The 71609-nt window shown below is 37.5% G+C and overlaps 6 protein-coding genes across 10 annotated transcripts; 3 read left to right on the top strand and 3 right to left on the bottom strand.

Moving 5' to 3' along the window:
• Positions 1-21410: 21410 nt before the first annotated feature.
• Positions 21411-23699, bottom strand: LOC141596503 (nuclear transport factor 2-like). Of its 2 annotated transcripts, none has more exons than XM_074416687.1 (3): positions 23502-23699; positions 22503-22693; positions 21411-21928 (listed from the first exon to the last, which is right to left on the bottom strand). In XM_074416687.1, the coding sequence occupies exons 2-3, from the start codon at positions 22674-22676 to the stop codon at positions 21587-21589; spliced, it is 516 nt and encodes a 171-aa protein (XP_074272788.1). In that variant the 5' UTR covers positions 22677-22693; positions 23502-23699; the 3' UTR covers positions 21411-21586. The 2 variants fall into 2 exon arrangements, with proteins under 2 accessions (XP_074272788.1, XP_074272789.1); XM_074416688.1 differs by having other exon boundaries at positions 22503-22679; positions 23502-23592.
• Positions 23700-25772: 2073 nt separating this feature from the next.
• On the top strand, positions 25773-30319 carry LOC141596495 (nuclear transport factor 2-like). 3 transcript variants are annotated; one of them, XM_074416677.1, is made up of 5 exons: positions 25773-26161; positions 27214-27311; positions 27699-28068; positions 28967-29157; positions 29850-30319. In XM_074416677.1, exons 4-5 carry the CDS (start codon positions 28984-28986, stop codon positions 30237-30239), a joined length of 564 nt encoding a protein of 187 aa, XP_074272778.1. In that variant the 5' UTR covers positions 25773-26161; positions 27214-27311; positions 27699-28068; positions 28967-28983; the 3' UTR covers positions 30240-30319. The 3 variants fall into 3 exon arrangements, with proteins under 3 accessions (XP_074272778.1, XP_074272779.1, XP_074272777.1); XM_074416676.1 differs by having other exon boundaries at positions 25774-26161; positions 27699-27818; XM_074416678.1 differs by lacking the exon at positions 27699-28068.
• Positions 30320-30809: 490 nt separating this feature from the next.
• LOC141594163 (agamous-like MADS-box protein AGL61) lies at positions 30810-31824 on the bottom strand. The gene has a single exon (XM_074414341.1). The coding sequence runs from the start codon at positions 31820-31822 to the stop codon at positions 31151-31153; it is 672 nt and encodes a 223-aa protein (XP_074270442.1). The 5' UTR covers positions 31823-31824; the 3' UTR covers positions 30810-31150.
• A 2360-nt stretch (positions 31825-34184) lies between these two features.
• LOC141596494 (non-specific phospholipase C3-like) lies at positions 34185-44354 on the top strand. The gene is made up of 5 exons (XM_074416675.1): positions 34185-34499; positions 35221-35378; positions 42741-43150; positions 43468-43638; positions 43897-44354. The coding sequence occupies exons 1-5, from the start codon at positions 34263-34265 to the stop codon at positions 44256-44258; spliced, it is 1338 nt and encodes a 445-aa protein (XP_074272776.1). The 5' UTR covers positions 34185-34262; the 3' UTR covers positions 44259-44354.
• A 1335-nt stretch (positions 44355-45689) lies between these two features.
• Positions 45690-48131, top strand: LOC141596493 (non-specific phospholipase C4-like). The gene is made up of 5 exons (XM_074416674.1): positions 45690-46037; positions 46178-46557; positions 46842-47251; positions 47351-47521; positions 47600-48131. Exons 1-5 carry the CDS (start codon positions 45741-45743, stop codon positions 47932-47934), a joined length of 1593 nt encoding a protein of 530 aa, XP_074272775.1. The 5' UTR covers positions 45690-45740; the 3' UTR covers positions 47935-48131.
• A 728-nt stretch (positions 48132-48859) lies between these two features.
• Positions 48860-59801, bottom strand: LOC141596492 (GDP-mannose 4,6 dehydratase 2-like). 2 transcript variants are annotated; one of them, XM_074416672.1, is made up of 2 exons: positions 59203-59801; positions 48860-49811 (listed from the first exon to the last, which is right to left on the bottom strand). In XM_074416672.1, exons 1-2 carry the CDS (start codon positions 59771-59773, stop codon positions 49300-49302), a joined length of 1083 nt encoding a protein of 360 aa, XP_074272773.1. In that variant the 5' UTR covers positions 59774-59801; the 3' UTR covers positions 48860-49299. The 2 variants fall into 2 exon arrangements, with proteins under 2 accessions (XP_074272773.1, XP_074272772.1); XM_074416671.1 differs by lacking the exon at positions 59203-59801 and adding an exon at positions 51186-51966.
• Between the last annotated feature and the right edge of the window lie 11808 nt (positions 59802-71609).

Genomic DNA, 71609 nt, shown 5'->3' with positions numbered 1-71609 from the left:
GCCCCATATTGGCCAAGTCAGGATACTGGGCGTCTAGAGTTGCTTCATCCCGATCCGGATCCCACTTAGCCCGATCAGATTCCGGATCCTTCATAGCATCAACCCGGCCTTTCCCAAAGAAGTACTGAGCAGCATCAGCAAGCCGCGCTTCTACCAGCTCCTTTTCAGCACCAAGATCTTCATTTTTCCTCAGCTGATCCTGCATTGCCTGCTTCTCGGCAGCCAACTCTTTCTTGACGGCTTCCAGCTCTCCTCTTGCAGCCTCGACCTCTTGCCTGACTGCTTTCTCAGCGTTTTTTGCAGCCACCTCACAAACCAAAGCAGCCTTAGATGCCTCTCTAGACGACCCCAGCTGAGACTGAAGTATTACCTCATTACCCCTGGATGTGTGCAGCTCGCGGTTAACTTTATCTAATTTCTCTTCCAAGCCGTAAAATCCTAGCCTGGCATCCCCGAGCCGACAAGCGAGCCAACCCAAAGATCCAATCCCTACAGAAAAACGAAAGAAAATCAATCAGCCAAACATAAAGCAACACAAAAAACACATAATAATTAAAGGCCCTTTGCAACTAACCTCCTTAGCTTGAGAATCAAGAGCATCAGCCTTTGTCACAAGAGAAGACAAGATAGACACCACTTTGGTAGAAGACTCAAGGGTATTGCCAGATAAAAGCTGGCCGCTCATACTAGCAGAGAAATTATTTATCTGTGCCAGGGCAGCATCCATATCGTCCATCCGAGCAGACACTTCCCTGACACTCCTGATTGGTTGAGCCTGAATAGGCTCTTTCTCTCTCCCTTCCTCTTCAGGAATGACAGCTTCCCTCCTCCTTTTAGAAGCCTGAACGACCTCTGGGGATACTAGCCTGGGCGGTTCTTGGGGAGGCTGGACATCAGAAACCAAAATGTCAAGTGTCTTGTCGCTCCCACTAGCCTCCTGGCTCTTGGACTGTTCAGCAATTCTAGCAACCCCAGCTTTCAAGTCAGCCGCGCTAAAGCTGGCCAACCTAGCAGAAGATCTGTACACTGAACGTATAAAAAAAAATACATATAAATATCAGAAGAGAAGCGACAAGAAGACAACAATCAACACAAAGACATATAGAAGACATACAGGAAAGAGCAGTGGAGCTAGGCTTGCCTTTGGGTACTTTAACCACACTCAGCTTAGTCTTCATATACCGGGGCAACAAATCCCTGCCCAGACTAGCAGGCCAAGTCCTCTCTTCCTCAGGAATAGAAAGAAAGGCCTCTATCCTTGAAATAGATTCCTCGTCAAGAGGGTCAAAGTTTCAGTCAGGAGCTGCAAATATCACCAAAAATGCACAGGTAAAACTTAAATATTCCAATTTCGTATAATATGAAATACAAATTAAGAATACAGGAAACCTACCACTTTCCAAAGGAGGATATCTCAAATAATCAAAGCCTGACCCCAGACTTTCAGTCCGGATGAACAGGTAAGTCTTTGCCCAGCTTTTATCATCTCCAGAGTCCAGGTTAGTGATTAATGGAGACATTTTCGACTTAATCCTCAAATTGAAACGACCGGTAGAAGGATTTTTCAAATGATATACTGCCTTGATATCGTTAATAGTAATTACAAGTTTATGTTTAGCACATAAATTTTCAATAGAGTGGACAAGTTTCCAAACCATTGGCATGATTTGGAAAGGTGATACTTCCATGGCACGAATAGTATCAATCATTAAAGGAGTAAAAGGTAACTTACAACCTGCTTTGAACGCCCACTCATAAATACAGAACCAACCAGGTGACCGTGACACCCAGTTATCTCTGACTGGGCAAAACTCAGGAATCCAAACCTCAGCCGAGTCAGGAATTAATTTTTTCTCCCTTAAAACCCTATCATAGTTCGTTTTCAATAGGTTTTATTCAGGGAAATAGGAGTCCAGAGATTGAAGAGCAGAAAAAATAGAATCTTGATATTTGAACGCTATAGCACGAGCAGGAGGATCAATTTCAACCACCTCCTCCTCATGGACGTCCGTAGGTTCAGGTTCAGCCGCAGCTTTCTGGGAAGCAGGACGCTTTTTGGCTCCCATATCCTTTATTGTTTTATTTATCGTGATAAATTAATATTACTTAATGAGAAATTGTAGTTAGCAAAATGGAATTCCTGGAATATAGGGAAGAATTTTAGAGAAGATTTAGCAAGGAAAGTGGAAGAACTTTGGTGAAAAATGAACTCATCACAATTACCGTATTTATAGAAAAAGAGTAACGGTGCAAAAACCCTAGAAAACACAAAACTGTCAGCATGACATCATGTAATTAGCCGTTGCAGTGATTAACGGTCACTAGGAGTCTAAGAGTCATTGAGTAAATATACTTCTTTTTATTGTTTTACCCGGTAAATTGATATCTTACCCCTGGCCTGATCCAGCACGGGTAAAATATCAAGGGGCAATTGTTAGGCCCAATTTAGCCTGGTCTGACTTTAATTTAGCCTGACCTTGTTAGGTTGATTGGAGCAGCCAAAGACCAGACAAATCTAATTATTATTTGGCAGATGAAGAGTACCACAAGATAAGCAAGCTACTAAATCCTAGAAGAAAAGCCTGATGGTGAGTGCAGAATAACCTGGCAGGACACTTAAGTAGACTGGATTAAGTTGACAAGCAGCAAAACGGTTATATAAAGGCAAATGCCCACGTCCTATTCTCAAGGAAGACCAAGTCCAACTACAAGAACACCTTATTCCCATGAATCAAAACGTGTAAAAGGAGAAAAGCCAAAGTTAGTTGAAGAAGAACGAGTCAACCGGATTAATAGGGAATGTGCCCTATTTTTCAGTCAACAACTCCAACGGTTAAAAGGAACGTTGGGGTTAAATGCAACGGGAGCATCTGAAGAACTATATATAGCATAATCTAACAATTGTAAAGCACGGACAATCTTCTTATTTCATCAATTATTTACAATTTATCTCTTACTCTTTATTGAATATTCAATTGTATACACGAGTTTGTGATCAGCTTATCAAAGAAATACAAACAATATTATTTATACTTAATTCTTTCCTGTTATATACTCATATTATTATTCTAAATTTATTGAACTAGATACCCATATTACTTAATAATCAAGCCGGATCCTTTCAGGGAAAATCCTGCTAAAACACAAACAGATGAAAAACAAAAAAGATGATCTTAAAACCCTAATGACGAAACACAAAAGTGAAGCGAACATACCTGATGATGATGATGATAAAGAGAACGAGCAGGATGATAAGGGAAGGCAACGGAATCTGGGCGTCGGAAACTGAGCGACGGCCGGCAACGAGAATGTAGAAAGCGGGGGAGAGAGAATAAACTCAGGATACCAACGGTTGAACTGATGTTGTATGCTGTATACCTGTATGTGTTTGTAAATTAGTTTTTTTATTAAGACAAACTATTGACAACGGGTTCTAAAAACAAACCCGTTGTGATATGTTAATAACAACGGGTCAATAAAAGTCAACCGTTGTCATAACTTTATTACAACGGTTAACATATACCCGTTGTAATATATTTTCACTCAATTTGCGCCAAAATGAAATATGTCTAAAAAGAAATGACAACGGGTAGAAGTACTACACCCGTTGTTGAAAGTAATAACAACGGGTATAAGTAATACAACCGTTGTCACTTCCTATCTCATTTTTTTTATCTAATAAGACCAATAACAACGGTTCATGTGTTATAACCCGTTGTTGAAATTAATAACAACGGGTAATGTCAATATAACCGTTGTTATTGTTTAACACTTTTTTTTTTAAATTACTATAATTGCATTACAGTCCAAACCTGTAACAATACAGCAACATAACAACTGTAACAGTAGAAGCGCTATATACTGCAACATTAATCACCAATTTCAACAACAAAATCCACATCTAATAATAAGATCAAGAAAATAAGACAAAAACACCAGAATGCATATTGCATATCTACAGGATTTACCATGCCATGCAAATTTGGGAATCTTTAACAATAATCATTGCTTCTATTGGCTTTTTAAAGCTACCAAAAGCTAAAGACAACATACATACACTCCAGCAACACATCTCAAACTTGCTATAAATTCAGAAAAGAGGCATCCCATTAGCTCCCCACAACTCACAAATAAACCATCAAATTTGCTCCCCACAACTCAGAAAAGAGGCATCCCTATAAATTCTGAAAATGACTCAAAATGTTGGTCATCCATATCACTGTGTCCTGATGAATGTCCCAGGCCACATAGATATAGACAATGGAAAATTTGCTGCCAAAAGCTTTAATCCTTCGAGGAATAAGCTTATTGAGCTGCGATACTCGGTCAGCAAAATTAAGCCACAATGGGGGTCATAGGGATTCAAAGGGAGTCTACTCATTCAGGTTGGAAAATCACCTGCACATACATGCAGAATCAGCATTTAAGCTTGACATAATGTTTCAACTCAAAGGCCATGGCAGGAATGACTGGAATGCTCCGAATAGATCAACACTCGAACCATACCTCTGGGTAGCCACAGACTCGGATGCCGAGCTTCTGAAGAATACCGTGGACTATGTCCAAGTGCCGTATGCGACCATCTTTGATGGGCAGCAGTCGGCCAGCTCAGAAAGCTTCGATGCCTACAACCAGGTTGTGGCTATTTTCCAAGCAATGTACCCTTAAAACCCCTTTAAAATGTGTCTGTGTCTGTGGCTGAAAATTCCAAGCAACGTCATGTGTTATTTGTTGAGTGTCAAACTGTGTGTGTCTGTATCAGTGCTTTACGTATGTATTAAATATGTAGTTCCTAAATGCAAATCTGTTCAGTGGAGATAGTTATTTAAAAAAAAAACTAAAAGGAAGATATATATATTTAAAAAATAAAAATAAAAATAAAAGCTAATAACTTACATTATAGACCAACTCAGGATCGGGGACGTTTCTTGGATGTCATAGTTTCTTCGTTAACCCAAATACCTTCACCGTGGTCATCACGCATATAGATGCTTTCAGTGTCCTCATGATCAGTGTCAACATCGTCGAAATAAGATACAGTGGTAGAGTGATCCATTCCCTCAAAAACGACATCCTGATCATCATCACCATTATCGGATGGACTACTCCTTCTACTCTTTATAGACAGTACAACAGACCACTTCTTATCCATAGGATCGGTGACATAGAACACTTGTTTAGCTTGGGATGCCATTATGAATGGATCATCCTTATTATTGCCAACCTTACCCAGATTGACCAACGTAAATCCCATCTTATCCTTTCGGACACAATGGATGTTGTTATCAACCTAGTTACATCGAAACAAAAGCATTGTGAAATCAATGTAATCTAATACCAATATTTCTTGAATAACACCATAATAAAGGCATTTTTCCCAAATAGGCTTTTTATCTTTTGAAGTAACAAAGTGCATTGCCTCAAATTCATAACTCACACCACTATTTTGCATTGTACTCAACTCATCTTGCTCGCGGGTGTAAAAAGTATATCCATTAATGGCAAAACTGCTGTAAAAAGTATATCCTTATGAATCTTGGTATCACTAGAAAATACCACAACACCTTAGTCGGGATCACTTCCTTATCCATATAACGCCACTCCAAACATTTAGGGCAATTGGTTAAGTTTTGATATAATTTCCGATACAATATGCAATCATTTGGACATGCATGTATTTTCTCATATTTCATACCCACTCCTCTTATTAGTTTTTTAGCCTCATATGTCTTAACATGTAGAACATTACCATCTGGAAGCGACTCCTTTATCAAGGCTAAAAAACTAGTGAAACACGTGTCACTCACCCCATTTGCCCCCTTGATATTATACAACTTCACCACAACCGACATTTTTGTGAACTTACAACCAGGATACAGAGGTGCTTCAGACTCACACAACTTCTCATACATGTTGTTAAGGTGTGGACACGGCCCTCGGGAACTGCGTCCGCGGGATCCACACTCGGCATAATCGACTCGAGGTTCTTTCGAATCGGATTAAGATATATTAGAGTCGCCACCAAGTTTTTTGGGAACTTGGAACCGTTCAAGTCAACTTTACACCTTTCATCGAAAAGCATAAAGCCCATCGACTACGAGTGATTAAAGATAAAGACTTGTACCCTATATCACTCGATTTGAATGACTCTCGTAATCCAATGGTATTTAGACGGATCCACAAACCATAGATCTTGAGTAAGGGGTGAGGGTACGTGTTGGGAAGCCCATAAGGACACCCAACCCCGCCCGTCGATAACGGCCTCTACTAAGTCAAGTGTCGGATTTCAAACAAGGTCATAGCTACTACGATGTATGATATGCAAACGTTGTTTTAACCCTATCATGTGACAACAATTTCTATGTCGTTTTAGATGCAACTAAACTAACTTTGTCAAAGTTGTAATTTAGCATGTGGGTTGATTGATCTAACAACATGTAAAGCAAACAAGGCTTAAGGGGGAATGGGGGAGCCGTTGGGATCTACCTATTACAAACCAGGCATTTCATGCCGACACAACGATAAATAAATTACAACTCGATCTAATTACAATTGCTACATACAACTCAAAACACGACACAAAACACACGGCCATTGGGCCTTGAAAACCGTGCACATGAGGGTGGCCCACGGCTCACATGACCCACGGTCCTTGGGTCACTCCTCGTAATGCGTGCTCGCGCTTAATCTCATCGAATTAGACATAAGGCTACGCACCAAAGCATGCATTAGCATAAACCGGGCCATGTTGCTTTCGACGACATGCGGTTTACTACGCTCCTACAAGCATTGGGGAACAACCGTCTAACCAAACAAGACCAAGGTTTTTGAAAAGGTTTTGACTCAATAAAAGAAAGCTAACTTGAAAAAAATACAACTCGATAACAAACGATAAATTACAAACAATGAAACAACGAGGAAACAAACGGTATAAAAACAAAACGAGAAAGGTAAATAAAACGGCCACCCCACGGCCCAAACCAACAGCCACCCTCACGGCCAAGACAAGGCCAACCTAGTTCCTAAGTTAGATTCATTGATTAGATCGAGTGATTGCGAAAGGGGATAAGAAACAAGTTAGAAAACGTGTAAAAAAACGATGTTGATTGATTGTCGCGCAAGGGTGCATTCTACACGGCCTAAAGGGTCTAATTAGGTCAAATTCGCTAATTAATTTAACTCATCGAGTGTCAATAAGAAGGTGCTAATCACGCACTCTTATACTAGCGAGAAATTAGGTGAAAGAGAGAGATGCATTCAATTGTTTACAGAATCGTCGATTGATTTTATAACTTACGTCGAAGCCACCTATCGTGTCTAATTAGGTTATTAAATTAAATTTAAAGTCATCTAATTACGTCATAGGTTAACAATCAGAAGTTAAACTAACATGCAACGGGTCCTAAGGTCCATCGATTTGGCCGAAAAAAAGAAGAGGGTCGAAAGCGAAGATCGAAGTTAGATAACTTGTTTTATTTATGCCCTACCTTGAACACGAGGATATGTAAATGAGACGGGGGTGTACGACCGACAGAAGGAGCGGTTTCTTTTCCCATCTCAAGTCAACGCGGGTGTTCATGGTGGTACTTTAACTCATACTCGGACTAACTAGTTTCGTAGTTAATTTAAAACAAACGATAATTAAAACGAAAAACAAACAAAAAAAGACAATAAAAAAGGCATAAAAAAACGAAATAAAAAGAGAGAAGAGAAGGGGATTTGATGCACCCTCAACCTACATGTATCGTTGACACCGTCTTGGGTCGTAATCGATGGTAGATTTTATCTCGAGAGGCCGTCGTCGACGAAGTAACAAAGCAACACGCGTTTTGGAAAGTTTCTGGACAGCAGTTTTAAAACAGTGATATCTCCCTCGTTTCACGACAAAAATTCGATCCGAAAGATGTTTTGGAAACTAGAAAGAGAGGAGAACAAGGATCTTAAAGCGACCCCTGCTCGATTTGGGTTATTGGGCACGAAAAACGAGCACAAACAGAACTGGACAGACAAGAGTAAACCGCGAAAACAGAGTGTTATTTCACTCTGTTTTTCGAGGGATCTCGTGTGCTCTCAAGGTCAATTCAGCTCGTAAATCTTTGTCTAATGTGTAGATGGATGTTATGTGGTTAATTAGGAACAAGAAACTCGAATTTTTATGGTGATTTGATGGAGGAACGAAAGGGTTTTCGAAGGAGACACACAAACAGTTTCAGTTTGTGTGTCGGTTTTGTTTAGGGTTTTTGGAGGATGTTTAGGGTTTATTTCTGAGGTTTAAAGCTTGTGGGTGATGGTTGGATGTATGGAGAACTTAGAGGACCGATTGTATGGTGAAGGGGTGGTATTTATAAGGGTTTAAAATAGGTTAAAAGGGAGGAGAGGCAAATCGGGCTCAATGAACATAGCTGCTGTCCATCGGTTTTGGGAGGGGTTTCTAGGGTTCGTTTTGGGGGATTTCTTGGTGATCAAGCTAGGATAATATGGGTAGGATACTAGGGTATGGGTTAGGGTTAATGGGTACGGGTCTTGGTAGTGTTTGAAGCGGGTTTGGGCTCGGGAATTGGCTCGCAAAACAGGGGACTGTTTGCGGTTTGGGTGCGGGCTGCTTGTGGTTGGTTTTGAACGAGAATTTGGGCCATGGTATGGGGGTTCGAACATGGGTTGATGGGTATTGGTATAGGTGGGTTAGTGTACTCGAGATTCGTGCCAATTCGCAAAGGAAACGGGCTTAAAAACCGAGCTAAAATCGAGCTCAAAACACACGATGCAAAACGAGTTTTTCGCTTTTAAAATTGATTTTTCAAACCAATTAACAAATTGAAATAAATGACTTTTCAAATCAAATATACTTATAAAATGATTTTTCAAATCAAATATTTATTTTATTTTCAATAAAATAACTTAAGAAAATAAATTCAAAATAAAGCTTTAATTTAAATATCATTTAAACTAAATAAAAATGAATTCACTCAAAAAAAACACATTAATTTTAAATATCATTTAAAATAACAAAATGAACCCACTAAAAACATTAATTTAAATATCATTTAAATTAATAAAATACTTCATCGACGACGCCCATTCTACCTCGTAAAACGAGCTCCAAATAATGACAATGACAACTAAAGAATACATGTGTCCTATCATCATCGGGTGTTTGTCGGGTTCTCTATAAATTCCAATATCGACGGATACGGGTATCTACAGAGCCCCCACTTTGACTGAGGCTTGGACAAGGCGAAAGTCAAAGTATACCCCAGGTCCCTTTCGACCTGAGGATTCTTCGGGTCGTTTATAGTCCATTAGACTTGCGTATATAAGCTCGCCAGCCATAAGAAGAGATCATACCTGAAACTTCGTTGGGGATTAACTCTTGCTTCTGTTGCGTCGAATTATCATTGTTGGTCATCGACCCATGAACTGCATAAAAGGTGGGTTGAGCCTTATCCTTAGGCGCCTACGTATCCGTTTCTGACGGAATCAAACCCGCGTCGTAGTTCGGAATCGCCGACACATGCCCAAAGTTTATCATCTGCGGCGTACGTCCAAAATTCATCATCTACCGACATTGGCCCAAAATTTATCATCTCACACTTGTCTAAATGGGACGGGACTTTCCGAGGAGGTTGCCGTCGCTTTCATCATTTGCTTTCAGCTAAGGAATTCTTCCATTTCATACTCTTGTAATTGAATTGAATTCTGAGTGGATGTCATCCATTTCATCTTGATAATGGTCTCTGAAGCCAACGGCTTCAGAGCCCCCAGTTTGCAATGGCTCTAAAGTCGAAGACTTTAGAGCCCCCAGTTGAAGCATATCCTGCTACATTTGAAACATAGAAAATGTACTAGCAATAATCATCACATAAGCACATTGGGATCATCGATCTTGGAATTGGATCATTTTGAAGTACTGGGTCATCGACCCGAAAATTGAATTTGAAAATTTTGAATGATTGGGTCATCGACCTGAAAATTGAATTTGAAAGACTGGGTCATCGACCCGAAATTTGAACATGTTGACAATTTTGAATTTGAAATGAATCACTTGGATGTTGGGTCGTCGACCCAAAAAGTTTTTGAAATTTTGAAATTTTGAAATTTTGAAATTTTGAAATTTTGAAATTTTGAATGTTGAAACTTAGTTTTTGAAATTTTGAAATTTTGAATGTTGAAGCTTTTGATTGATGGGTGAGCATGAAATGCGACTCAGACATACTATATGATTCGTGAACAACGTGGGCGTAGCCCGCTACCGCAAAACAAAAAAAGAAAATAAAACCGCAAGTGTGCACGGGCTTTAAATATGGACTTGTCGAGGGTAGAAATGTAAATCGGCCGTTCCGGCGCCAAAAGATGGCAAATGGGAATCACAAGGTCGTCGAACTTGGGATGGAGATATCGTATGGCATGGGCGTGCTCCCGAGGGCCCCTGGGAATCAAGATCACTTGGCATTGACAAGGTGGATTAAACTCACGGAGCAACAACGTTGGCTTCGCCCAGCCACTAAACACAGACTGATTTTATGAGAACACTTAGACATCACACATGACTTGAACATTCTGTCACTCTTCTCCTCGCCTCCTTTCTTTTCAGCGAGTTTCATCATTTTTTGCCACCGCCTTCTTTCTTTTCAGCGGGCTTTTACTATTTTTTCTTCCACGCCTTCTTTCTTTTCAGCGGGTTTTTCATATTTTATATTCCCAATACGAACCCACATCTATATGACTGAGCATTTTTGCCTACACCGTTAGATAAAGCTCATTCCGAGACTTGACACTACTCATCTGAACCTATATCCTCATCCTAGCCTACATCGAGTGCCAAGACCGACTCAAACAAAGGTGGCTTCATTTGGACTTGGTTAAGACCCGTAAGAAACCGACAAGATGACAACTTGGTTGATGAGTGGATTGAATCCCTTATTCTGAAGGACTGCCTACGTATTCGCGTGGAGCGAAATCAAATCCGACGTAGTTCGATCATGGTGCATAAACATGGCATTTTGATTGTGTGTACACACTCGAAGGTTTCACCTAAGGTATCATGTCATATCCCATTCTAGCCTGTAAAGTACCGTTAAATCCCGTGTTTGGGGTTAGGTGTAAAAGGCTTGGATCTTTTGGGATGTGGAGCTTGGTAAAAACAAGTTGGAATGGTTAACCATCATTCTGAAGGTTTGTTTTGTGGTGCTAAGGCCAAGGGCTATGGCTGCTGATGTGGTTGGAATGGGTGTCTCGGGTTTGATGAACCACGAGTGCAAATGGGTTGAAAAATGATGTGGGTTCAAATTTCCATGTCTGGACCCTAAAGGTTGAGTGTAACAACACAAGCGGAATGATTCTCAAACTTCCCGACTATCCCCTTGTAACTGTCTCAGGAAGGACTTAGGGGTAAAGAGGTTACTACTTAAGCTTTTGGGCTTCGCCCATTGAACTTCAATTATGGGTACCTTGACTTCTGGCTCCCGTAACTTCGACATTCAACAAGAAGCGTTCTGGAATAACTTCAACATCTTTTTTCCTTTTTTCTTTTTCTTTCATTTTTTTCATTTTTCTTTTTTTTTCGTTTTTTTTTTTCTCATCTTTTCATTCTTTTGCATCTTTTTTTTTTTTCTCTTCTTGAAAATGATCTTCTATTCATTCTCTTAGTCACAAATGGACACACCTTGAAAACATGGCTTCGCCAACTAATTTGGGTCAGAACGAACAATTCCTTGTTAGAACGGGTTGGTTTCTTCTCTCTTCGAGAGGGGATGATTTTGTGGGGATGGGTTTGCCTTCCATCATCGATAGGGAAACCAGGAGCTAATCCGGGTTCATCATAGAATCATCTAAAAGCTTGTCACAAACACTGGTTTTGATGGAGGTTTTCTACCGCCAGACATGGAATAGGTAAAGGGATCAAACACGGGATCCTAGTGTACCTTACATTTTGAAACGGGACATATTTCTACCCCAGGGATTCCTTTGAGTGTGTTGTGCGTTTTATCATGTTTCGGAATGATTGAGGATTGGAAACAAGACATATTTGGAAACGAAACTGCAACTTTTTTTATTGGAATGACAAATGCTTAACAGACTCGAAGGAACGATTCCTAGGACACACCCTAGGACATCGCGGAACAAACGACTCAAATTCAAGAAAGGAAAGTCCTAGACTCGACTCAACTAAGATTATAAAACAGATTCCGACTCATAATTTCAAATCTGGTCTTGAGCTTTCTCTTGTTCAGCTGTCAGCTTAGATGCCCGGCTCTGGTTCTTGATCCCTATGATGGTCTGCCTCCATCCCGAGGTAGTCCTCTGAGGATCTACGCCAGTGATGTAGGTTGCTGAATCGAATTGTCTTTTATTAACTTCGTTAATGTGAGGAGTGCATTCTAGAGCAAGACTCCCGACTTGAATTTCATTCTTCGGGTTTGGCAAGAATTCAGAGAAATCCACAAATATTTTCCCGATAAACACCCCTTTCAAGTGACATGGGCGGATAAGATGGGAATAATCGACATTGTCTTCGACAGAAAGAAAGTTGGCGTGGTCGCCAAATGGATTGGTGATGTTATTGGGTTTAACAGTTGGGATCGGGAGTGTTCCATTCTCGATCATGTCTTGAATTTCGTGCTTCAGTCGATAGCATCTTTCAGTATCATGGCCTTTCCCTTGATGAAAGGCACAATAGGCATTTGGTTTATACCATTTACCTTGTTGTTCAGTGGGAGGGTCCGGAGTTGGACCAATAGGCTTCAGCTTTCCTTGGGCTATGAGCCTTTGGAGAGCGTATGTATAAGTGCATCCGATATCGGTGAATGCCCTAGATGTTTGGCGCTGCGACTTCTTCGATTGCCCTTCTAAGAGATTGATGGCTTCATCAATATGGGCCATTGCTGGGGCCTTCGCCTTAGACGATGAGGCCCCTTGGTACCCTTTCGGCTTTTCAGCCTCTGCCCTTATGACATCATCTTCTACCTTTATCCCGATTCTTATCAATTCTTTGAAAGAGCCAAAATTCTGGTATTTCAGCGCATTGCGGTAAATAGGTCGTAGATTCTTTACGAACTTATCTACCATTTCGACTTCATCAGGCTTCTTAGCTAGTTTTACGCTTTCAGCGCGCCACCTTGCGAGGAATTCAGTAAAGCCCTCTTTTTCCTTCTGTGTCATCACTTCCAAGGTTCTTATGTTGGTTTGAATCTCAACATTGTCAGCATAGTGCTTACAGAACTCCACCGTAATATCTTCGAAAGTGGGGAAGTTCTTGAGGTCAAGATTGTAGAACCAAGCCTTTGGGTGTTCACCCGAGATTGGGCGAAGATTTCGAGAGCATATCGCGGTACTCCCTTCAATGCTAAGTACCCTTTATAGGCCTTAACATGGTGGATGGATCTTCAAAGTGCCCTTGAACTTTGGGATGTCGGTGAGTACCATGTTCGTGGGCAACTTATCCCGAATCGGGGCGTAGGTCCTAGCATTCTCATAGTGAATGTTCTTCCCCTTGGAGAGCTTCAAACGGTCTTCGATGAACTTGAACCGTTTCTCCGGATCGCCCGGCGGTGGAGGGGGTGGAGGTGAATCTTCACTCAGCCTAGATTCGATTGCTTCCATTCGGGTCATCATGAGGTTCACGGCCTCAGTAAGCTTGTTAACAGCATCTTCCATTGCTTGACGTCGGGTTTTGGGCGGCCTTTCTACAAGAAAACCCCGTACTGAGTCAATATTTAAAGTAAGAGCCCCTGCACACTTAAGGACACGACCCCAACTTGACTCAAACAAAGACTCGACTTGAGATTGACCAACCAAAGGTTCGACTCACGGTTGGATTTAGACCTCGATTCATTTTAGACCCGACAAAACGACATGATTCAAACTGTCATAACTCGATTCTAAACTGGACTTGGTGTGACTAAACCCGTGATTGGGCTAACATAGCCCATGGGTTCATATGAAACGTCCATAATGGCCTAGCTTGGACGCTTCTGTGGACTATCCTAGACCAAATGGTCGACCAACATGACTCAAAGCCCAAGAGGTGAGCTTGGGTGACCCAACAAGGTCGTGTTCTAGACTCTTAGAACGAAACACACCCGGCCTAACACGGCCATGACCCGGACACGACTCGACGCATTTCATGCTTGGTTGAGGTTCGGGAAACATTTTGGTTTGATTTTGAAAAACGAATGATCGATTTGAAAAAATGAGATTTGAAATGGGCAGCATGCCGGCTATAAAAGCTTGTTTTGGGCCGAAATTCTAGTCCTATTTGGGCAGCATTCCGCGTTTTGAAAATCATGCTAGGTTTGAAAGTAAGTCGTTCAAAAGTTCGGTTTTGAAAAGGACTTGGAATTTTCGAAAAAAAGGACTCGGGAAAACACATTGCACATTGTCATTCTCATGTTATAAGGATGTATGCTCCTAGACATGTCTAAGTCTCGGTAAGTCTTCTATAAGAAGGTCTATGCCCTCCATCCTTTTGCGGTCTTATAGAGCAAGGTGTCTTAAGGTAAAGTACCTAGAAGATCGTCCCCACCCTCAAGAACCACGCGAGGCGAAGTGGAAGCGAGCAATGTGCGCTTCCGGCATAGTGGGACGTCGCCCCCACGCATCACGAAGAAACGCCGGGACGGCCCGGCAAGTCCTTAAGGGTTTATGCATGAATCGTAGCACTATGAGTAATGTTTTACTTTCCAACACTTTCTTTTCAAGTTTCACCTCGGAGGAAAAGACCCTAGAAACACAAAGTGTAACTAGTCCTCTTATCCCAGTGAGTCGCCAAATCAGGACAAGGCCCTCGGGAACTGCGTCCGCGGGATCCACACTCGGCATAATCGACTCGAGGTTCTTTCGAATCGGATTAAGACATATTAGAGTCGCCACCAAGTTTTTTGGGAACTTGGAACCGTTCAAGTCAACTTTACACCTTTCATCGAAAAGCATAAAGCCCATCGACTACGAGTGATTAAAGATAAAGACTTGTACCCTATATCACTCGATTTGAATGACTCTCGTAATCCAATGGTATTTAGACGGATCCACAAACCATAGATCTTGAGTAAGGGGTGAGGGTACGTGTTGGGAAGCCCATAAGGACACCCAACCCCGCCCGTCGATAACGGCCTCTACTAAGTCAAGTGTCGGATTTCAAACAAGGTCATAGCTACTACGATGTATGATATGCAAACGTTGTTTTAACCCTATCATGTGACAACAATTTCTATGTCGTTTTAGATGCAACTAAACTAACTTTGTCAAAGTTGTAATTTAGCATGTGGGTTGATTGATCTAACAACATGTAAAGCAAACAAGGCTTAGGGGGAATGGGGAGCCGTTGGGATCTACCTATTACAAACCAGGCATTTCATGCCGACACAACGATAAATAAATTACAACTCGATCTAATTACAATTGCTACATACAACTCAAAACACGACACAAAACACACGGCCATTGGGCCTTGAAAACCGTGCACATGAGGGTGGCCCACGGCTCACATGACCCACGGTCCTTGGGTCACTCCTCGTAATGCGTGCTCGCGCTTAATCTCATCGAATTAGACATAAGGCTACGCACCAAAGCATGCATTAGCATAAACCGGGCCATGTTGCTTTCGACGACATGCGGTTTACTACGCTCCTACAAGCATTGGGGAACAACCGTCTAACCAAACAAGACCAAGGTTTTTGAAAAGGTTTTGACTCAATAAAAGAAAGCTAACTTGAAAAAAATACAACTCGATAACAAACGATAAATTACAAACAATGAAACAACGAGGAAACAAACGGTATAAAAACAAAACGAGAAAGGTAAATAAAACGGCCACCCCACGGCCCAAACCAACAGCCACCCTCACGGCCAAGACAAGGCCAACCTAGTTCCTAAGTTAGATTCATTGATTAGATCGAGTGATTGCGAAAGGGGATAAGAAACAAGTTAGAAAACGTGTAAAAAAACGATGTTGATTGATTGTCGCGCAAGGGTGCATTCTACACGGCCTAAAGGGTCTAATTAGGTCAAATTCGCTAATTAATTTAACTCATCGAGTGTCAATAAGAAGGTGCTAATCACGCACTCTTATACTAGCGAGAAATTAGGTGAAAGAGAGAGATGCATTCAATTGTTTACAGAATCGTCGATTGATTTTATAACTTACGTCGAAGCCACCTATCGTGTCTAATTAGGTTATTAAATTAAATTTAAAGTCATCTAATTACGTCATAGGTTAACAATCAGAAGTTAAACTAACATGCAACGGGTCCTAAGGTCCATCGATTTGGCCGAAACAGTAAGAGGGTCGAAAGCGAAGATCGAAGTTAGATAACTTGTTTTATTTATGCCCTACCTTGAACACGAGGATATGTAAATGAGACGGGGGTGTACGACCGACAGAAGGAGCGGTTTCTTTTCCCATCTCAAGTCAACGCGGGTGTTCATGGTGGTACTTTAACTCATACTCGGACTAACTAGTTTCGTAGTTAATTTAAAACAAACGATAATTAAAACGAAAAACAAACAAAAAAAGACAATAAAAAAAAGGCATAAAAAAACGAAATAAAAAGAGAGAAGAGAAGGGGATTTGATGCACCCTCAACCTACATGTATCGTTGACACCGTCTTGGGTCGTAATCGATGGTAGATTTTATCTCGAGAGGCCGTCGTCGACGAAGTAACAAAGCAACACGCGTTTTGGAAAGTTTCTGGACAGCAGTTTTAAAACAGTGATATCTCCCTCGTTTCACGACGAAAATTCGATCCGAAAGATGTTTTGGAAACTAGAAAGAGAGGAGAACAAGGATCTTAAAGCGACCCCTGCTCGATTTGGGTTATTGGGCACGAAAAACGAGCACAAACAGAACTGGACAGACAAGAGTAAACCGCGAAAACAGAGTGTTATTTCACTCTGTTTTTCGAGGGATCTCGTGTGCTCTCAAGGTCAATTCAGCTCGTAAATCTTTGTCTAATGTGTATATGGATGTTATGTGGTTAATTAGGAACAAGAAACTCGAATTTTTATGGTGATTTGATGGAGGAACGAAAGGGTTTTCGAAGGAGACACACAAACAGTTTCAGTTTGTGTGTCGGTTTTGTTTAGGGTTTTTGGAGGATGTTTAGGGTTTATTTCTGAGGTTTAAAGCTTGTGGGTGATGGTTGGATGTATGGAGAACTTAGAGGACCGATTGTATGGTGAAGGGGTGGTATTTATAAGGGTTTAAAATAGGTTAAAAGGGAGGAGAGGCAAATCGGGCTCAATGAACATAGCTGTTGTCCATCGGTTTTGGGAGGGGTTTCTAGGGTTCGTTTTGGGGGATTTCTTGGTGATCAAGCTAGGATAATATGGGTAGGATACTAGGGTATGGGTTAGGGTTAATGGGTACGGGTCTTGGTAGTGTTTGAAGCGGGTTTGGGCTCGGGAATTGGCTCGCAAAACAGGGGACTGTTTGCGGTTTGGGTGCGGGCTGCTTGTGGTTGGTTTTGAACGAGAATTTGGGCCATGGTATGGGGGTTCGAACATGGGTTGATGGGTATTGGTATAGGTGGGTTAGTGTACTCGAGATTCGTGCCAATTCGCAAAGGAAACGGGCTTAAAAACCGAGCTAAAATCGAGCTCAAAACACACGATGCAAAACGAGTTTTTCGCTTTTAAAATTGATTTTTCAAACCAATTAACAAATTGAAATAAATGACTTTTCAAATCAAATATACTTATAAAATGATTTTTCAAATCAAATATTTATTTTATTTTCAATAAAATAACTTAAGAAAATAAATTCAAAATAAAGCTTTAATTTAAATATCATTTAAACTAAATAAAAATGAATTCACTCAAAAAAAACACATTAATTTTAAATATCATTTAAAATAACAAAATGAACCCACTAAAAACATTAATTTAAATATCATTTAAATTAATAAAATACTTCATCGACGACGCTCATTCTACCTCGTAAAACGAGCTCCAAATAATGACAATGACAACTAAAGAATACATGTGTCCTATCATCATCGGGTGTTTGTCGGGTTCTCTATAAATTCCAATATCGACGGATACGGGTATCTACATAAGGTCATCCCAATTAATAGTGTCATCTTCAAAAGCATTCGACTCATCATCATTCTCTTCATTATCTATAGACCTAACATTCAACTTGTCTGCTTCCAACTCTTTCAACTCAAAAAACTCGGCAAACTCAGGATCATCAGTTAGACTTTCGTATACCTCAACATCATCTTCTTCAAATCTATTCTCGTCCTCTAATGGTTCCCCATGAAAAATCCAACGTGTATAGGATCGGCTAAATCTCCACTTTTCTAGGTTTATTTTAACGTCCGGAAAAGCCATATACCTAATATTACCACATCTTTCACAAGGACATGGAATACTAGAAGAACCTTTGAAATTGTTCGCAACGACTTCATAAAATTCAGCTAAACCATCCTTATAGTTGGGGTTACTCATATTTGCAGCAATCATCCAAGTTCGAGTCATTTTTCTACATTCGTAATATATAGGCAACTAATTCAGAAAATCCAATAATAGGCAAACAAATAAAACGAAATTCAGGAAATAAATTAAGCTAACAAATTAGATAATACCCAACAAATTCACAAATTCAAAAATAATCGACATTCATAGGCCATGAAATTGAACAATCCTATATCTATATATAGCTTGAAAATCTTTATAAGAAATAGTTAATAAGCTAAGAAACATATATACCTGATTGATAAACACGATGAGGGAGAGAAGACGGTGACAACAGTGACGGAGATGAAGACAGAGAGAGACGATCAGGAGGGAATGGAGGGAATGGAGGATGATATTTGTGTAGCAGTATTAGCTTGTGTTTGTGTTTTGTAGCTTATAGCAGAATAAAGCGATCTGTTGTTCTTTAGATCTTCATAACTTCAATAACAACGGTTATTGCGTCTACAACCGTTGTTAAAACTTAATAACAACGGGTTCTAATACAACCGTTGTAATTACTTTTCACTAATTTTGCGCCAAGTTTTTAACAACAATTATAATGTATTACAGAGTAAACTGTTGTTATTAGTTTTTTTATTAACAACGGTTGTGCAAGTGTGACCCGTTGTTAAAACTAATAACAACGGTTAATAAAACATAACCGTTGTAATTAAGTTTAGTAAAATTTCGGGCAAAGATAATTATCCATTTTACAACGTCTTTTGGTGATTTTCGTGAATAAGCTTTGTTAAAGGGCCGTTGTAGTTGCCTGGATTTGTAGTAGTGAAAGATGATGATGGTGACATACCTATACCTCTCATAACGGTGTTAAGACCGCTACCCGACTCAAGCAACCCATCCTCAAGGCACTAGTATCCTCAAAGGCTCCCATGGAAGGAATTATGGTGAAGGGAATGGAGAAACGCGACATCTAGGTCTGAAGGAAGGAGGCGGAAATGATTTGCGATTTATCAAAACACGATTATAAACCCCCGTTGTAAAGACGCTACTCGATCGAGTACCCAAGCTACTCGATCGAGTAGCCTCTACTCTATCGAATACCACTCACCCCCAAACTCTAACAAGACACCAAGCATCTCCTACACGCATTCCTAAAGGCTATCACATGCCCCCAAGGTCGGTCAACGTTGGTCAACGGGTCCCTAAAAGGGCGGGTATTACATCTTCCCTCTTCACAAGATAGGGTAGATCTCCATTTTAGCCTAGAAGAGCTATATTTAGTCACATGTCCTGTTCTTAGAAGGTTGAATATGTCAAAAAATTCTCATAGCAATTTGTTGGGTTAAATATCAGAATTTTTAAAGCAAAATTTGTTAAATGTTTGTGATTTGTGTTTCAAGTCTCATTTATTGGGGTTAATTAGCATGAGTTTTCCACATCTAGTTTTTTTTTTCTTATTGTTCTTATAATTTCTTTAACATCTTTTTTTGTATTTTGTTATTTATCCTGTCTCTCTGATTTTGTATTTTTTTTGGACGTTTTGATGCCCAACTTTCGTGAGAGTCATTGTCTTCTTGTTCTCCTATTTTCATCTTGGTAATAGAAAATCTTTGATTTTCTTTTACCTTTTTCACCCGAAAGGGTGTTATTGGTTAGTCATTCATTAACCTAGGTGCTGTTTGGCCAAGCTTAAAAAGTGTTTTTGTAATTGAAAAAGTAGTAGCTTGGCCAAACATGGTTAATTAGAGAGTTTTAAAAGTGCTTTTGAAAAGTCAAAAACTCATTATTCACCCCCAAAAGGAGAAGTAGATATTTACTACTTCTACTTCTACTTTTTACATAAAGAACCAAATAAGCAAACAAAAGTTGTATTAAAGTAGTTAGGCCAAACATGTAAATTTTGTGAGAAACCGCTTTTACAAAAGTATGGCCAAACAACTAAAACTTTTCCGAAAAGTAACTTGTGAATAAACTCATTTTAAAAAAGATAAGTCATTTTCCATAAGCAAGGCCAAACAGCACCCTGGTTTCCTTTCCTCATCAAAAAAAAAAATATTCCCTCCTATTCTCAATAACTCTCTTTATTCATGGAGGGCACGAGAATGAAGGGAGGAGAGATTGGAGGAAGGGAAGGTATTGTGTGATATTATTGTGGGATGAGGCGATTAAAATAAGTATTGTTGTAGGATAAGATGATTAAAATGAGATAAAGTATGATAATTGTGGGATATTATTGTGTGGTGGAATGATTAAAATAAGTATAAAAGTTTGTCAAATAAGGAAATAGGGGAGAGTATTGTGAATAGATGAAAAAAAAAATAGAGAGAGTTGAGAATAGGAGGGAGTAGCTAATCTCTTTACTCTTTCTCCAACTATTTGTTTACTTTTTATTAAAATATTTCTCATAGAGAAAAGGGTTTTTTTGTCAAAAGCTACCTTATATTTAGGGGTATTTGTAAAAATACTACCTTATATTAATTTTTTTGTTTTCAACTACCTTTATTTTCTTTAATTTTGGTCAATAACTACCTATGCTAAGAGTATAGACAAATTTGGTTAGTTTTTCGGCTTTAAACTATCTCATACGACTCTTTAATGTTTAAATCATGCCTAGACCAGATTTTGGAAAGTCATGATGTACTTACGCTTAATTTTAGTAGATGCTCATAGTTATTATTGAAATGTGAAAAACATAAATCTTGGTGAGCTGAAGTTAAATTATGGTTTTTATGCGGTTGATCATTGTTGTTTGATGTTAACAGAGTTATGTGAGATAGGTTAATGTCGCTAAATCGATCAAATCTCGTCATATCGTGAGTTTAGGTAGTTTTTGACAAAGAAAAGAGAAAACAAAGGTAGTTTAAAACAAGAAAAATAATATAAGGTAGTTTTTTTACAAATACTCCTACTCCTAAATATAAGGTAGTTTTTGACAAAAAGCCCAAAAGAAAAACATAAACTTACGAATGTGATGGCGGGGTGACAACAAATAAAATAAAGTAAAATAACAAAATATCTAGAACGATGGCCAATAGGAAATAAACTTCGTAGATGATGTATCTGTACTCTTTATATGAAAGAGCAACTAAATAAGGAAAAACAAATGCGAAAAAAACAACGTGACAATATGTGAGAACCAAAATACAATAATTGGTGAGCTATCTTCAGTAACTAAGGAAGTTCACTAAATCCTTCTTTTTTGCCTACGCCTGATTCCGCCACTTGACACGGTTCCGCTACTTGACGTTCAACACAGTTCACTTCCACTAAATCAGCATTTGGGGAGCTATCTTCAGTAATAAACTTGAATACATCATTATGCACGAAATAACCATTATCTTGAGGAGCTAAAAAGAAGGATTCAGTGAATTTCCTTCGAACATTGTCTTGTCCGGTTAAGCAACCAGTCACCGAGATAGTTATCCCATCCATATAAGAGGCTTGAGTAGTTACGGTCAGTATCTCGGATTTCCAATTTTTGTAATCTAAGGAAAGTATTAGATCCTTAATCCCCTGCAGGAAGATTAGAATACATCTGATGAAGTATCTAATTTGCGAAACAAAAACATTATTCAACTAGACGTCACAGATTGATAAAGTAAAAACGCTACCCTGCGATACACAGGATCAACAACACATGGCACAAACCAAATTCCTTAGTAAAGCACACATGAAGAGCAAACCAGGCGCAAACGGGGCACAGGCAACTTTCACATTTTTCAGTCTACTTCATTTATTTTCCCCTTCTATCTCCCCTTTATCTGTAGCCAAATCTACAACGCTACAGCGACCATAATACATTGGGATCCAAAGCAACAACGCTGCAGAGTCCACGAGCATGACTAGCCATACAAGTTATCATGTGTTTTACCAGGATTGCCTAATTTGTTTAGAATAAGCCGCATCCAATACAAGACACGCTCGTAAAGACTATAGAGTATGTATTCTATTATATAGGTTATATATGTCAGGATGGCAAAAGCTAGAAATGATTCCATAACCCAGTATTCCACATAAACAGATCAAGAGCCAATCAAAATTACACTACAGCATAAATACAATCAAACCTTGAGATTAGGGATCTTACTTTCATGGTTGTAACAGTCATCAAATCGCCGGTGGGACCAGGACGACTCATGGTACTCGAATCATTGAAAAATTGGTAGGCAAGCTGTGGCTTAGTGTGCATTATCTTGTAAAACTGATTAACAAAAGCATTCCCTATAACCTCAACACTGAGCTCCAGAGTTCCAATCGCCATCACCTAAATAACTCAATCTGCACACGAAGTGATAAAACTATTAACACATATACCAAAATAACTAATAACACACATTACACACTTTAGCAATAAAAGCATTACCAACAAGCGGCTAAATTAACAAACGGAGTTTAAAGAGAGAAAATCACAACCTAACACCATTCAAAACATAATTGCTCCATCTTTAAAATACAACATTGCGGATATTTCAAATTTTAACATTAGCAAAATCAAGAAAAGAGCTAAACCCCTGGATCTAAACCCTAAAAGAAACCCTAATTTCAACGATTTCAGTGGACTATAATCAGACCAAAATCAAATAAAAGTCCTATTATAAAAAAACCCATCAAATAAAAACAAATTAAGTAAAATTAGAATTGAACCAACAAATTATTAATTATTAGTAATACAGTAGCAACTGAACCCTAATTTCAACGATTTGAATACACTGTAACAAGATCAAAATCAAATAAAGGTGACACATTGTAAAAATACGGCGAAATCGATCATATAATTACGAAGTTGACAACTTTATATCACTACAATCAAAACCCCTTAAATAACAAAACAAATTAAGTGAAATCAAATCAAAATTAACAACAAATTAGGGATTAACAATATTAATTGATTAATTAAAAAGATCATAATCATATAACAGTACTACATTGTAAATTAAAACGGCGAAATCGATCATATATTAAATAGTTGACAACTTTACGCTACCATAATAAAAACACATCAACAAAAACAAATTAAAATCAAATTGAAACAAAAACTATTGATTAAAATTAGTGTTTAATTAAAAAAGGGGGAAAAGAGAAATACCTAATTTCCGAAAGATTGAAGATTTGAGAAGAGAGAGAGAGAGTGGCGCCGCCGAAGGAGAGAGTGGACAAAGCGTCGAACTTATTAAAATTGAGAATCCAAGACGACAATGATTCGGATGTTGGATGACTTGGCTTTTTCAGGTTAAAATTGACTATTTGTTCATATTTATATTTAAAGCAAGTCTCCTTATGAGTTATGACGGGTATATTCATTCCGGGTTGGTGAGCAATATTGACAATTGATGATTTCATAATAGTTGTGGGATTCTGGAAGGAGTGTCATCACCTAGAGTCTTAGCTTTCGCTCTCATGAGTCTTTTGATACATTTTGAACTTTAGTCGGATAAAATTTCTTTACACTTTGATTTTTGGTTTTGAGACATGTAATAAGATTAACTTTACAATTTATTAATTGTCCTTTGATGGTCCCTATTGATATACTTACCCGAGCAACTGAGATTGTAACATCTTTATATGTTAGGGTGGTCCTTAGTAAGGCATATTGGTATATAGGGGTGTTATAATAATAATAATAATAATTAATAGTAGTAATAGTGATAGTAATAATAATTACTACTACTACTACTACTAATAATAATAATAATAATAAGGGTGTGGGAGCCCAGATTGTATGTCGGTTGTCCACCAATTTATTGTAAAAATTGACTTGAACTCAATAAAAGTTGCGGTTTTTATAAAATAATAATAATAATAATAATAATAATAATAATAATAGTCGCATTTTCAGAAAAATTCGCTTGTTAGTCTGTAGTAATTTTCATATTAGAGGATGATAGCTAAGTAACAAAGCATTGACTTAGATGGTTATTTTGGCGGTGTTTTGCTTTTTGAAAGAGCTTTTTCATTTATTTCCCTATATGGAAGAATATAGATGAGTATAACTTTTTTGCAAAAAAAGATAAAATAATACTGTAGTAATAATAATAATAATAAAGTTAAATTAAATTAAGCTAATTTAAGTTCGGATTCTATAACTTGAGATACTCTAGGTTCACTTTAGAAAAGTTCATACTATAAGGTCAATTCCGTTCAGATCTTATTGTTGAGGTCCGTTTAGATTCAATTCAGATCTTATTCAGAAAAGTTCATCCCCCTTATAATAAAAGAATAAGAAAACTGAAAATTTTCCCGCCTAAATGTTTTTCACTAGAAATTGGGCCTAACTTTATCGAGATATGTATTGGACCTAATATATGGACTTTATGTGTCACGGTATCTCATTAAATACACCAGCTTTTATAGTTGGGTCAAATGTATTTTATTCATTATTTTCTCATTAGTTCAATATATGTATTTTAAATATCGTAAATATTATATTTACAACATATGCAGATTTTACTCATATTATTAAAATCAATGTGTGTTTTTCACTTTTTTTATTCTTTAAATTTTTTCTACGTTTAAATTGTTACTCCGTATGTTGTAACAAAAATAGTTATATGCTTCAAATGCGTAAAAATAAGCATAAGTTTTTGTAATTAAACTAAAAATCTTATTTTTTTAATCATAAACTTATTCTGAGTGAAAATGTAAAATTCACTCTATTTAGATTGTTAGTATTTTTACACATTAACAATTGTAGATAGTTAAAAATAAAATTCACAAGTTCATTTTATATATTATTATTAGTTCTAATTGTCAAGTTCTCTACACATGACAATCTAAAATACCGTGCATTTGCACGGGCTCTATACTAATATTTTATAAATTTAATTCAGATTTTATAAATTCAATACAATTTAGATTAGATTGAGAGGTCATTTAGTTTACTAGGAAGAAAATAAATTGGAATGAGAAACTTAGAAATATGAGGTTCAAATTCTAAACGTTTCAAAACATATTGGGTTTTTATTAGGAAAATAAACAAGAAAAAATGAAGGTGTTGTTTGGCCTAGTTTATGTGAAATAACTTTTACTTTCTAAAATGAGTTTTTTCATAAACTACTTTTTGAAAAAGTTGTGGTTGTTTGGCCTAACTTTTGTAAAAGTAGTTTCTTAACAAATTGATGTGTTTGGCCTACTACTGCTTTTTAGTTTTTTTTTTTTTTTTTTAATCCTAAGAGTTTTTTGAGAGAAGTAGAAGCAGAAACATCAATTTGGTGCTTCTGTTTCTAGTAGATTTTTATTAACTTCTGACTTTTCAAAAATAGTTTTTTATCTCCCTAAATTATAATATTTGGCCCAGCTTCTACTTTTACAATTAAAAAAGTACTTAAAAAAAGCTTGGCCAAACACCCCGAAGTTTAAATCAAAATGGGAATGAAATTAAAATCTCCACTCCTCTTCATTCCAACCCTCTTAAGCAAACACTCACTCAATTTAGCTTAGATCATTTCAAAAGAACCAGCCTAACAGATAACTCATAACTCTACAATCTACATCGATAATTCCACGGATCTAAACTTGTACGAAAATGGCGACACCTGAAGCTCGCAACATTCAGAAATACGGCGCCTCCTGGGTTCCACACTCCGGCGCCGCCGACAAAACTCCCGGCGACACTGACGCCTTTATACCGACGGAGAATACGCGGCCCTCGCCGGCGGCGGCGGTGGCGGCGAAGGCAACAGCGGCATTCCCAACGCACTTCTCCTTTCTAAATTTGATCACTCCGCTAATTCTCTCTCTGCGCAACCTGTAACCTTCTCTTTCTCTCTCAATCCTAATTATTTTACAATCAATCAATTCAATCATCCTTTTAATTATTTCAATTTCGTAATTTCGTTTAGATGAATGTAATTTGATCTTTTAAGGTGTTTGATTGTTTACGTTGCTGTTGTTTCGTGGCGGAGCCAGAATTTGATTTTAGGGGATAAAGTATAAGGATTAGATCGAATATTACTATTTTAGCGGGGTGAACTATTAATGCAATAGAACAAGTAGTAAAAAAAGTCTGATAGTAATTTGTTCTTCAAGGTGCCAGAATTTGAAGTTAGGGGGATTAAATGTAGAGAGTAGATTGAATATTACTCCCTCTGTCCTGGTCATTTATTGTTCTTTTCTATTTTTGGGTGTCTCAGTCAATTGTTATCCTTTCTATTTTAGGAATGCATTTAATGAATAATTTGGTCATTCCCACTTAATTTGATCCACATGTCATTTAGTAATTTACTCTCTCCTCTTTGCTTGGTCTTTGTGCCAAATCCAAAGGACAACAAATGACCGGGACGGAGGGAGTAATATTTTAGGGGGGTGGACTAGTAATGCAATAGAGTAACCCAAGGGGAAAAAGTTCGAATTTTGAAGTGATCGATGAGAGGGCGACTGATGCTGCTAGCTCTCCTAGCTTTGCGATTGGCGACATTTAGTTTATGGAAGTGGATGTGTGGGTTAATCCTTTTTAGGTAGTGCAACATGGAATATAGTAACCTAGTAACAAAAAAAAAAAAGTCAGAATTTTTGCGTTGTTAGATTAGAGGGAAATTGTCGATGCTAGCTCCCCTTGCTTTGCGGTTGGTTATATCTAATTTGTAGAAAATGAGTGGATTTTGATTGATGATGTGTATTAATTCTTTTTTCAGATAGTGCCACATGGAAAATAGTAACGTAGTAATAAAAATCAGAATTTTTGTGTTGCTGGATTAGTGGACGACTGTTGCTGCTAGCTCCCCTTACTTTGCAATTGGCAACATTGAATTTATGGAAATTGAGTGGATTCTGATAGGATGATTCGTGTGATATTTTTTCAGGTAGTTCCACCACAAGGAACTGGTGCTGATTTGCCATACAGGATGGCAGTTCATGCTCGCGGTGACGGTCTTATTGCTTCCTTTCTGAAGAGTTGCCGGTACTTTCTTTGTTTTTTCTAAAGTTGAACTTACTTGAGTTTAATCGGGGTGCTAGTTATTCTGTGTTTGCCCTGTGAGTACATGAAGATTATTAAGATAGATCAAGTAGAATGCAGTGCCTGCTCGTATAGTTTGATTGCTACCTGATTGTGGTTTAATATTACCGCTCTGTTCGCGAATCATTTAGCGTGTACAGCCAATTAAAGTATAGTACTCGATTTTGATTAAAAGAAACCATTGATTTTGAGTCTAATTACTTAACCATAATGGAGCATCTAGTCTTATGGCGGGATTTGATACGTGATTGCAGTCTTTTGTGTGACAGTGTGAATAAAAGAGTGTATTCAAATCTTTGATTTATCTGATTGCAAGCTACTGATTCATAGGTGGTTTGATTGGGAGAATGTTGAAAATGGTGAGCTAGGCTAAATCAATTGGAGGGTGTAGGACAATAGTTGTCTTTTGCTTTCAGTGAAGATGGTTCTTTGCTTGCTGTTGGCCGTGAGGTATATTTGATTCCTTACGTCTGCCTTCTTTATTAGAGCCCTGACTATATAAGTCCGCAATTTTAAAACCATCTTAAACTACTCCGTAGTCCGTACTAATCAACAACCCTAATACGAATCCTATTCCTATTCAAATTACTGCCTCTCAAATTTGTTTACCCCCCCAAAAAAAAAACTTTTTATATTTCCCACTAAACAAATACTCAATTTTACCCTAATTAAGCCAATACTTATTTTTGCCCTAATAAAGGTAATTCATCCAACACCCCTATCATGGTCGTCTTCAGTTCTCAATCTTAAGTTGGACGGACGCTCTCTCCACTCTCTCTTCTTAATTGAACCCTAATTTTAATCAAATAGTTTTTGTTTCAATTCGATTTGATTTGATATTAATTTGTTTTTGTTTGATGGGTTTTTATTATGGTAGCGTAAAGTTGTCAACTTTGTAATATATGAGCGATTTCGCCGTTTTAATTTACAATGTTGTGCTGTTATGTGATTCTGATCTTTTTAAATTAATTAATATTGTTAATCACTATATTGTTGTTAATTTTGATTTGATTTCACTTAATTTGTTTTTTTATTTAAGGTGTTTTGATTGTTGTGAATAAAAGTTTTCAACTTCGTAATTATATGATCGATTTCGCCGTATTTTTACAACGTGCCATCTTTATTTGATTTTGATCTTGTTACCGTTTATTCAAATCGTTGAATTAGGGTTTCACTTATTACTGTATTACTATTAATTAATATTTGTTGGTTCAATTCTACTTTTACTTAATTTGTTTTTATTTGATGGGTTTTTATTATAATAGCATGTGGTTGTCAACTTTTTAACTGTAAAATCTATTTCGCCAGGTTATGGTCCACTCAAATCGTTGAAATTACGGTTTCTCTAGGGTTTAGATTCAGGGGTTTAATTATTTTCTTGATTTTGCTATTGTTAAAATTTGAAATACCCACAATGTTGTACTTTAATGATGGAGCAATTATGTTTTGAGTGATGTTAATTAGTTTGTGATTTTCGCCCTTTAATTTCCGTTTGTTAATTTAGCCGCTTGTTGGTTATGTTGTTATTGCTCAAGTGTGTAATGTTGTTATTAGTTGTTTTGGTATATGTGTTAATAGTTTCGTCACTTTTTGTGCAGATTGAATTATTTCGGAGATGGCGACTGGAACTCTGGAGGTCAGTGTTGAGGCTATAGGACACGCTTTTGTTACTCAGTTTTACCAGATATTGCACACTACGCCAGAGCATGCCTACCAATTTTTTAAAGATTCTAGTACAATGAGCCGTCCTGATCCCACCGGCTATTTGATGACTGTTACAACCATACAAGTAAGCTCCCTAATTTGGATAATCTTAAGGTTTGATTGTATTTATGTTTTAGCTAGTGATTTGCGGTAATGTAATTTTGATTGCCTCTTGATCTGTTTATGTGGAATACTGGGTTATGGAATCATTTCTTGCTTTTGCCATCATGACACTTGGAAGTATATAATAGAATACGTACTCTATAGTCTTTACGAGTGTGTCTTGTATTGGATGTGACTTATTCTAAACAAATTAGACAATCCTGGTAAAACACATGATAACTTGTATGCCTAGTCATGCTTGTGGACGCTGCAGCATTGTTGCTTTGAATCCCAATGTATATATCGAGCCTTCAAGTAGCCTGAGATTATCTAATCGGGTTAGCAAGAAGATAAGTAAAAACCTACAGATAAAGGGGAGCCAGAAGGGGAAAATAAATGAACTAGACTGAGAAAAATGTGAAAGTTGCCTGTGCCGTCTGTGCGCGCCTGGTTTGTTCTTCATCTGTGTTTTAGTAAGGAATTTTTGTTTGTGCCATGTGTTGTTGATCGTATATATCACGGGGTAGCTTTATTACTTTATCAATCTGTGACTTCAAGTCGTTGAATAGTGTTTTTGTTTCGCAAATTAGAGATTTCATCAGATGTATGCTTATCTTCTAGAGAACTGATGTAAAAGTATTTTCAAGCTTTTGCAACTTATTTGGCTTCCTGCAGGGGATTAGGGATCTAATACTCTCATCAGATTGGGCAAATTGCAAAGCCGAGATACTTACAGCAGATGTCCAAGCCTCTTATATGAATGGGATAACTATCTTGGTGACCGGTTGTTTAACCGGACTAGACAATGTTCGAAAGAAGTTCACTGAATCCTTCTTTTTAGCTCCTCAAGATAATGGTTTCTTCGTGTATAATGATGTATTCAATTTTATTACCGAAGATCAGGGGCACATCCAGGAAGATGTATTCAATTTTATTACCGAAGATCAGGGGCACATCCAGGAAGATGTATTCAATTTTATTACCGAAGATCAGGGGCACATCCAGGAATCAATTCTACGGAGGGCTAGTAATTTTTGGTTAGGCATAAAAAGAAAATTATTTTGAGATGAGATTTAAAGATGCTTGAAATTGATAATTATACTCAGTTTAAACCATATTAATTTATATATGCTTCATTTTTGTGATATTTGAGTCAACAATTTTTTAAATTATGATTTTGACACTTTATCGACATTATACTATCTAAGTACTTATGTGCGAATTAAGTTTATATATAACAAATGAGAGTAAATAATCTTTTTCTCTTGGAAAATTGGTCGGGTTCCAGCTCATATAGCCTATGGGCTGGATCCGCCCATGATCATTTTGATCTAGCTTTTCGAAGCTGATGGAACCATTATACTCCTATTGCAGTAATTTTAGGTTGCGACACTACATTGGGATTTTACGCTGCTGCATTTATGTCACAATGATTGAGACAAAGCGATTCGGTGATTTAACACGGAGACCGATATTTTATACCTTGATTCGGACTTCTACCGTCTTAGTATTTGATCTAAGCAAAGGATATGTTTCGACCGATTTTATTCTATATCTAGAAAATATTGACTTTTAATTTACCAGGGAAAAAGCTGAATGACATTGTTTACTCTATCACAATGACGAAGTAAATTAACAAAAAAGTAACATTTTATTACTCCATATTGTAGCCGAGTATCAAGTGTAATAGAGCTAATGTAACCAAGCAGCAATATTACAGCAGTATTTTTTTGACCAAAAAAAAATAAAATATTACAGCAGTATTTTTTAAAAGAGAAAATAACAAACATTGAGAAGTGAGATGCTAATCAATCAATGATAAATATAAGAAAAACGAGAGAACGTTAACCCATAGTACTGAATCTCGATTCCACTCCCTCACATCACATCTAAAATGTAAAAATTATTAAAATGGATACATATGAAACCAATAAGAAGGTTGTATCAAGATTCGGTAACACCCGGACATTCTACAATTAGTAGAACATGGGTGCATAAGAGTTGTCAACTTGATATGGAAAACAAAACCCTTCAATTTTGGCTTCAATAGGCTTGAGATTAAGATGTTCCGAAACTTCAACGCCATTGTTATCCATGCTTAAAATTGATGATGAAGAGTTACTCTCTTCCAAAAACATAGCATGAGTGGCTACATTGTTCTTAAGATCTTCGAGTGAGGCACTCAACAATTCTAGTTCATGTAAACCGAGTTCATCGATAGGTGCCTCCCACCACCATTGGCTCGATTTTCTCATATTGTCAAACATTTCTCCCCTGTTCTTCTCGATCTCAAGAAGATCGGTTATCCTAGTCAATTGCGAGTTAAGTTCGCATAGAGTAGAATTTTGGGGAACACTCTCGGGTTTGGTAGGATTTTTACAGGATAATTGAGAGGATGATGTGGTACGAGTAAGGAAACGATCAACTAAGGATTCGACATCAGGGTATCCAAAAGAGAAGAGTTTTTGGCCCGGGGAGAAGATTATTATGAAGGCTTCTACTCCACAGAGAGTGCATATTTCACTAGCCTTCTTAAAAAGCCCTACTCGACATTTCGAGAAGGTTACTTGAAGATGGTTTGAATTCTTAATTTTCGCCATTTTAATCTTTTGGCGACCTCTTGATTCCTTTTTTGCCAATATTGCCATGATCAAAATGTTAATTTGTTGTAGTGAATTTTTCGGTGATGTAATGAGACAACTCATATACGGGTATTTATACTCGGTTAAGCTTAATCCATAATTACAATACCAATTATTGTAGATTTAGGAGTTTAGAAAATCTTATTTAGTTAATATTTTCTAATTATGGAGTCTAATTAAGTTTTTACTGCCACTTAATTATCATCTAATGCACACACTAAGAGACTGTCTAGCTATTATCAGGTAAGTAAAGGCGTAAAGCATAGAAGAGCATCATACATTTAGACAAAAGTAAACAATTGACTTTGTGTCAATTAATATAAGAAGTGAATTATGTTAGTAATTGCATATTTACTTCAATATTACTTTGGATTCTTGTTCTCTCTTTATGTGTGCTTTAATTAATTAATTGTACATTTTTACTCACTCACGGAGGGTACTACTGGACTGTTATTGTTTGCATTTTCTTCATTTAATTGAATAACACAAATAATCATGTGAGGAAATTGACTTTCATTCCTTCTCATTGATAATTTCCTTGATGATAGTTTAGACTTTAGAGACGATTTACCAATACAAAAAACATTTATTCTTCTGTAATCTCGTCTTACATCATAGTTGTGTAAAACGTTTCTTATTAAATACAAACAATGATCCACTTTAATAAAAAGTTAACCACGTAATATGTACCACGTAATATGTTGTTGGTTTATAGGTGAATCGCTAATTGATAGATGAACCAACCCAACCAAAACCTTAAGGTGATGGTTGAGGCCCAACTATTATAAATATTCCTATTACGCCCTCTCACTCAAATGTCCGTTGGGCTTGAAGAGTGGTTAGTTGTGCACCGGCTCCCCCGTACCGTGTGCTGGGTTTCCACTTCGAGTTTTTGAGGGGTTTTGAGGTTGCCAGGATTTGAACCCGTGACTTTCGGTCACACTGGCTCTGATACCATGATAGATGAACCAACTCAACCAAAAGCTTAAGGTGATGGTGCAAAAAGATGAAATTTAGCCAAGTATAGGTGCAAGGCTCCGGTAAACCGGAGTGAAAAACTTGACATTTACTTAGTTGGGAATGAAATGCCTTTGGGGTATGGGTTTCTCTGAGTCGGATTTCTTCAACATGCAAATTAATGCTGCAGCAACTGACATTAAGGCTTGTAATATGAATAGGGAGAATGTTGTTGGGAGCTGTAGGACTTCTTTGGACATCTCTAGGGAGTACATAGAGAGATTAAGAAATTGCTACCCTTTTACCTTGATGGAAATGGTATTGCTTGTAATCCGGTTAAAATAAAGGTGGATGCTTGTTGGCTTAATAATTTTGAGGCTTCTGCGTAATGGATCGTCTACAATTATAATGGTAGTATCGTCTTTCTGGGGGGGATCGTCTACACAACATAAAATCTACAAACATAGATGAAAACATGATTGTTACATTCTACTCCCGTAAAAACAAGGTTACGTCCTCGTAATCAAACTTTTATCTGAATAACTAAAATCAATCATACCACCCAAAGAAAAACAATGCAAAAACCACGTTAAGAACCAGTTTTCGTGTAACACCGTCTTACACTCTTACATACTCCGTACTAAATTTTCTGAACAAAAGGTAGAGCAACAAAAAAGGTACGCGTACAAAAGGCATATTCCCCACCAATTTATACTTCAAATTGCGTTAACAATTTAAGACTTGAACGTGAAATGTAGGGTTGCCATATCATATTCGTTGCTTATAAACGTTTACACAAGCAATCACGTTTACACAAGCAATCTGTTGCACAACATGTTTGCATATTTCATGCAATCAAATACGAGTATTATAAATTACAGGGGCGACGCCACTAAGGTCTTCGGTGTCGCAGCCGCTATACCAAAGGCGAAAAATTTGGTTAGAATTTTGTGATTTGCTACACCAAAATTTACTACTTTCGCACTAATTATCTATACATTTTACCTTGAGTATATATTTTGCTACACCGAAATCAAAATTCTGGACTCGTCACTGATTATAGGGAGTACGATTATTATGTAGATGTGCTAACTTAGTCGATAAAGTTAAAAAGAACAATACTTATAAGCTGAGTTCAAATCCCATCAGCAATATTGTCCTTGTGGCTATCTTCTCATAACCAAAAAAAATATTATGCAATTGTTATATATTTATATTATTTTGTAAATTGGTTAAGTGTATACTTTAGGATTATCTTTCTAATAAAACCAAATGACATGTTTCTACATCATGGAGTAGTAATCATCGATTTATTATATATACTACTTTTAGTTAGAGCCCACAAACCTAATCTTGGCGTATAGTATACTAACCAATCAACCATTTTCCTTACCTTTGCAACCAACACTCTTAATAATCACACTTAAAAACAAAGTGCACACCAAAGCAAAAACACACAAAAAAAAACAAAAACAAAAAAAGTTGAAAGATGGTCACATATCCAATAAAGACTGTGGTGGTTTTGGTACAAGAGAATAGGTCCTTTGATCATATGCTAGGATGGATGAAGGAACTCAACCCGGAGATTGACGGTGTCACTAGGGACCCACCGTTGTCGAACCCCTTGAACACATCTGATCCTAACTCGGCTCGAGTTAACTTTGGGGATGGTTCTGTGTTTGTTGACCCTGACCCTGGTCACTCTATTCAAGATATTTATGAACAGGTAAATGCTTAGTTCATTCTTTAAATGTCAACTAGTTTAGCTGTAAATGATAGTTACAAAAATAATTGTTATTATAGCATGATTAGAAAGATCGTCACAATGGTAAGTTTCAATGCAGACTTTACATTTTACCTTTGCAAATCATTTTTTTGAGCGAAAACAATTTATTTCTACTCTTTCGAATGGTGAAGCCAATTTAGTATTAGCTTGATGAGACCTAACTAATACATTTTTCTATTAATTTATTTAATTCTTAGTTTCTAAATAAAAAATAAAAACTTTATAAATGAGACAACTAATTTTCTATTGGTTATATTTTGCTTGTGGGTCCATTTAAGCAAGTAGCTTCATGGTGCTACTAGCTTGAAATTATTTGAGCAAAGTTAATCTAGATGTACAACTCCAATGGTTAAGCTACTAGTTTACAATTTCTAAAAATTACAAGCAAGTTTTTTTTCCAAACCATTGGAGATGCTCTTATTGATCAAGTGGTGTTACGTTTTTCCAAGTTGCAACCCATGACACCAGATTACGAAATACTTTTCTAGTGTATAGAAAAATAGTGTAATTTGATCAAATTATCGTAAAAAAAAAACAAAACTTTTACACTATAAAAAAATAAACAAATGAATGAAATATCTCAGAATGAAATAGATAAACAAATGACTGAGACGGAAAAAGGGTCACATTATAATTTTGTTTGATCCTAATAAATGAGCAGATATTTGGGGAGCCATTTAGCCAAGAATCAGCACAAAGGAAGCCACCTCCAACAATGCAAGGATTTGTCCAAAATGCAAACCGGATAAAAGCCGGCATGGCAGACACAGTGATGAACGGGTTCAAGCCGGATCTCGTACCTGTCTACAAGGAACTATGGTAAAGAAAAAGACTAGGTCGCTAATATACTAGAATTAACTACCAAATTAACAATTTATAAGCCTAACTAAACTTTACTAACTTCAAGCAATAGGGTAGTAAATTGGCAAGTTAGGGTCGAACCCAAGGGAAGAACTTTTAAACTAAAGACTTGAGTTTTAACTATAAAGCAACTAATTAGGACTTTATGGACTAATCACAATACTAACTACAATAAGGACCTACTAATTATATTTATCAACAAACAATGCTTATGAACAATGGTTAACATGTAGTATGACATAAATAGAGAAAGGGGTTTTGAAGTAGAATAAGGGAAAATAAAGATGCAATTCTTATCATAGAAGCAAAACAACAAACACTAGATGTGCAACAATCAAATATGGGAAAGACTTGGTGTAATTCTCTCTTAGTAATCCAACAATGACAAAGCTTGACTCTTTTCTCTCTATTGTTATCTATCCAATACTATCATCCCAAGAAATTGACACACACAATTAAACCATATATGTGAGTCCTTCAATTCCAACCACAACTCATTAAACCATGAATAAGGACTAGAATTGAGCATGAAGCTTTTGCCAAGAGATGTAAGCTAGAATCAAATCCTACTAGATTAAACCATACTAGCAAGAAAAGACATGTAATTTCCTACTTGAAATATGCATCCTTTAAACCAAATCAACATATAACAAGTTTGCTCCAAACAATTCTAGATAAATTAAACCATTTCTCTAGAATTTGCAATAGATGGGTAAATAAGATGCAAGAGTGATCAATTCAAACATTCATCTACTCAACATAAGAATTTAAGAACAAAGGAAAGAACAATAGATAAATTGAGAGAGTTTTAAGAGTCTTACAACATCAAAGTTGGATACTTTGATTAAATTACACCAAGTAAAGGGAGATTAGCCTTCCATCTTCTTAGTAAAACCCAAGAATTGAAGAAAGATTAACATCCAAACTAAAAGATTACAAATTCCTTAATAAAAATCCAAGCTTTCTTAACACACAAGCCTTTTTGAATTACTCCTAAAACAAGATGATTTTTAGGTCTCCAAAATGTGAACTATTTATAAGGTCACATACGAATCTAGGGTAATACGGGATTTGGGCTTAAATTTAAGCCAACGGGCTTAATAAAAGTCACGAGCACAAAGACAACTGGCAGATCTGCACGATGAGTGAGTGGCAGATCGCCACTTCAGCAGATTGCCGTCTGGGGGCGATCGCCATGGCAGATCTAACTGCGATGGTGGCGATCTGCAAAAACCGCCTGAACGAATTTATTTCTTCACTTCCTCAACACGAGTTCTTCACTACTTAGCCTTCATGCTTCCTAGCGAGGGATGTCGGCTCCAGAATCGGTTCATGTGAGGTCGTCTCCGCATGATTGCTTGTCTACTAGTGTGGCTAGAGGTTCACTCTTTGGATTCCGGGCTCCATCCTCATACGCAGCTCCACACGTGAATCAAAACGCATTAGTTATGACAATCATCGGGACGGGAAGATTAACTCTTGATTCCGACAAAAGACCCTTAATTAAAAGCATACTTGGCCTAAAAAGGCCCTAGTGACTCGACACTTCTTGACTCTATCAAACTCCCCCACACTTGGACTTTTGCTCGTCCCGAGTAAAACTCAAGAAAGCATTCGGCAAGTCCACAAGCGGGTGTAGGGGAGAATGACCACTCTTCCCTCACCTCTTCCTCCTTATATCTCCCTCTTGAACTACCACCAATTAAAGAGAAAATCTAGACTCAAAGGTGACACAAACTCTTCTCTCACTCGTCCTCCTTATATCATCCCTCGCACAAGACACGACATGACCCCAACTCCGACTCATTACTCAACTCCACCCTTCTTATATCGCCAACAAGAGATGGCCACTCTCACCTTATCCCAAGGTGTAAGCAAAGTGGCCTAAGCAACTCCTAAAACATCCTAATTCACCACTTATATCACCCCCTTATTACTCCAAGCTAGGTATGATCATGCTACTTGGTTGGCCACACTCCGAAATAAATCAACAACCAAAGTAGCCAAAGCAAAAATCCACCGATTTGGGACAAGTTTTGTGACTCAAAAAGAAATTAAATCCTATTCTAGCCTCCTTCCAAGACCCTCCTTATCACTCCCTTCTTATCCCTCCATCTTTTTGGTGTTACAATTTTCAATTTTTCAATTTTTTTTTGGTGAAAATCCCTCATTTTGCCTAAGGTGCCCTTTCGGGTTTTCACCTTAGCTTTTCCTTTCCCCTCATGGTGGCTCGCAACTCATTTCTTCATTTTACCCGGAATGCCCTTTCGGGTTTTCATCCCGTCCTCGGCCACCTTCCCAATCTTGCCTAGGCGCCCACCCTTGTGGGTTCTCACCTAGCCGGGATTTTCGGTTTTTTTTTTTTTTTTTTTTTTTTTTTTTTTTTTTTTTTTTTTTTTTTTTTTTTATGCATTAACCAACAAGAAATTTACATATAATACAATCCAAATTCCTCCCCCACACTTACATTCCACATTGTCCTCAATGTGGAGGAGTCACACACTTCTTCTTCAATGAGAACCCGAGGCACCCCCTTGATCATCGGTGCCTTGGTTCTTCCACCTTCTTTCTCTTCTTTCTCTTTCTCTTATTGCCCGGGCATATTGTTGGTCCACATCTTCTTGGGTGATAGAGGGTGGGATGGTGGGGTGGAGAGACATGCCAAATAGACCACTAACTATCCCAAGTGTGTCTTCTTGGGTCCTTGCATCATAGTATGAATCTTCGACATACTCTTGATATCTTTCATTTTGGACCCCAAATTGTTGGTCCATTTGGCCTCTCCACTCATTTTGCTCCTTCCACATGTTGGCATTGGCCGTCATTGTTTGGTCAAGTTGTTGTTGCCAAACACGGTTAGCCTCTTGGTTAGCAATCATTTCCCTCATCAAAGCCGTTTGATTTGTTGCGGCCTCCTCTATCAACTTCCCCCTATCATCAACCACACTTCTCCATTGGTCAAGATTCTCCAACCTTGGTGTTTGTTGCTTTCACTCTTTTCTTTGTCATTCCTCAAGGGAGTCTTCTCCTCTTCCCCACTAGCTCTAGAGGGTGTCTCTTTCTCTTTCTCAACCACTAGCTCTTCTTCAACTTGTTCCTCAATGTCAATGACTCTCTCATGTGACTTGGCTTTCCTCTTCTTCTTCGGGGGGGATTCTAGGGTTCTCCCCTTTCTCAAAGTCATGGAGCTTGCATTTTCCTTTGGTGGAAATGTTGTAGATGGAATTGAGTTAGAGTTCCTTTGATTGTTCTTGGCCATTTCTTGTGCAAGTTGGCCAAGTTGGATTTCAAGGTTCTTCACCCTAGCATCACTTGAAATTTTATCCGCATCCATTTTGTCAAACCTCTTGGTATTTTCGGCTTGCCCTTTCATGATCATCTTAAACATCTCATTTGTAGACAAATCTTCATTTCCTTGGGAGGAAGAGCCCCCTCCTTGTTGGAAGTTCTTGTGGTTACCTTGGAAATTCCCTTGTTGTCCTTGGTTTCCAAATTGGAAGGATCCTCCCTTGGCTTGTTGATGATTGTTGTTTCTTTGGTAATTGGAGTTTTGTCCTTGAGAGTTGGAGTTCTTCAAGTGGTTGAATTGACCATTTTGGAAGCTCTTGGAGGTATCTCCTCCCCAACTAAGGTTTGGATTGTCCCTTGACCCAATGTTGTAAGTATTGCCACTCGGATCATACTTATAATACCCTCCCCCATTGGGGTTCCTAGAGTTGTATTGACCGTGCATCATGGCACTCACATTCTCCTTGCTTATTCCTTGCTCTTCCATGATGGGACAAGTTTCCATTGGGTGTGGCCCTTGACAAAAATTGCATTCCACATTAGATCCTTGTGCTCCTCCTTGATTGTTCCCCACTAGTTGAGCAACCATTTTTGTGAGATCATCCACGGTTTTCTCAAGCTTGTGGGAGGAAGGAGAAGGTGTCTCAATGGAGTTAATATTCTTTGACACTCGGCTTCTTCCATAGTTCCTTGTGCTAGCGGCCAACTTTTCTATGATCTCATTTGCCTCCGCCACGGAATAATTGTCAACTCCACCACCCGTAGCGGAATTAACCATGATTTGGTATTGTACGGTAAGACCATCACAAAAGTTGACCAAAAGGTCATCACCACTAAGGCCATGGTAAGGACATTGAGCAACTAATTTCTTGAACCTCTCCCAATACTCATATAAGCTCTCACTTGCATCTTGCTCCGGAGAAGTGATGGCTTTCTTTGCATGGTTATGTCTTGAGTCGGGGTAGTATTTCTCAAGAAAAGCCGCCTTCATGTCCTTCCAAGTACGGATTGTACCCGGTTGAAGGTAAAACAACCAATCTTTTGCCGCATCTTGAAGGGAAAATGGGAAAGCTCTCAACTTAAATTGATCTTCCGTGACACCATTTGGAATTGCACCCTCACACATCATATGGAATTCGGAAAGATGGCGATTTGGGTCATCCCCCGCATGTCCATGAAACTTTGGGAGGTTGTGAATGAAATAGCCCTTCAATTCAAAGTTGGCATTAGCCCCCATGGGTGGGTAGGCAATGCAAAGAGGTTGAGTGTCATAATTCCTTGCCCGGAGCTCCCTAATAGTTCTAGTATCATTCGCCATTTGTGGGTATTCCACTTCAATTGGTTCTACTTCAATTGGTTCTTCTTCAAGAGGGGTTTCTAAAGGTGGTTCTTCTACTCTTTGTTCTCTTGGTGGTCTTTGGTACCAAGGGTTAGTGAATAGCCAAGAATATGCTCCAAAAGCGTCTTCTTCCACGGGGGTTGATTCACCGTGTGGTGGGGAGCTAAACATAAACCTTCGCACTAAGCAAACAAGTTAAAACTTCCTATTACTTCTAACAACAAGAGGAGTAATAAAACAACTAAACATAAATTCACAAACTCAAGTTCTAGCTATGTTGCCCTTCCCAAGAACGGCGCCAAAATTTGGTAAAGAAAAAGACTAGGTCGCTAATATACTAGAATTAACTACCAAATTAACAATTTATAAGCCTAACTAAACTTTACTAACTTCAAGCAATAGGGTAGTAAATTGGCAAGTTAGGGTCGAACCCAAGGGAAGAACTTTTAAACTAAAGACTTGAGTTTTAACTATAAAGCAACTAATTAGGACTTTATGGACTAATCACAATACTAACTACAATAAGGACCTACTAATTATATTTATCAACAAACAATGCTTATGAACAATGGTTAACATGTAGTATGACATAAATAGAGAAAGGGGTTTTGAAGTAGAATAAGGGAAAATAAAGATGCAATTCTTATCATAGAAGCAAAACAACAAACACTAGATGTGCAACAATCAAATATGGGAAAGACTTGGTGTAATTCTCTCTTAGTAATCCAACAATGACAAAGCTTGACTCTTTTCTCTCTATTGTTATCTATCCAATACTATCATCCCAAGAAATTGACACACACAATTAAACCATATATGTGAGTCCTTCAATTCCAACCACAACTCATTAAACCATGAATAAGGACTAGAATTGAGCATGAAGCTTTTGCCAAGAGATGTAAGCTAGAATCAAATCCTACTAGATTAAACCATACTAGCAAGAAAAGACATGTAATTTCCTACTTGAAATATGCATCCTTTAAACCAAATCAACATATAACAAGTTTGCTCCAAACAATTCTAGATAAATTAAACCATTTCTCTAGAATTTGCAATAGATGGGTAAATAAGATGCAAGAGTGATCAATTCAAACATTCATCTACTCAACATAAGAATTTAAGAACAAAGGAAAGAACAATAGATAAATTGAGAGAGTTTTAAGAGTCTTACAACATCAAAGTTGGATACTTTGATTAAATTACACCAAGTAAAGGGAGATTAGCCTTCCATCTTCTTAGTAAAACCCAAGAATTGAAGAAAGATTAACATCCAAACTAAAAGATTACAAATTCCTTAATAAAAATCCAAGCTTTCTTAACACACAAGCCTTTTTGAATTACTCCTAAAACAAGATGATTTTTAGGTCTCCAAAATGTGAACTATTTATAAGGCTGCACACGAATCTAGGGTAATACGGGATTTGGGCTTAAATTTAAGCCAACGGGCTTAATAAAAGTCACGAGCACAAAGACAACGGGCAATCACGGATGAGTGGCAGATCGCCACGGCAGATTGCCGTCTGGAGGGCAGACTGCCATGGCAGATCGTCATGATGGTGCGATCTGCAAAAACCGCCGGCAATTTATTTCTTCACTTCCTCAACACGAGTTCTTCACTACTTAGCCTTCATGCTTCCTAGCGAGGGATGTCGGCTCAGAATCGGTTCATGTGAGGTCGTCTCCGCATGATTGCTTGTCTACTAGTGTGGCTAGAGGTTCACTCTTTGGATTCCGGGCTCCATCCTCATACGCAGCTCCACACGTGAATCAAAACGCATTAGTTATGACAATCATCGGGACGGGAAGATTAACTCTTGATTCCGACAAAAGACCCTTAATTAAAAGCATACTTGGCCTAAAAAGGCCCTAGTGACTCGACACTTCTTGACTCTATCAAACTAGTAACCCAATTTGCAGTTTGTGACCGGTGGTTCGCTTCGATACCTACATCAACCCAACCCAATAGGCAATATGTGCACTCTGCCACTTCTCATGGCTTAAGTAGCAATGATTCTGATAAACTTAAGGCTGGAATGCCTCAGAAAACTATCTTTGATTCTTTACATGAAGAAGGCCATAGCTTCGGTATTTATTATCAGTTGCCTCCTGCCACCCTGTACTACAGGTAATTATCGTATAACAACAACAACATTACCTCAATGTCTAGTCCTCGATACTTTTTTTTCGCCTAAAGGGAGCCACAAGGATAATTTTGATGCTAACGGGATTTGAGCCCAGGTCATGAGCAGGCCTGGTCCTGAATATCTCGGGGCCCTAGGCAAAATTGTAAAATGGATTCGTGACTCTTAAAAAAGTTCTCTTTAAGTAATTTACATATCAGTATCTAATACAATTCGATAAACGAAACAACACAAAATCTCCTACCAATTGGTAAGATAAATAATCACTACGCTACTTTCCTTATTTTGATAATTATATGTAATAAAATTTATTTAATAAAGGCCTTGACCTATAACCGATTTAGCGGACTCCTAATTCCATCCTTATGGGCCCTTTCTAGACTTGAGCCCTTGTCATTTACCCCCCCTAAATACCCCGTATGGCCGGCCCTGGTCATGAACACCACCTCTCATGTCTTTACTAACTAAGTTAGTTGACATCTGCTAAGTCATCGATACTTTAAAATAACAAACTAAATGCTCAACTAAAACAGGATTATCTTCTGGCTGCAGGAACCTTAGAAAACTGAAATATGCAACAAAATTTCACCCATTTGATACATCATTCAAGCTCCACTGCAAACTAGGGATGCTACCAAATTACGTGGTGATCGAACAAAGATACTTAGACCTCAAACTATTACCAGGGAACGACGATCATCCATCCCACGACGTTTCAACAGGGCAAAGTTTCGTTAAGGAAGTTTATGAAGCATTGAGATCAAGTCCACAGTGGAATGAAATGTTGTTTATTATCGTATATGACGAACATGGTGGTTTCTTTGATCATGTTCCTACACCTGTTGAAGGTGTTCCTAGTCCTGATGACATTGTTGGTCCTCCTCCTTTTGATTTTAAGTTTGATCGTCTTGGTGTTCGTGTTCCTGCCATGTTCATATCTCCTTGGATTGAACCTGGAACTGGTAATCCTATACATTTGCTGTACTTTGTGACTTTGTCATGAATACATTTTTTCAACATTTTTTTTTTTGATGACGAGGGGGGTTGAATCCCCCCAGACCCATGCATTCCCGCACCACCACATGGACCATATAAGCTACTCCCTTCGGGGGCTGTAGTGGCCAAGTGATCATCGCCCCAGCTGGTAGTCGAACCCGGGACCTCTCAACTCTTGCACTTCCGCAAGTTTCAAGGTTTAACCCGGCTACCACTGGACTAACACAACTTTTTTTTTTAATCTAAACTTTATCCTACTGAATAATTATGATGGCGATTGCAGTGCTGCATAGGCCTTTAGGACCGGAACCAACATCGCAGTACGAGCACTCTTCAATCCCAGCAACTGTAAAGAAGTTGTTCAATTTAAAGAACTTCCTTACAAAGCGAGATGCTTGGGCTGGCACGTTTGATGTTGTCTTAAATAGAAGCTCTCCGAGAACTGACTGCCCAGGTATGTCTTTATCTGGCTTGCATGATTATAGCGATTGTTAGGAGATTGGTCTGGTTACTCTCATTAAGCGGGACAGTTTAACATTATAATATTACCCGTTCGTCCCTGCTGAAATTTTGCATCCCCGCTGACTTTAAATCCTGACTCAGCCACTGCATACAACTGCAAGTTTCACAATATAAAAGCGCAAACAGGCCAATGATCTTAACTATATCCGAAATCCCAAAATGGTTGAGACTGCACAACTGTCTACTGCAGTGAAATTGCAGGAACCAGTGAGACTGAGAGACTTCGACGCAATTGAAGACAGGAAGTTGTCAGAATTCCAAGGGGAAATGGTACAATTAGCAGCCTGCCTAAGAGGAGACCATGATAAAGACATTTATCCAGACATGCTTGTTGAGGGAATGAATGTTGCTCAAGCTGCAGAGTACTGCAATGAGTCCTTTAACATTTTCTTACAAGAATGTGAGAAAGCTAATAATCTTGGTGCTGATCAAGACGACGTCGTAACAGTAACTGCTAAAAGCATTGAATGTTCTGATGATCAACAAGAAATCTCTAAAAATGACTTGGTTCACAAATCATTCTTTCAAAAGCTATTTTCTTGCTTGGTTTAATAAAACCAATTTGTTACTCCAATTCGATTGTAATCATTTAATTATTTTCAGACTTGTTACTGTTATTCATACATTAGACTTACTCCAAAACTTCATTTCAATTCTGAATTATATGTATGTTTTTGGGTTCAATAGATACATCATACATACATACAGATATAGATTTTTCTTGCAAGCAACCACTAAAGAAATACTCCATGTAAGCTTATTTCGAGTATTAACCCGATTGAAAACAAAAAAAAACATCAGAGCCTTAATCCCAAAATGATTTGGGGTCGGCTGACATGAATCATCCTTTAGAACTGTGCATGGGTGAACGCACGGCTCAAAATGCGAACAAAATAGAAAAAGAAAAAGGAAAAAACGAAAGGAAGAGTGAAACATAATACAAAAGTCAAGGTAAACTTATAGGTTTTAAAATCGAAGTCCGGATTTCTTTTATAAAAACTTGAAATTTAAATTGAGAATAAAGATTTGAAAAACGAAGTAAAATTTAAGGGTTCGGAATACCTTAAAATGAACCAAGTAAAAATATAGTATAAGAAAGTTGTTAATAAAAAGGTGTAAGAAAAAAAAAAGTATTTCTTGCGTCTCTCTCAAGTGTGTTGACTTTTTAGTACGTTTTCTAAATTTCTAATTACGTGCCTGCATACATTTTTCACTTACAGAGTTATCGATATTTCTTACGTGAACACCCTCGGCACAAATCATTGCACGTTTCGTAACACGTCAAGATCATTGCACGTGTCGTCCCAAGATCGGTTTTATACTATAACAACTAAAATTACCATAGCTATAACTTACTAGACCATGCAAAATTGACTCGAATGATCTGACCTGAATAAACCGACCTGACATCTGATCTCAAGATCTGAGTTTGATCCGAACCCGAATTGACCTGAGCCGATGTTTATTGTTACGATCTGTTCATAAATAACTTGATAATAGTTGACCCGAAAATGACCGAACCCAAATAACTGACCCGACCAGAACTCTTGCAAACCCGAAATTTACTGGACTCGAACTGACCCAGTTAACCGGTTTACCAGGTCTAACTACGACCATAAACGCGTAATTCACATAATAGTTGCAAAGTAAGGGTGATCGACCAGAAATGACAACCGTCTTCAAATTAGGACACGTAAATGACATTTGCGACATCGTTCAATCGTAACCATAGATTATCGGCAGCAATTTTGTAATTGCTCGAAAGTCGAAACCTATCAATATAACAAGCCAAGTCCCTCAAGAATGAGCATACTATAAAAGTGCTTGCATTACTAAGTCATTGCACCACGTTATGAAAATTATGCTATATTCGGAATATCCCCACATTTATACCAAGTTTTCTACAACTATCTCACTATAAACGTTACGTAAGTACGTTACGTTTTCTCTCCTAACAATATCTATATCATCCATAACATACAAACAAATAAAAGGCAAAGACATACTCAAAATAAACAGAATTGAAATAAAACCATGGGTGGTGCTAGTGAGAATAATAATGAGATCAGTAACAGTGGTATCAAAGCTGATGGGTCGAGTTCGAGTACATGGCCAATAAAGACGGTGGTAGTGTTAGTACAAGAGAATAGATCATTTGACCACATGCTTGGGTGGATGAAGGGGCTTAACCCTGACATTGATGGGGTTACGGGTCAGGAATCAAACCCATTGAATACTTCGGACCCAAATGCGAAACGGTTGAATTTTGGGGATGGTTCTGTGTATGTAGACCCGGACCCTGGTCACTCTATCCAGGACATTTACGAGCAGGTATTGTTTCGAGCATATTCTTTATTCTTTTAATTCTTAAGGAAGGTCGTTAAATGTTATGTAACGGCTGTATAATAGCATAAAAATGAGATGCATAAGCTATTATAGACCAACTGCGAGTTTCTTATACATATGTGAAGGTATTTGGTGAGCCATGGAGCAAAGAATCGGCACAAAAGAAGCTAGCCCCAACAATGCAAGGATTTGCCCAAAATGCAAACCGGAACAAGAATGGTATGGAGACTGCTGTGATGAACGGGTTCAAGCCGGATCTTGTACCCGTTTACAAGGAGCTAGTATCTGAATTTGCAGTGTGTGATAGGTGGTTTGCTTCAATGCCTGCTTCTACACAACCCAATAGAATGTTTGTGCATTCAGCAACATCTCATGGTTTAACAAGTAATGATACCAAGAAGCTCATTTCCGGAATGCCTCAAAAAACCGTATTTGATTCGTTGGATGAGGCCGGTCTCTCTTTCGGTATCTATTATCAGTACCCTCCTGCTACCCTCTTCTACAGGTACATTCCTTTCTTCGTTTAGGTCACGTTCTTTTCATCTGAAATACTAATGTTCTCGAAACAGTAAGGATCCTGTGTCCCATTTGGTGTCCCATTCTGTGTCTCACTATACATTCCATACATATTCTGACACATCAACTAATTATACTATATATTGCATATTTTATTCTTGCATCAAGTTATGTGTCAGAATATGTATGGAGTGGGATACAAAATGAGACACAAAAGTGGGACAGAGGATCCTTACTGTTCTCGAAACTGAACTCTTCATTGGAACATTGCAGGAACCTTAGGAAACTGAAGTACTTAACTCGTTTCCACGAATTTGGCCTAACATTCAAGAATCATTGCAAGGAAGGGAAGTTACCAAATTATGTGGTAATTGAGCAGAGATGGTTCGACTTACTGAACATCCCAGGGAACGACGATCATCCTTCCCATGATGTATCAGTAGGTCAAAAATTCATTAAGGAAGTCTATGAAGCATTAAGATCGAGTCCACAATGGAATGAAATGTTGTTTATAATCACTTATGATGAACATGGTGGCTTTTTCGACCATGTACCCACCCCTACTGACGGAGTTCCTAGCCCTGATGACATTGTTGGACCCGAACCCTACCTTTTCAAATTTGATCGGCTCGGTGTTAGGGTTCCGACTCTATTTATTTCTCCATGGATCGAACCTGGGACAGGTACTTCTTACTACCAGTGCAAGTTTTCTAGTTAGAATATTCGGTTTCAATATTCACGTCTTAAAATTGATTGTTTCGTGATTAATATAAATATTGCAGTGGTGCATAAAGCATCAGGACCGCAACCTACATCAGAATATGAGCATTCCTCGATCCCTGCAACTGTCAAGAAGATCTTCAACCTCAAAGACTTCTTGACGAAGCGTGACGCGTGGGCTGGAACTTTTGAGGGAGTTTTGAATAGGAAGACTCCAAGAACTGACTGCCCAAGTAATTTAAACACTACTGTCAAAAAATTTACTGTTTAGACTGGGAAGTTACAGCTGATTTACTTCTGTTATAATGCAGTTACTTTACCGGAGCCAGCTAAATTGCGAGAATCTTCACCACAGGAAGACAGGCATTTGTCTGATTTTCAGGCCGAGTTAGTGCAAATGGCTGCTTGTTTGAAAGGAGACTGTCATAAGAAGAGCTACCCGGAAAAGTTGGTGGAGAAAATGACAGTGAAAGAAGGAGCTGAGTATATGCAGGAAGCTTGGAAGATATTCTGTCATGAGGGTGAGAAAGCCACAAAGCAGGGATGCGATGGTGATACTGTCATAATCATGGAAGGTGGGCGTTCAAAGGGGACTCGGAGAACATTTGTGAACAAAGTTTTCGGTTGTTTAGCCTGTAATAACTAAGCTTTTCTCACTTGACCATTGGTTCTGGTTTCAACTTGACCATTGGTTCTGATATCCTTTCTGTTGTAAATTGTAATGTTATTGTTTGTTTCTATACTCGAAAGATTGAAGATGTTTTTTTACTGTACAAAAGGGTTTATACATTCTAGTATATTCATACCATGGAATAATATTTGATGAACATTATTTAATTTTTAGGTGAACAAAATTTAACATTGGAATTTGGGCAAAATTGTATTAAATCTCAGTTTCGGCCACGGCCTAGTCTCGCTAAATGTGGCCAATTAACACCTCAAAAAATGTGATTTGAGCGATTTCAGAACCTTTACAAAATGGTTGTATTTCTCGGTCGTAACCTTGATTCAATTCAATGTTGTACATGCATTAGCGTTTGAGGCAAATGGGTTATTTCCGCCGGATTTAGGTTGGTGATTACAACTAAGGACAATCAGGTTGCTTTTGCTCGTGACTATTAGAATTTTTGTTCAAATAGTCATTTCGGCTCAATTCAAATCCGGTCAGTTTTGTCATGTCTACATGGTTATTAGGTAACATCTAGTCATGACTTGTATACCATTATATGGAGTAACCTATTTACACGTTTTTGTTAAGACTATTCTACCGCCAAGACGACGTGTTTTAAGGTCTTGGGGAAATAAACTTTAAAACTCAGCTCCGAACCTCTAATCTTTAACCTATCCTACAGATGTCCGGCTTACCTATGTTTTCATCATTTAAGCAATACTGCAGGACTGCAGGCAGCAGGCCGCTTACAGCAGAAAAACATTCCAAAATTTCATCCACAACAATTTTGAACCTATGCAGTAGAAAATTTCTACTTGGGGCACGATCTAAATAGTTCCGAGGTAAAGAGAGACAATAGCAACAATGCACATACTGTAATCAACCCAATAAGCAGATGAAGGAAGGAAAGAAATGCATGTTTTTTTTTCAAATATTCCATAATCAAGTATTACAGGCTACAGCTGCAAGTATCCAAGTTTTACACAGCTTTCCGCCTCCTTTAAAAGGCAGACAGGAAGACAAAACTTGACACGACGAAAATTTAATGGCCAAAAGCCAGCACAAAAAAACAACTCATAATTTATGACAGGCATGTGTCCTACTGACACTAATTGCCTTGTATCAAGGATCGTAAGAAACCTCGTAGTAAATGAAAAAAAAAAAAAAAAAAAAACAGGACATTACAAAACAGAATCAACAAATCAATAACTTAATTGTGGTTTGCGAAGAACATAACCTAAGATCTGATCTCGGGATCGGTATAGCTATATCAGGAATGTATTAATTTCAGATAATTGAATTGATTATCAAATGCATATTGAGAATCAAGACGGTACCAAATCAAGGCTGTTGTTGAGCATCCATGTAGCCAGCATCGACGAGGACCTTCTCTCTTTTAGCCAACTCGATGTCCTCATCAACCATCATCTTCACCAATTGCTCAAAACTGACCTTGGGTTTCCATCCCAGAACTTCCTTAGCCTTGCTGGCATCACCCTTGAGATTGTCGACTTCCGCAGGCCTGAAGTACCTCTTGTCAATGACCACATGATCCCGCCAGTTCAGGCCAACATACCCGAACGATGCTTCCAGGAACTCTTCAACAGTGTGAGAGTCCTCAGTAGCTACGACATAGTCGTCTGGCTTATCTTGTTGAAGCATCAACCACATTGCCTCGACATAATCCCCGGCAAAACCCCAGTCCCTGGAGGCCTGTATATTGCCCAGGAATAGTTTGCTCTGAAGGCCGATCTTGATCCTGCCTACAGCCCGAGTGATCTTTCGGGTCACAAAGTTTTCTCCTCTTCTTGGTGATTCATGATTGAACAAAATGCCATTGCAAGCAAATATGCCTGCCAAAAGAATAATGATCAGAGTTTTACTCGCCATTTTTGTAAGAACTGCTCAATCAAAATGCAAACCAACAACACAACTTTATAGAATAAAAAGATCATCAAATTTCCACGCTCAACTTGCACTAAATCCGCCAATTTACAAGACGTGCATTTCACACTAACTTCTACTTCAACCAAATAATCAAGAAACTGGAAAGCATTGATCTCAAACAAAGTTGGCTGGGAAAACTTGGCTATGTATTCTATAAAGCACTTGATCACATCAAAGATCAATAACACCCCCAAAATCATAACTTCATAGAACCAACTGACTGTAATTTAACAGAAAAACCCGCAAAACAACAGCAAGATCATACTTGAAAACTCCAAGACTACCCCATGATCCTAAATCCACCCACATTTCCACAACCTAAGCAAAATCCTCAAATCATCGCCACAGTCAACATTATAATCTCTCAACCAAAAAAAAGTCAAGCATTACTCTCGATCAGATGACAACTATATGACTCTAAAACAACCTAAAAATTTTTAAGTCAACCCTTACACCTCTAATTTTACAAAATTACGCTCATCCGCAATCATACACTAAAATTCCGTGAGCCAAACAAAACAATCAGAGCTTCACACGAATACTGTCGAATTAAATGGTGGATCATGGAAGAGGCAAGGGTCAAGATCCGCCACTAATCAAATCAACCCACATTGCCACCCTCCAGCCAAGCTGACCGACAACATCAAACCCTCAAAAAATCAAAACAATAATCAACTGTTTCATAATCATAAACTGGTCAAGGTTATACTCGATATCAAATTCTTTTACTTAGATCTGCAACTACTCAAACCAAAACCAACCTACATTGTAGCCCAAACACAAAATTCACCGACACTCAAAACCAACCAAAAAACACAATCATTTGATCATGCTTTTTATTCTCCGCTACAAAAATATTTTAATCAAACGTAAACAAACAACTTAGATCGCAAAATCAACCAACCACATTGTAATTTAATCACGCAAGTAAATAAGTGGGATCAAACCCGCGAAATCAACCAACGACGTTGTAATTTAATTACCCCCACCCCCTCCCAATCACGTGATATTTTAATCAAAGGTAAACAGATCTCGCAAATAAAAAAAAAATACATAGTCTCACGGTAAAATCAACCAACCACATTGTAATTTGATCACGCCTTTCATTCTCTACTAGAATCAAACGTAAATAAACAAGTGGGATCAAACCGCAAAATCAACCAACCACATTGTAATTTAATTACCCCCACCCCCTCCCAATCACGTGATCACATTTTTTTTTATTCGTAAGAGATATTTTAATCAAAGGTAAACAGATCTCGTAAATAAAAAAGAATTACCATAAGCCTCACGGTAATTAACCGTATACCAATGAGCAGCAACCTTAGCAACAGCATAAGGCGACCGAGGATGAAACGGAGTTTCCTCACTCTGCGGAGGCGGAGTAGATCCAAACATCTCACTAGACCCAGCCTGATAATACCTAACATTAGTCCTCCCCGTCTCCGTAATATGCGACCGTAACGCCTCCAACAATCTCAACGCCCCAGTAGCAACAACATCAGCAGTAAAATCAGGGATCTCAAAAGACACAGCAACATGAGATTGCGCAGCGAGATTATAAACCTCGTCAGGGGCAATAGTATCGATCCAACGACGAAGCGAAGATGCGTCAGTGAGATCGGCGTAGTGGAGTTTCATGTGGGCTTTTTGGGTGTTGTGTGGGTCGATGTAGATGTGGTTGATTCGTTGTGTGTTGAAATTGGATGATCGACGGATGAGGCCATGGACTATGTAGTTTTTTGAGAGGAGGAGTTCTGTTAGGTATGATCCGTCTTGGCCTGTTATGCCTGTTATTAAGGCGATTTTTGGTTTGGGTTGAGTGTGGTTGGGTTCTTCAGGGGTTGACATTTTTGGTGTGGAGTGGTGGCAATGGAGGTGATTGTGATGATGTTGTGTGAGGAAGGAGGGAGGATGTAAGAAGGGGAGAAGGGGTATATGAAGAGAGAGGGGAAGGAAGGAAAGACTTTAAAAATGTTGATTTGTTGAGGGGGGAAAGAAAGATTGAGGGAGGATTATGGTGGGGATTGATGAAGATTTGGGAGTAGACCGACAAATGGATTATTCGGGCTAGATTTGGTAAATGGGTTAATTGGTTACTTGTAGATCTGGTAAAATGGGTCAGATTCGAATGATCCGACCCGAAAAGGCTGACCCGAGACCCGAAATGACCCGAAATCCGAATTGACCCGGCCCGACCCAGACCCGACCCGAACATTGTCTGACCCAATGTTGACCCGAGGTGACCCAATCCGAAAAGACCCGACTCATAACTGACCTGATCCCAAATGACTTGAAGAGACCCAAAATGACCCGAAATGACTAGTACTAACTCATATTAATACTATATATATCAAAATAAAGTTTAATTGGTTACAATAATCCCTAATAAATGGTTAAATTTGCAAAATAGCATTTCTTAATCAAAATAGTATTAACTTAAGTGCTTGCTTAGCCATTAACTCAAAAGCAACCCGACCCAAAATGACCTATACCCGAAAATGACCCGACCCGATATGACCTGACAACAGGTCACCCGAAATTGACCTGAAACCCGAAATGACCCGATCCGACCCAACCCGGCCCGAAATATGTGGCAGACCCGAAATGACCCGATTCAAACTAACCTGACCCGTACCCGACCCGAGTGACCCGTTTTGCCAGGTCTAGTTACTTGTATGAATCAGGTTGGATTAGGTGGGTTTTTTTGGGTTCGTGTTATTTTTTAGTCAACTATTATCAAGTTAGTTTATGGATAATAATCTGTGTGCAATAAAAGACAATCGGGTTGGGTTATATTAGTTCAGGTCAAGTTTGAGTCTTGAGTTCGGATGTCGAGTTGGGCACCGGTCAAGTCATTCAGGGCGGGTTATCTTGAAATGGATATATTTCTATTGTATCAAAACTCTTTGATTCAGGTCAATCGTGAAATTAGTATTAACTCATATGTGGTTTGGCTATCTTTCGAGTATATCAAATTTGGAACATTCAGATTGAATATATATCGATTTTTCGAGTACAGATTTATTTCGTTAGTACGCGTTCTAAGTCTCACATGTTTCTTTGTTTTAGAGGAAAAGAATATCTCGTGTAAAGGTTAAGCTGATTGTACTATTAATTCGATCACTTTAAGTTACGGATTATTATGATATAGTTTTACGTCATTTAACCATTTGATTTGCAATTTTTGTATACCTTAGATTTTTAGTTTGATGTCGTGAGATAACTTAATTTTTTATTTTTATTTTGACAAAAAAAGTACTCGTATTATACTTTACAAAATAAATGCCATGTCAATCCCACAAATTTCAAAAAATAAATGCTACGGTGAGTATTACAAATTAACTTGAAACTCCCCTCTTTCGCACCAAAAAAACAAATTAACTTGAAACTTCAATATAAACTACGAGTAGAAATTTCAAAATGCTCCATATAAGTTACTCCCTCCTATTCTAGATAAGTGTCCCATTGTGAATATGTCACGAAAATGAGTTTAGATCACACAAAACGGACAATGGGACAATTATGTGAATAGACGGAAATGAAACTGAATTTGGACCACACAACACTTACCAAAAATGGACAATGAGACATTATTGTGAATAGACGAAAATGGACAATGTGACTGTTATTTAGAATAGGAGGGAGTATTAAAGTGAAAAGTACTCTAAAACTCAATTTTTGACCAATTCAAATCATATAGTCAATGTGAAAATATTACGAGAAAAATCATTGGTGACTATTGACAAATATAAAATGTTGGTACAAACCTCCTTAAAAAATGTTGGTATAAACACTCTAGAGGTTATGTGATTGGGTTGGCTATATTTCGGAGAGTCCGGCGGCCATAAGACGTGCATGTACGTTCCTTTATTCATCACTTTGAATTTGTACGGATGCTTGTTAGGACTGGTCGCCCACAACACCACCACTATAAGGCCATTATCCTAGGTTTGCATTTGACCAAGGAGGTTTTAAATATTGAGTGTATCCAATTATTCATATATCATGATAAATTAATAATACAAGTAATAGAGTATACAATCAGTTGTAATACAAGTGGTTGTGTAAAATCCGAGCTTTATAACAAACTTTACGAATTTTATTTTAAAGAATACGAGTTTGATTGTAAAATTTATGAATTTATCCACTTAAATATAAATGAAGAGAGAGGACGGAGGATGTAAAAAGTGGAGAAGGAGTATATGAACAAAAGGGGAGGAAGTAGGAAGGGAAGACTTCAATATTGATTGATTTGAGGGAGGATTAGGGGTGTGTGTTTGTATTGGGCTAGTCCTTGTTTAATGTAATGTATGAAATTCATTATTGTAGACGATAACTCTCGAGTATATCGAGTTTAACTCATGGAGTGTTACATTGGCGCCAGATATCTTTCGAGTATATTGAAAATTGACCAGGCCCATATCCTAATTGCCCGGACCTTATTCAATCCGACCCGAATGTTTATTATCATACTCTGACCATATCCTCAATAACTTGAAAACATCCCACCTGAAAATTACCCCCAACCTGAAATGACTCTACTCGACTCGACTCGAATTCTTGCTAACTTGAACAACCCAAATTCGATCCGATTGACATATAAGTTATTATGATCCAACCCGACCCGAATTCTTGCCAGGTCTAGGCATCACACGTTTTAAAGGTTGAGTGGATCACATGTAAGTTATTATGATACAGTTTTACATGTAAGGTTGAGGAGTTGACATTTTTGGGTGGGTGTGAAAATGGAGGTGATTGTGATGATGGGGAGAGAGAGAGATGATGGAGGATGTAAGAAGTGGAGAACGGGTATATGAAGAGGAAATGGGAGGAAAAAGGAAGATTTAGGAGTCGTTTGGCTACCCATTCTAAATTCCATGTTCATGAGATTTGTAAAATGGGTGAGTTGTTTCTTTGTCCAAATCACATGAACTTCAATTCTTTTATAATGTGGAAAATTGCTTACGTAGATCCCCCTAGATAAGTGGGAATTGTTGTGGAATTTACTTCCCACGTTTCAACCAAACAACTTTCTTTCGTTTTATGCGATTTATAAAATTATGGGAACTCTTATTTCCTTGAAACTTCAATAATTCCCTTGGCGAACCAAAAGACCCCTTAAATATTGATTTGTTGTGTGTGTGGTTGGGGGGGATGCGGGCGAGGTTGAATATGTATCGGGCCTTATTGCATTATGGTCAAAATATAAGGTAAAACATTTTTTAATGCCTTTAATGTACAATATGCTTTTATGCCGAGAAGATATACTTTTTAAAATCAAATAATATTAATACTAGTTTAGAACCCGAGCAATAAATGCACGGTATATAAAGTATTTTTTATTTTTAATAAATTACTTATATAATAATGGTATCTCATTAACTTTTCATTTTCCTCGTTATTATATTTTACTTTGAGAAAAAAAAAGTTGAAACAGAAAATTAATCAAGAGAATTGAGTAATGTGTTGAAATGTATTTTTAAAGAAAAGCTAATGATTTCAATTTATAAATTCTCGTAATTTTTTTTGTTATATAAGTAATAAAAGCCATTTACAGTTTTATTTTATACGTATGGTCAACCGATCCAGTCATTCTCAAATAATAACATCAATAAAAAATTTAGCTGTTTATAGTTTTATATAAAATTTATTTATATTTTAACTAAGAGATTATATTTTATAGTTTAGTGAAAATAATACAATACAATTTGATGAAAAGATTAATTTTAATAAAATATAATTATGTAATGATATAAATTATTATATTTATTAATTTCCTTATTTAAAAAATGTTAGCATTAAATTGTAATTAACTTCCTTATTTAGGAAGATGCTTTTTGGAGGGAAAAATTATGAGATCACCTATTCATTTAGTAGATAGGGGATTAATACGAAATAATATAATTATATTTATTATTTATTGTACTTCGAGGGTAATATGTGTAATTTACCGAGGTTCGAGGGTACCATGAGAAATTTCCGAATTTTTAATTTAATAATTATTGTGACGTCATCAAAAGTTAAAGTTTCGTTAACGGCCGTTACATGAAGGGGTACCACGGGCACAAAATAGAACTTTAAGGGTACCATGGATGGATTTTTACAAATAAGGATACCATGAGAAATCTGACAAAATTAAGGGGTACCATGGAAATTTCCGAAAAAAAAGGCGGCACAAGTCCGCGGAGAATAATGGCGATACGACGGAAATTTGCCAAATGATATTCTGGGAAAGTTGCCGCTTTTAGCGAGATAAGGGCATAAGGCCATGATAATCCATAGACAATTGGTTTCTTTTGTAAGGTATTATACATAAAAGTTACATACAAATTTACAAAAAAATACAATTTCTTTTTTTTTCACAATTGTAAAATACACTTTTTTAACAATAAATTATAAGATAAAATAGCCCTATACTGAGTAAATAAGCATTTTTATTAAATAAATTATTCATTTATTGTTAAAAATGACCCCCTTAACTTATTGCACATTGGAACTATCTCAAAATCTAAGTACCTATTCTTCAACTACTAAGTTCTATATACTACACATTCTAAAATACTGTGCATTAACACGCAATCTGCGTATGAAAAGTTTTACCTTCAAAGTGTACTTACTTAAATAAGGAAATAAATAAATTTTTCTTTCATTAAATCATTATCCTTACATTAAACAATAATCTTTTCATTAAACTTTAAAATCTTTTTAATCGAAATAAAATATGGTTTGAGAATTACTAGAAAATAAAATCATTAAAATACACATTTCATGATATTATCCAATTGTTTCGGTTTGTTTTGTCGATCAACTTTTTTTTCCCTCAAATCAAATGCAATGAGGTAAAAATAAATTAATGATGAGTTGTCAATCTATTTTGGATAAAAACTCAATTAACGGCTATTATGATTATATCCACTTATGTTATCTGATTTTAGTAATAACGTCATCAGTTAATGTTGATGGGTTAAGTGAATACAGTAATATAATACTATTTTTAAAAATAATGTTGACAAAATATTTGATTAAATATAATCTTATTCGGGTTAAAACTATTAAAGTTTCTCTTTTCCAATTCTTAATATGAAATATTATCAATAGTTATTTTATTATTAAATTTTAAATAGAATTAAATAAATAACAATTTAATTGTTATAATCTCTAACATTCTCATCTTACAAAATGTACATTTATTCGAGAACTACACTAGTTAGTACAACACACGGCTAAAATGATTAGTTTCTCTAATTTAAGGAAAAAGTGTCACGTTAATCTCTTATACTTCCTCCATTCAACTCCATTCTACCACTTTCAATTTTTTTACACTATTTACAAATAAGCATTCAATTTCAATTTTCTCTTAATACATAAGTGAAAATATATTCAAGTGGATCTTGTTTGATTCATCTTTACGAGTACATTAAAAATATCTAACTTTTATAATTTTTGCAAACACGTAGCTAACGATATTACCGCGTAAAACGCGCGTTGACAAACGTGATAAAGTAAAGTGGTAGAGTGGAGTTGAATGAGGGAAGTAGGGGCTTAGGATAAAGTGTTAGAACATCTACATTGAATAAGATATCCTCTTCCTTTCTTTGATTTTTTCTAATTTTTTCATTTGGCCATATCACTCTCTCTTTTCTCTACCTCACTTTTCACTTTCTTCTTTATCTTCCTCTCTTTTTCTCCACGTCAAAGAGGATCATCATTTCCTCTCTTTTTCCACCTTTTGAATAGTCCCTATTAAACCTGGCAAAACGGGGTCACTCGGGTCGGGTACGGGTCGTGTCAGTTTGGGTCGGGTCATTTTCGGTCGGGTTGGGTCGAATCGGGTCAATTTCGGGTGATATGTTGTCGGGTCATTTTGGGTCGGGTTATTTTGGAGTATAGGTTATTTTAGGTCGGGTTGCTTTTAAGTTAATTACTAAGCACTTAAGTTAGTATTATTTTGATTAAGAAATACTCTCTCCTATTTCCTATGTTGTTCCCTTTTTTTTCCTCAAGAATTAAGACAATCAATTTAGACCGCACATTACACATGACCCCACATGTAGTTGATTTTTGACCACACAAACTTGTCCAAAAAAGGAAAGAGGGAACAACAATGAAATTGGATGTAAAGGGAAAGAGGAACAACATAGGAAATTGAAGGGAGTACTATTTTGCAAATTTAACTATTTATTAAGTATTGTTGTAACCTGAAACTTTATTTTGATATATACTCCGCATAATATTAATATGTTTTAGTACTAGTCGTTTTGGGTCATTTCAAGTCATTTGAGATCAGGTCAATTATGAGTCGGGTCTTTTCGGTTCGGGTCACATCGGGTCGTGTCAACATTGGGTTAGACAATGTTCGGGTCGGGTCTGGGTCGGGTCAGGGTCGGGTCAATTCGGGTTTCGGGTCATATTCGGGTCAAGCAAGTTCGGGTCATTTTCGGGTTTCGGGTCTGACCTATTTTGCCAGGTCTAGTCCCCACTACCCATTTTCTTTCTTATTTGGCACAAGGGTAAAGACAAGAACATCCTCCATAGATAGATGATGTCTTCCTCTTCCTCTTCAAAGAGGACGCAAAGAGGATGTTGCCACATTGAAGTGGACATCCTCTTAGCACTCTTTTGCATCTAAAAGGATGGACAATCCTCTTCATTGTGGATGCTTTTAGAGAGGGTGAGTTTCATTTCATCCAACATTAGGATAGACATTATAAACAAATTTAACACTTACTATAAACAGAGGATCCAAATTAAAAGTAGCATTCCTTATTTTGTCCACAACATTATCAAATTGTCCTTATACCTATTTAGTATTTACACAAAATAACATCACGTAGCTCACCTACCAACCGATAATTAAACCTACAATTACATGACCTACCAATTTTTTTCTCTCTTTACTTTTTCTTTTTCCACATTTTTATTAAATTCTCCATTTCTATCTGTTTCCTTTGATATGGATCGGAGAGAGTTCCTATTAACATCACTAAACAAAATGTTTATACAAACACTATAAAGGTGATGACTGATGAATACGTTCTCTCACTCACCATGGTTTTGGAGGGATGCTTGTTAGGACTGGTCACCATTATAAGGCCATGAAAAATTTATGTGTTCTTTAAAACTTAAAACTTTTATTATATTTTATTTAGTAGATTGCCACCAAAAAATTTCCTAAGGCCATAATCCTAGGTTTACATTTGACCGAATAAACTAATTAAAATGTTTGACTACTATTTTAATTATCAAACGTAAACAAATTTTGTAAAATAAATAATATAAAAATAAATAAATTACCGTAAGCCTCGCGGTAATTAACAGTATACCAATGAGCAGCAACCTTAGCAACAGCATAAGGCGACCGCGGATGAAACGGAGTGAGCTCACTCTGCGGAGGCGGAGTAGCTCCAAACATCTCACTCGACCCAGCTTGATAATACTTAACATCACTCCTCCCTGTTTCCGTAATATGCGACCGCAAAGCTTCAAGTAATCTCAGCGCCCCAGTAGCAACAACATCAGCAGTAAAATCAGGGATTTCAAATGACACAGCAACATGAGATTGCGCAGCGAGATTATAAACCTCGTCAGGAGCAATAGTATCGATCCAACGACGAAGCGAAGATGCGTCAGTGAGATCGGCGTAGTGGAGTTTCATGTTGGTTTTTTGGGTGTTATGTGGGTCGATGTAGATGTGGTTGATTCGTTGTGTGTTGAAATTGGATGATCGACGGATGAGGCCATGTACTATGTAGTTTTTTGAAAGGAGGAGTTCTGTTAGGTATGATCCGTCTTGGCCTGTTATGCCGGTTATCAAGGCGATTTTGGGTTTGGGTGTGGTGTGGTTTTGTTCTTGAGGAGTTGACATTTTTGGTGTGTGTAGAAATGGAGCTAAGTGTTTGTGATGATGAAGTAGGGGGAGTATATGTAGAGTGTTTGAGATCACATGTCCCGTTTTTATGTCACATCTCCTGTCTTACTCCCTCCACAAACCTATTTTCACCCCATTTGCTTTATTGCGGTCCCCAAGACGACACTTTGACCGTGTTTTTCGAAGTCTATATGTTACTTTTTTTTCTTGAAAATTTTTTTCGTGAAAGATGTCATAAAAATAAGTGTAGATGTTTTTATTTTATAATCTAATAATTTTTATTCTCCAACTTATTTACGGTCAAAATTCAGAAACTTTGACCTCCCAAAAGCAAATGGGGGTGAAAATAGGTTTGCAGAGGGAGTATTATTTTTATCTTGCTACACATCATCATTTACATAGTAAAAACAGCAATATCTCTTAAGTTAATGATGTGTTACAAGAAGAATATAGTGGGACACGAGATGGGGCACAAAATGGGATAGAAAATCCGCTCTCATATGAAGAGGGAAGGAGGGGCAGTTGAGATCACTTGTCTCACTTTTATGTCATATCTTGTGTCCCACAACCTTAAGATCTTGACACATCACACATAAAATCATAGAAATGGGAATAATATATATCAAAGTGTTTATCTGTCAATAGGATAAGTGATGGGACACGAAATGGACAGATGATCTGCACTGATGGAGAGGAGACTTTAAAATGTTGATTTGTTGAGGGGAAAGATTGAGGGAGGATTATGATGGGGAGTGTTTTGGATTTGTCAGCGTATGGGTTAGGTCGGATTGGATCGGGTGGGTAGTTAACAATTATCAAGATAGTTTACGGATAATAATCGATGTACAACAATAAACATTCGGATAGTATCAACGATAATACAAAGAGGTTGTTTATGGATATTGTCAAACTAGTCGTTTTGGTTGGAGTCACTTAATTTTGAAATGCGTTTTGGCATGTATATGTCGTAACTCAAATAATAACGCACAACCCGAGCATATGTGGACATCTTTCGATTGTGTCGAAACTCTTTGATTCAGGTAATCGTCGTTCAAATAGTATCACCTCAGATGTGGGTCGAATATATTTCGAGTGTATCGAATTCGGTTCATTTGGATTGAACATATATATCGATTTCTTGGATTCAGATTTATTTCTACAGCACGCGTTTTTTTTTTTTGACAGAAGGTGAATAACTTACATTATATATCTCTTTGTATGGCTTTGTAGTGCTAGATATAGTTGTCGAGTGTCTGGTGCTACCTAGTCGAGTAGCTTACTTTGTAATGTTTACAGTACGCGTTTTAAGTGTGACATGTTTCTTAGTTTTAGGCCGGAAATAAATATTTCGTGCAAAGGCTGAGCTAATTGTACTATAAAATCGGCCACTTATAAGTTGTAACTTGCAAGTTATTATGATATAGTTTTACGTCATTCAACAACTTGATTTGATAATTTATGTATACTTTGCATTTGAGGTTCCATCAATTTTAGGTTTTTTGTTTGATATCTTGAGATAGTTTGATTTTTTATTTTCTGACATAAAAGGAAAAACAAATATAACAAAAAAAATGCCATGTCATTCACAGAAATTTCAAAAAGTAAATGCTACATTGAGTTTTGCAAATTAACCTAAAATTTCAATATAAACTACGAGTAGAAATTTCAAAATACTTCATACAAGTTACTCCGAATTAAAGTACTCTAAAACTCCATTTTTGACCGATTCAAATCACATAGTCAATGTGAAATTATTATAAGAATAATCATTGACTAATATAAAATGTTGGTACAAACTACAAACCTCCTTAAAAAAATGTTGGTATAAACACTCTAGAGGTGATGATTGGGTTAGCTATTTGGGAGAGTCGGGCCACCATCTAGGTAGCACCAAAACGGACACGGACACGGGACACGGACACGACACGACATCCCTTGAAATTTAGGACACGGGACACGTTATTTAAATTTAATAAAATATGGAGTATTTTATAATTATAAACGTTTAATTTTATTTTTATAAAAGTATTTTAGGTAACTTACCTTGATTATAACTCATTTTCATTACTATCCAAACGAATCTTTTAATCAATCTCTTTCGACAGCTCATTTCACGCTTAAAGAACATCATTCACCCCAAATGATGTCCAAATGTCATGGACACGCGTCGGACACGGCCGAAATACCATGGACCGTGTCGGACACGTGCCCGAATAAATGTAGAAAGTTAGACACGGCTTTATAGGTGTCCGACACGTTTCAACGTGTGTCCGAGGAGTGTCGGTGTCCGACACGGTGTCGGACACAGGACGGCTGATTAAGAGAAGTGTCCGTGCTACCTAGGCCATCATAAGATGTGCATGTACGTTCCTTTATTCATCACTTTGAATTTGGACGGATGCTTATTAGGACTGGTCACCCACAACAACGACACTATAAGGCCATAATCCTAGGTTTACATTTTACCAAATTATTGGAGGGTTTAAATATTGAGTGTATCATATTATTCATATCATGATAAATCAATAATACGTGTAAAGGAGTATACAACCAGTTGTACGTAATACAACTGGTTGTAAAATCCAAGCTTTATAATAAACTTTTCGAGTTTTGTTTTAAAGGATATGAACTTTATTATAAAGTTTATGAATTTATCCTTTTGAAAAAGCTCGAAAAAAAAATACATATAAGCTCAGATATATGTATATTGATTGTATAATGCTATTGTATAAATAGCTGTATAATCTTATTTACCGTAATAAAATAGGTACATATAATATAAATGACTTACTAATAAAAATGGTTACATTATTTATTATTATACAATAAAATTAGTGTTAAATCCGTGCAAATTTGCACGTGCAAGTTGTTTTAGAATTTGTTGTTATAGAAAATGTAAATACACATGATTAAAGTTTTATTGATTGATTAAGTTTAGTTATAAATTGATATTTAAGATTTTAAATCTGAATTATAGTAAATTTTATTTCCAATTAACGTAAGTGATAGGGTCAATTTGTCGAGTGATTATTGTAGTACAATATGCTCTCTTATTAGCTAAATTTAAGTGTCTACCTTGTCTTGTTACTCGGGTGACTTACAAAAACTCGATATAAGATGAAACAAAGTTATTCAGATGAAAACTAAGTATTTTAATGCCCTTCTCACCCAAATACCGCTTATTAGCTTGATTTATTCATTACGGAGTATACACTAATACTGTGCCTTTAGAATTATCCCGCTGTTTATATTTGTCGGATATGAAAAAATTTGACAATGTTTATACTGCTCCAAGGACTTAATTATTATTATTTTTTTTTTTTTGGCAGCTGTAAAAGAAGGCGTACCAAGGACTTAATTATGAAGGCTGATAAATGGCATCAAACGGATGCTTTTCATGCAAATATAGTTTTTCGTACGTGAAATAATACATTTCCTCCGTGAAATACACTCGCGCTCATCTAACGAAATTCATACCGTGACACATTATTGAAGCAACCATGTCCAAATTTATCATATACTGGAGAAAGACTTAAAGAACAGATGGTCAAGCAAAAAAAATGTTGATTAATTGGTTTTTATTTAGAAAAATGTTCAAGAATACGATTGATTTTGATGGTCAAGCAAGTTGATTAATTAATTAGTTGGGTCAGAAGGGTAGACGAATGCCTGAATGGTGTGGAAAAGGGTGGGTATGTAGTAAGATAGTGAGTAGAAAAACTGAGAAAGTAACTTGATAAACTAGTTTTACACACGTGGAAAAAAAATGCACGGGTTGAGGTACATATTAAATGATACTCCGTATAATATATAGTACGATAATGTAGTGATGCAACTTATTTGTTTTTAGAATTTTATTACCCGATTAAATAACTACATAATTGCTTAAGGCTTAAGAAACTTTGAATATGAGCAATTAAAAAGTGATTTTATTTGTAATACCCCATTTGTTAACACAAATTAATATCACAAATTCTCCCTTTAGAAGAACACTATCCGACACTATCCGTCTAAAGCTGTAGACGGATAGTGTTTCTCTCACAAAATGAGAGTAGATAGTGCAAGTGGGTGGAAATAGATACCCCACTTACCCTCTCACTTGCATTTTGTAAGAGGGTCACTATCCGTCTACAGCTTTAGACGGATAGTGTCCCCGTCTACAATGAGATGGATTGAATTAATATTACCTGAAATGATAATCCAATGATACGGAATTAGTTTCACTTAAAACGGAGGTATACGTCTTAACATTAAAGTAGGTTAAATATCACCCATTGGAGTATATAAGTCAAAGTTGTTATTTTTCCATATACACTCTATTTTTGTATTATCTCTACTACTTACCCTATTTTTTATGGCTAAGAGGAATACATCGTTTTAATTGTCGATTTGTATCTTCAAGTGGCCTTCTAAACCAATTAAAGACAACAGCCCAATTATATAGATAAACCCATAACAATAATTATTAGGAAGGAATAAGAGATATGGTATATTATATTAGAATATACCATATATCTTACCGTATAAGTTATATTATATTATAATATGTCTTGCAGAATAAGATAGTATGAAATATATTCTAGATCTAGGGTTAAGGTTAGAATTAGTACTATAAATACGATCTCATGTATTCATATCAGGTCACAAGTTTATCAATAATATAAATCGTATCTTATGAAATATTCTCCCCTTCTAAAATCTAACATGGTATCAGAGCCTCACGCTCTTGAGGCCTAAACTAAAAACTTCCGCTGCCTCGCCGGTGGGTTGATAATGTGAAACACCCACCGGCGGGATTTTGTTAGTACTATCTAATCTTAAAAAAAAAAAAAAATGTATTCTTGTTCTTCTTTTAATCATCCTTCAAAAAAAAAAAATGTTAGTGTTCTTGTTTAGCAAGGCTATTGGGCGTATGATTGATTACAAGTGAGTTGGTGAGATTATTGTACATAATCTTGTAAGAAAGGAGTCATGTACGAAGGTCCTCGTATGTGATTCGGCTGTCCTTGTGTCATGAGACAAAAGTTGTTTATTTATGAGTGGTAGGTTGTTATCGCTCGTATAGTCGTATGTACTGGCGAGTTACGCACGTATTGACTGGCGAGTCGGTTATGCATTATTACTGGCGAGTTACGCACGTATTGAATTGAGTGGGTAGGTTGTTACCCCTCGTATGTACTGGCGAGTTACGCACTTATCTTGACTGGCGAGTCGATTATGCATTATGTGGCCGGCGGGTCGTATACGCACCGATGAAGAAGATAATGAAGACGAAGAAAAGTCATTATTGTTTTCTTATTAATTATTATTGTATTTTCAAACTCATGGAAATTTGGGTCAAATTACCATAAGTTTGAGGGAGGGTATTAGGAAGGAATAAGAGATATGGTATATTATATTAGAATATACCATATATCTTACCGTATAAGTTATATTATATTATAATATGTCTTGCAGAATAAGATAGTATGAAATATATTCTAGATCTAGGGTTAAGGTTAGAATTAGTACTATAAATACGATCTCATGTATTCATATCAGGTCACAAGTTTATCAATAATATAAATCGTATCTTATGAAATATTCTCCCCTTCTAAAATCTAACAATAATTGACTAATAAACCCACTTTTAAATACTTGGAAGGGATAATGAGATTAGTTTTCCATTGCAAAATATTTACCCTAGCCACCTCACTAAATCACCTCTCCATCTCTCATAGTCTCACCGCCACTCTCATTCACTCCCTCCTTTAGTTTTTTTTTTTTTTTTTTTTTTTCATTTTACACTTATTCAAAATTCTTCTTCCTAGATCTTTCAAGTTTCAATCCCTTGTTAAATTCTTGTACATATTCATTGATTTTCAAAACCTTGCAAACAAAAAGTATCAAGTTTGATGATATTGATTTTTTTTGATTTTGATCAAACCATCAATTAGTAAAGTACAAGCATGTGGTTACCTCGTTCGCTCAAACTCGGTAGCACGGTTCACTTGTAGATCAATTTTCCCATTTAATTTTTTCTTTAATGTTTTTTTATTAATAATTATTTTAAATATGTTGTAGATATATATACGCTTTTTTTTTTTAGTTTTATAGATCTGATTTTATTAGGAAACATTTTTTTCGAATTTTATAACCTTGTATGAAGAGTCAAGTTGAGATTCAATCTGTTAATGGAGGATGATATTTCTAATGTTAAATTCTTCATATATTAGTATTGCCATTTCTAATTTATTGCATTTGTTTCACCTTTTTAAGCATGATTTTATTTAGTTTTTTTTTTTCAAATATTTGTTCATCACTTCATCCATAATAATTGGCTATTTTTCTTAATAAAGATTTTCGACCAATTTTAAAGTATTTTTATTTCAAGAAATTTTCACTCTTTTTTAGCATATTGTGAAATACGGAGTATTCCGTATCTTTTTTTCATTTTAATTTTTTAAATGGCTATCATAAATTTATAAGCAATCACTTTTTTCCTGGTAGTTTTTGTTATTTTCTAATCAAATTTGTGGTTTTTATATGCAAATTCATAATTTTATAATAAGAAGTATATATTCCGTAAAACTTTATAATAAGAGGTAAAAAACAATCTTCCGTGGCATGCTCAATGAATGAAATGAAATGCACAAGGAAGGAATGCAATTAAATAACACAAAATAATGTGGGGTGAGAGAGAAATTAATTAGGATAGAGGAGAGAGAGTAATTAATTAAGAAGGATAAAAGTGGGGTTAATTTTATTTTTTTTTTATTTCCTTGAATTCAGCAACCAATGAGAAGTCTCTAAAAAACCCATTTTTTATACTATGTAGATTCTAGGGATATTCTACATAGTACCTCTCAATTTGTTTATAGTACTCCTACACTTTTTAAAACATACATGGTATCCTTAATTGTTATCATTATCACTAAGTGTACCCCTAAACTTTATTTTTCGTCAATTAAACTCGGTTTATTTTAGGCGTTAAGTGATTATTTGGACGCGTAACCAAGCTTGTCATTTATCATCTCATGACATAAAGACTCCATTAAGCTCAATATGCTACTTCAATTATCGTCATGAAAAAAAAAAAAAATCCTGATTCTAACTTTACACCCTACTTCAATTATCGTCTTAGATGTTCCATCCTCCCTTTAATCCTCACCATTTATCTTCTATCATATTTCAATTATCGTCTTAGATGTTGCATCCTCCCTTTAATCCTCACCATTTATCTTCTATCATATTTGCTTAGCAAACAATGAATTTTACATGTATTTTATTTTCTCCTTTCATTTTCCATCCAAACAAGATCTTAAGCAAGATATTATGTTACTCTCCACTATGTCTCAAAGTAAACATGAGGATTAGGTCAGTAACTAATCAGTTGATCTATATAAAAAAATATTATTTAATATCCGTGCAACGCACGGGCAAGAAAACTAGTAACTTTTAAAAAAGGATAGATATCTTGTCCACCAAGGACCAAGGTTGGAAAATCACGTTACCATCAAGGCAATAAGGCATTATGTAATGTAAGTAGGATATACTTACTTGTCCACCAAGTTACCAAATCCCTTGGTAACTTGAATTCCGTGACGGTCACAAGTTTGTGATATCTTGCAATTCCACTTTCTTTTGATTGTAAGACCATTCCCAAGCAGTGGTCGCAATTAGGTCGCGACCCGATTTTACTCTTAGTCCCACCTTATTAACCTTGACCAATTTTCATCTCTCAAGCAGAAGGTCGCGACCTAGGTCATCAACCCAATCATTTTTCACCTTCCAACCCTTTTTTTTTGTTTACGACCAATGATAATTTGACACCTATTAGGTCACCAATTGACCTAATAAGGTCAAGAGCAACCAAAGAGGTCACAAATTGACCTTAGACCACCCCTAAGCAAGGTCAATTGGGGGGGGGGGGGGGGGGTTAATTGGTGAAAGGTCGCCTTAATCCACATTTAAGCAAAAGATTAGGGTGACCCAAGGGTTGAAAAGGTGAGAAGAGGTCAATTGGTGACCTTCACTTGCTCAAATTGACCCAAGAATTGACCTTACATGTGTCAAATTGTAATTGGTTACAATATTTAAAATCCAATAAAAAAAAAGAAAGCTAATATATTAACATTAAAACTACAAAGAGTATGCGGTTTTTTTAATGTATGCGATTTTTTTAATTATGTATGCGGTTTTTTAAATTATATATACGGTGTTTTTTAATGTATGCAGCTTTTTTTAATTGCTCAAATTATGTATGCGGCTTTTTTAATTATGTATGCGGTTTTTTTTATTGTCAATGAAATCGGCTTTTTGATTATTAAATTTTAACTTTGTTATTTAATAATTTTTTTCCGAAGTGTACGTCATTAAATTAATGTTTAATATATTGGAGTATTTTTATTTTTTTAAAATTACAATAAAAACTTGTGTATAATTAGTTAGTAAATTGTTCCGGGTGTAATTCTGGTGCAGGATTATGACCACTTAAGCTTGTAGAATGACGTTGTTGGCTTGTCTCTTCCTTTCGCTCTCTCCTGTAAAGATGAACAAACTGAGGGCTCGGCTTGGTACCGAGCGTACTCACTCCGACGCTCAAGTCAGTAAACTTAAAGAGATAAGTTGTGTGTTAACTTGGCAAAGTATATTGTAGAGAGATAAGGGAGTTTATACCAGATTATTAGATGTTTTTCGGATAGTTTTTGGATCCTTTTCTCAATGAGAGAAGTGGAGTATTTATAGACTTTCACCTTTTGTCACGTAGTGGCCAAGTGGCTAGCAAGTGGAAAGACTGTCTTACCCTCGGCCGAGGGACCTATGGCAGGCCGGCGGTCCTGGTTGACTCCATGCCGAGGGGACTTGGATGTGAGTACGCGGATATGCCTCTCGGCCGGCTAGTTGCCGAGACCGAGACCCAAGTGACAGGCCGACAGGCTATGTCGGTTAGGCTGTCTGATACGTTGACTTGCTGTCTTTTGGCTTTGACCTTGCTCAATATGTTGACTCGGTCAGCGGGTGCAGAATATGCCCCATAAATTTGCCCCCAGCGTAGTCTATGCCGTGGTATGGACCTTCGATGAGTGTTGAGCGTATTCTGCGCATGTCGATCTTCTTCCTCGGCTTGGTTCTGTTCAGGCCGTACCATATCCCCCCTCCACATGGTTGTGTAATGGACATCCAATGTGGAAAAGAAAATGGCGCTGGCCGAGACCAAGGTTGAGAGTGCCGTGTGCTTTTGATTGCCCCCGGTCGGTGCTGCCAAACTTGGTTGATCAGCTGGCCGTTTAGCAAGTAGATACCAAGGAGCTTGTCGAAGAAGATTTGTCATTGTGTGTCGATTGACATTCCGTGGCTGCATGCTTGACACGTGGCCTGGTGCTGATTGGTGGACGCTTCATGGGCTTTGCTCTGATTGGTCCACTGAATGGGCTTTTCTCTATAAATAGAGCAGTTAGCCCCTCATTTTGACCATCAAACTTCATTTTCTCAAAAAATTTCCTCTCTCTAGTTTTTTTCGAAGAAACTTCTCTCTAGTTTTCGAAGCGTTACTCGGCGTAACACTTTCTTCCAAGGTAAACAAACAAATTCTTCCCCAACTTTTTACTTGTTAATTAACTGTTGTCACCATGTCTGCTGCTGATGCTCTTCCTAGTACCTCTACTCCGGGAGGCGAACCGCCGCATCCTGATGAACAGGAGCCACTGGTTGTCACCCCGATAGGGTTCGGGGGGCGCTTGTCGCCTTCTCCTGAAGTTGATGAGAAATTCTTGGAGGGTTTCGATGATGATGATGATGAAAAGACCCAATCCGACTCAGAGAGGCCGCATTATTCGTGGCACGGCGAAGCCTGCTCGATCAATCCTGATCGTGTTTGGACGAACAAGTTCGCTAGTTGTTCCGGGCCTGATCTTTTTGAAGACCATTACTCCTTCGGCAGGGGGTATAGAATCATTGTCGTTGAGGGTGATCAGGCAGTCTGTTGCCCTCCCGAAGGTTGTATCGGCGTGTACATCAGACATCTGGAGTATGGGCTCCGATTTCCTCTTTAATGAACACGTTGCCGCTATAATCAAAGTCATGAATGTCGCCGTGGCGCAACTGCATCCGTTGGCCATTAGGACTATTATTGGCTTTGTATGGTTATGTCTTTTTAAAGGGGAGGCCCCAACGGTGAACCTCTTCCGCCGGCTCCACCATCTTCGGCAGACTACCCTAGGCGGCTCGAGGTGGTACAGCATACAGACCGAGCCGGGTTACGTCACCGTCTCCAAGCTGAGATCTTACAAGGACTGGAAGGGGCGGTGGGTATATGTTGAGGTTCCGGAGGACTATCCACTGCCCCGGTCCTTCCAGAGCCGCGTCAATTTGCGGTGTGAGAGTCAGGGGGAGCATGATAGATATGTCTCCCGGAATAAGATTAAGATGGATGCCAAGAAGGTCTATCTTAAGGAGGACGAAGTGCAGGCAATGAGCCTGTTCGAGGCTGAGGGGGATGGCACGCCGAAGGGATGGATGCCTCCGACGCAGATCGTCCTTCAAGACGAGCCGCTCTGTCACGTCGGCCTCATACCGGCCCTCGGCCAGGGTGAGTGTGTAACACCCCCATATTCAGAGGAGCCTTAACTAGGCCTTCCTTAGCATATAAGGGTGTTACCATCTCGGTTGCCCGAGGTTAGTAATAATCAAATGTCGATAAAAGAACTATTAAGTTATATTACAAGTGATTTAAACCAACGAACGGTATAAAAGATACAACTCAAAGACTACTCGTTATGACCATCATATCTCGTGAAGACTCATCCCTGCCCGGACTTAAGCTATCCACAATATCAACACCTGCTAAGACCGACTGCTCACCATAAAGGATCACGGCAGACACATAACAAACAAACAACCACACAAGGTCAGTACTGAGATAAGATACGACAATGGTAACTACAATCATCGATACAAACAATGCTATCATTCTCAAACACAATCACGATAACCCAACCAACTCACATCGATCGTCCACCCTTTGGACCATCCCCGCCATGGGGGGACCGCAGCCGTACCCACCAAATCTCCGCTCCTCATAATGAGCGATAACCCTGTCCATTAATGTGCACATCCCCTCTCGTGGCGGGTTCCACGGAGGGCGAAACTAGGGCGTGAAGTCACTCCCGCAAGTGACCCCACTCAGCCGAGACGCATCTCGAAAACCAGAGACAACAACCACAATCACAGCCACAGCCGACACAATACAATTACGATACTAAGCAATCACAATATAACCACAACGACCGACATACTAGACCATCTACAGAAACTGAGTAGGCGAACCTACCTTTAAGCAACTGCAACCAATCCATGCCAACACATGACATATCCAGCAATCAAGCAAAGCCTATAAGCACAACACAATCATCTATTACTACCAAGCAAACCCTAATTGCAAAGAACAAGGACACGGATGATGATTATGACATACCTATAGGAAGGAACTCAGCAAAAGACCGCTACCCGACTCAAGTGACGCCCTCCTAAGGCTCAAGGATCTTCAAAAAGGCTTCCATGGAGGTTTTGAGGTGAAGGGAAAGGGAGGAGGCGACTGAAGGATAGGAGGAAAGTGGCGGAAGTGATTTGCGTATTTAACAAAACGCGATATAAAACCCTCGCTGAAAACTCGGTACTCGATCGAGTACCCAACATACTCGATCGAGTAACCTAGCTACTCGATCGAGTAGCCTCTACTCTATCGAGTACCACTCAAGACACGCAACCCAATATGGTTTTGGCACGCAATTCTAAGACTAATCCCGCTCCCAAGGTCAGTCAATGCTGGTCAAAGGGTCTCTAAAAAGGGCGG

The sequence above is a fragment of the Silene latifolia genome, chromosome 8 (genome assembly GCF_048544455.1).
Source record: "Silene latifolia isolate original U9 population chromosome 8, ASM4854445v1, whole genome shotgun sequence".
NCBI classification, from domain to species: domain Eukaryota; kingdom Viridiplantae; phylum Streptophyta; class Magnoliopsida; order Caryophyllales; family Caryophyllaceae; genus Silene; species Silene latifolia.
Note: the sequence above shows the minus strand (reverse complement) of the source record. Positions and strands in the feature narration are given on the sequence as shown.

What these genes read in the sequence shown, in the direction of transcription:
- LOC141596503 (XM_074416687.1), bottom strand. Translation starts at nt 22,676, where the DNA reads ATGGCGATTGGAACTCTGGAGCTCAGTGTTGAGGTTATAGGGAATGCT. An exon ending in TGACTGTTACAACCATGAAA is followed by an intron (nt 21,929 to 22,502) that starts GTAAGATCCCTA and finishes ATCTTCCTGCAG; the next exon opens with GGGATTAAGGATCTAATACT.
- LOC141596495 (XM_074416678.1), top strand. Translation starts at nt 28,984, where the DNA reads ATGGCGACTGGAACTCTGGAGGTCAGTGTTGAGGCTATAGGACACGCT. An exon ending in TGACTGTTACAACCATACAA is followed by an intron (nt 29,158 to 29,849) that starts GTAAGCTCCCTA and finishes GGCTTCCTGCAG; the next exon opens with GGGATTAGGGATCTAATACT.
- LOC141594163 (XM_074414341.1), bottom strand. Translation starts at nt 31,822, where the DNA reads ATGGCAATATTGGCAAAAAAGGAATCAAGAGGTCGCCAAAAGATTAAA.
- LOC141596494 (XM_074416675.1), top strand. Translation starts at nt 34,263, where the DNA reads ATGGTCACATATCCAATAAAGACTGTGGTGGTTTTGGTACAAGAGAAT. An exon ending in TTCAAGATATTTATGAACAG is followed by an intron (nt 34,500 to 35,220) that starts GTAAATGCTTAG and finishes ATAAATGAGCAG; the next exon opens with ATATTTGGGGAGCCATTTAG. An exon ending in TCCGAGAACTGACTGCCCAG is followed by an intron (nt 43,639 to 43,896) that starts GTATGTCTTTAT and finishes TGTCTACTGCAG; the next exon opens with TGAAATTGCAGGAACCAGTG.
- LOC141596493 (XM_074416674.1), top strand. Translation starts at nt 45,741, where the DNA reads ATGGGTGGTGCTAGTGAGAATAATAATGAGATCAGTAACAGTGGTATC. An exon ending in ATGGATCGAACCTGGGACAG is followed by an intron (nt 47,252 to 47,350) that starts GTACTTCTTACT and finishes TAAATATTGCAG; the next exon opens with TGGTGCATAAAGCATCAGGA. An exon ending in TCCAAGAACTGACTGCCCAA is followed by an intron (nt 47,522 to 47,599) that starts GTAATTTAAACA and finishes GTTATAATGCAG; the next exon opens with TTACTTTACCGGAGCCAGCT.
- LOC141596492 (XM_074416672.1), bottom strand. Translation starts at nt 59,773, where the DNA reads ATGTCAACTCCTCAAGAACAAAACCACACCACACCCAAACCCAAAATC. An exon ending in TAATTACCGCGAGGCTTACG is followed by an intron (nt 49,812 to 59,202) that starts GTAATTTATTTA and finishes TTCTTTTGGCAG; the next exon opens with GCATATTTGCTTGCAATGGC.